Source organism: Danio rerio, chromosome 22 (assembly GCF_049306965.1).
Source record: "Danio rerio strain Tuebingen ecotype United States chromosome 22, GRCz12tu, whole genome shotgun sequence".
Lineage (NCBI taxonomy): Eukaryota > Metazoa > Chordata > Actinopteri > Cypriniformes > Danionidae > Danio > Danio rerio.
This window is the reverse complement of record NC_133197.1, coordinates 31,170,620-31,242,708: the sequence shown is the minus strand read 5'-3', so window position 1 is coordinate 31,242,708 and position 72,089 is coordinate 31,170,620. Positions and strand designations below refer to the sequence as shown.

Sequence of the window (72,089 nt, the reverse complement as noted above, 5' to 3'; positions counted from 1 at the left end):
GCAGCCGCCGTCACGCCGCTCGGATTGCTCCATATGAGACCACTTCAGCACTGGCTTCACGATCGGGTCCCAAGATGCGCATGGCACGCGGGCACACACCGGGTCTCTGTTACTGCGCTGTGTTGCCACGCCCTCAGCCCTTGGAACGACCCCTCCTTCCTACAGGCCGGTGTGCCTCTAGGACAGGCGTCCAGCCATGTTGTTGTTTCAACGGATGCTTCCAACACGGGTTGGGGGGCCGTGTGTCGCTGGCATGCAGCTGCAAGCCTGTGGAAAGGTGTCCAGTTGCATTTGCATATCAATCGCCTAGAGCTGTTGGCAGTGTTCCTTGCTCTCCACCGCTTTTTACCGGTGCTGGAGCGGCAACACGTGCTGGTCAGGACGGATAGTACGGTGGCGGCGGCAGCGTATATCAACCGCATGGGGGGTATGCGCTCTCGCCGCATGTCTCAGCTCACCCGCTGTCTGCTCCTCTGGAGTCACCCGCAACTGAAATCGATGCGCGCCATTCACATTCCAGGCATGCTCATTTGTGCAGCTGATGCGCTCTCACGACAGCTGTTACGCCCTGGAGAATGGAGACTCCACCCCGAGACTGTTCAGCTGATATGGACGCGATTCGAGGAGGCCCAGATTGATCTGTTTGCCTCCCCCAAGAACGCTCATTGCCAGTTGTTTTTTTCCCTGACCGAGGGCTCTCTCGGCACGGATGCACTGGCCCACAGCTGGCCTCGGGGCATACGCAAGTATGCATTTCCCCCAGTAAGCCTGCTCGCGCAGTTACTGTGCAAGGTCAGAGAGGACGAGGAACAGGTACTGCTAGTTGTGCCCCTTTGGCCCAACCGGACCTGGATATCAGAGCTCTCACTCCTCGCGACGGCCCTCTCCTGGTGGATCCCTTTGAAAGAGACCTACTCTCTCAGGGACAGGGCACCATCTGGCACCCTTGCCCCGATCTTTGGAACCTCCACATGTGGTCCTTAGACGCGAGGAAGACTTAGGTAACCTACCGACTGCGGTGGTTAATACCATCACTCAGGCTAGAGCCCCCTCCACAAGGCGCGCCTACTCCCTGAAGTGGTGTCTATTCACTGAATGGTGCATCTCTCGCAGAGAAGAATCCCAAAACTGCCAGATCAGTGTTGTGCTCTCTTTCCTTCAAGAGAAGTTGGACAGCAGGCTGTCGCCCTCCACTCTCAAGGTTTACGTGGCCGCCATCTCCGCTTATCATAACGCGGTAGCTGGCGGCACCGTGGGAAAGCATAACCTAATTATCCGGTTCCTTAGGGGTGCTAGGCGAATTAATCCATCTCGCCCCCCTCTCATGCCCTCTTGGGATCTCGCCCACGTTCTCACGAGTTTGCGAGCAGATCCCTTTGAGTCACTCGATTGAGTATCTCTAAGATTTCTGTCCCTGAAGACAGCTCTGCTGGTCGCGTTAGCCTCCATCAAAAGGGTCGGGGACCTGGAGGCATTTTCGGTCAGTGACTCGTGCCTGAGGTCCCTACCACCCCCTTTAGAGATCAGGTAGTCAACCTGCAAGCGCTGCCCCCGGAGGAGGCAGACCCAGCCCTTTCTTCACTTTTTCCAGTTTGCGCTCTGCGCATTTATGTGGACCGTACTCAGAATTTTAGATCATCTGAGCAGCTCTTTGTCTTTTATGGCGGTTGGCAGCAGGGAAGTGCCGTATCGATACAAAGATTATCCCACTGGATTGTGGATGCCATTTCACTCGCCATATTCACTCGCTTAGCAGTGTCCCCCGGGAGTGCGTGCACACTCCACTCGGAGCGTTGCATCCTCTTGGGCGCGTGCACCCGGCACCTCTCTAACAGACATCTGTAGAGCTGCGGGCTGGGCGACACCCAACACATTTGCAAGGTTTTACAATCTGCGAGTGGATCCGGTTTCCTCAAGGGTATTAGGTAACCCTTTGGTGATTGAGGAAACAACTCGGTAGGGTGTTGAGACACGCTTGCTGGCCATTTTCCCTAACACGGAGATACGTGCGCCTTTTTATCTGTCAGTAAAGTTCCCCATCAGGTGAGCCCTGCAGATTCCTTCGTGGCCCCCAGCACTTACTCAGCGGAGGAGTCACTTGCTGGCCCACTACGTTGTAGGTCTGCCCGCTGGTCAGCCCGCGTTTTGGGTATAGGTGTCTGCTATGCGTGATCCCCATTAGGCGATCCCATATGCTTATTCCGCCACGGTTAAGTCCCACCCCTGGGTGGACCCGTGTCTTCCCTCTCCACTAACCACTTTTTTGCTATGCATACTCCCTCTTTTTGGGGCTAGTCCATACGTAAATTCTGCCATCTATCCCCCCTTGTGTAACGGATGGCCTCCGCAGCGTCCTCCCTATCGGGATTGCACGCTTCCCAACGTACTGTCGTATTTTCCTAGAATTATCTAGATGCTCACGAGTTCCCAAAAAATATATCTAAATCCATAAGACTTCTGTTGAAGTAGGATAAATTAGGTCCAGGGACACGTTGGAGGACCGCGCCCCTCATGATGTGGGTGCATCACGCTTGCTTGACTATCCCCTCATCGGGGGCGTTGGTAAGGTGCAGTCATTATGGCGCTTTCCATAGTTCTCCCATACGTGGACTTTCACAAAGATCAAATCCACTTATAGCACTGGAGTTCCCCAACCGAAGGGGAACGTTTGAGGTTACAGAAGTAACCCTTCGTTCCCCGAGGAGGGGAACGGAAGTCCTATACTCTGTTGCCATAATGACTGTCCCTTAGCTGTTTGAAAGTCTCTTCAGCTTAAAAGGATGGCGTTTGCTCGCTCCAGGTGTGCTGCATTGCCAATTATCCCAGCATATAAGCACACCTGGAGCGAGTAAACGCCATCCTTTTAAGCTGAAGAGACTTTCAAACAGCTAAGGGACAATCATTTCATTCATTGGCCCGTTCAATACTCTTCAGACAAGCGGCTTCTGATCCGAAACCTCCCACACGTGGATTTTCACAAAGATCAAATCCACTTATAGCACTTCCGTTCCCCTCCTCGGGGAACGAAGGGTTACTTCTGTAACCTCGAATGATTTTGAGTCCTGAGAGCATTCTGCTGTGTGTTTGCAAAATGCTTGTTTCAAGCCCGGTTGCTGTGAAAATGTGTTTATGGTGGTCCTTCTTATTCGGAGGTAGTGGTGATGTTCTTTGGAGTTGGGCGCGGTATCGAAAGTGCAAGGAACTTTGCAATGGGAGTTTTTTTTTTTGCTGATATTTGGTTTATTTGATGATGTGTGTTGAACGTATTATGTGTTTGATTTCACTGAGGTGTGTATTTTTATAGTGGTGCTCGAGGTGCATATTTGTTTTGGGTTTTTCATTTTTGTTTGAATGTTTGACCACTGCTTTTGTTTGAAGCAGTTTTCTGGGCCTAGTATCATCAATGGGTGATGACGTTAACAAACTGAAGAGATTTTTCGAAGTCAATTGATTACACAGTTGTTTCAGCGTGCACAAACGGAAAATCTACAATAATGTATACGAACTGGAGAGACGTTTCGAAGTCCATTGATTACACAGTGGTTTCAGTGTGCACAAGTGGAAAATCTACTATAACTTATACAAAGTGAAGAGACATTTCGAAGTCCATTGATTACACTGTTGTTTAAGCATGTACAAATGGAAAATCTATTATAACGTATACGAACTGAAGAGACGATTCAAAGTCCATTGACCACAGAGTTGTTTCATCGTGCACCGATGGAAAATGTACTATAAAGTATACGAACTGGAGAAACGTTTCGAAGTCCATTGACTACACAGTTGTTTCAGTGTGCACTAATAGAAAATCTACAATAACATATATAAACTGGAGAGACTTTTCTAATGATAAGTTATCTAAATTCGTTAATGTGTGATCATTTTGACCTTGAAATATTATTTGTTTGTACGTAAACTCGACTAATATTATTTCTTGTATATTCTAAAGTGATTTATATATTTATGAAAGTTTATTTTACATTTTATCACCCGTTGACTGGATAGTAGTGGGTATTATTAGGTATTGTGCCTGGGCCTGGAAATTTAAGTTTGCTTGGTTTATGAGTTGAACTTAAATGTGTTTTAAGTTAAAGCTTGTTTGCTTTATTTTTTCTCCTTTATTAATATATCTGTCAGGGTTGGTGATGGGAAATGGGGAAAAAGGAGCGAGGACTCAAATGCAGGGAAATGGGATTTTATTAAATAATAAAAATAAAATAAAATGCAAAACAAACTACCCCGAGGGGGAAACATTAACAAAACAAATACATACACATACAAACAGGACTGGGCAGACTGGAAAGGATGAGAACTGGAAACACAACAGGACTAGACTTCAAACGACGAAATGTGATGACGAACTGGCCCAGGACAGCAAAAGTGAGGGGTATATAAACTGTAGAAAATTAACACACAAACAGGTGAACACAATTAACTAATAATGGGTTAACAAGGAGGGTGGGACAAGACAATAGACGGGAGAGCGCATGACACAGAGAGACAATACAAGCCATGCGCTCACATAACACAACAAGAACATGCAGCCAATGAGAGAACTCATTAACCGCATGTTCATGACAACAAACACAACACTGAAGCACACGACAAAAGCACGTGACCACAATGTAAACACCAAGCCACGTGCTTTGACAAGAGACGCAAGACACGAGCACACGATAGATAAACACCTTACCGTGCGCTCACACATAAGCAACGCACATGCTTCATCTCAGCGCCAACCAAAACTGAAACCAACTAGACGGAGGCGCTGAGAATAAAGCAGCGCGCCGCTGACAGAACAAACACAAACACTAGTACAAGAGCGCGCGCGTCTGAGGGACGCAGAGCGTGCGCGGCCACATCAAGTGGCAGCGCGCACACTCTGCGTACACCCACGACGGCGCGCGCACACAGAGAAAGAAACAGGACCAGACATGGAGTAGTGTCAGAGCTCTGCCACCAAAACAAGAATTTACAAGACCAAAGTGGCAGAACCCTGACACTAGCCCCCCCCAAAAGGGACGCCACCTGGCGTCCCTAAAGGGAACATCCAACAAGGTACAAGACAGACAAGAAACACTACAAGACAACAAAACAGGCAACATCAGACACAAGACAGGGAGGTGAACAGGCAAGACGACATGAAGAGGGGGAGGGAGGGAAGCCAAGCCAGACCCAAAACGACAAACAAGGGAGGGATGGGAGGGCAAGACAAGGGAGGATCAGTCCAGGGTGGGACCGGAGGAACTGTCCAGGGTGGGTCCAGCAGGTCGGGAGACCCATCAGGGAACCAGGGTGGAGCCGGAGGGTCCGTCCAGGGTGGAGGAAAGGAACACCAGGGAGGAGCAGGAGGGACGACCCAGGGAGGGTCTATGAGGGGAAACAAGACCAGAGGTCTGTGGGGGGCCGGCCGGGCAAGGAGCCGGGCTGGGACCGGCAGGGCTAGACGTCTGGTAGGTGCCGGCAGGGCAGGGAGCCGGGCTGGGGCCAGCTGGGAAAGACGTTTGGGAGGTGCCGGCAGGGCAAGGAGCCGGGCTGGGGCCGGCAGGGCAAGACGTCTGGTTGGGGCCGGCAGGGCAAGGAGCCGGGCTGGGGCCGGCAGGGCCAAACGTCTGGTAGGTGCCGGCAGGGAAAGGAGCCGGGCTGGGGCCGGCAGGGCTAGACGTCTGGGTGGTGCCGGCAGGGCAAGACGTCTGGGTGGTGCCGGCAGGGCAAGACGTCTGGGTGGTGCCGGCAGGGCAAGACGTCTGGGCGGTGCCGGCAGGGCAAGACGTCTGGGCGGTGCCGGCAGGGCAAGACGTCTGGGCGGTGCCGGCAGGGCAAGACGTCTGGGCGGTGCCGGCAGGGCAAGACGTCTGGGCGGTGCCGGCAGGGCAAGACGTCTGGGCGGTGCCGGCAGGGCAAGGAGCCGGGCTGGGGCCGGCTGGGCAAGACGTCTGGGCGGTGCCGGCAGGGCAAGGAGCCGGGCTGGGGCCGGCAGGGCTAAACGTCTGGTAGGTGCCAGCAGGGCAAGGAGCCGGGCTGGGGCCGGCTGGGCAAGGAGCCAGGCTGGGGCCGGCAGGGCTAGACGTCTGGGTGGTGCCGGCAGGGAAAGACGTCTGGGTGGTGCCGGCAGGGAAAGACGTCTGGGTGGTGCCGGCAGGGAAAGACGTCTGGGTGGTGCCGGCAGGGCAAGGAGCCGGACTGGGACCGGCACTGAGGGGCGCTCAGGGGCTGGAGCCGACACTGGAGGGCGCTCAGGGGCTGGAGCCGACACTGGAGGGCGCTCAGGGGCTGGAGCCGACACTGGAGGGCGCTCAGGGGCTGGAGCCGACACTGGAGGGCGCTCAGGGGCTGGAGCCGACACTGGAGGGCGCTCAGGGGCTGGAGCCGACACTGGAGGGCGCTCAGGGGCTGGAGCCGACACTGGAGGGCGCTCAGGGGCTGGAGCCGACACTGGAGGGCGCTCAGGGGCTGGAGCCGACACTGGAGGGCGCTCAGGGGCTGGAGCCGACACTGGAGGGCGCTCAGGGGCTGGAGCCGACACTGGAGGGCGCTCAGGGGCTGGAGCCGACACTGGAGGGCGCTCAGGGGCTGGAGCCGACACTGGAGGGTGCTCAGGGGCTGGAGCCGACACTGGAGGGCGCTCAGGGGCTGGAGCAACCCTCGCAGAAGAGGCCTTTCTCTTCCGCCTCCGCTTTTGGGTGCGGGTTAACCCTTGGGGGCTGGACATGGACCAGGAGATGGTGCTGGTGGTGGTGGTGAGAGGGGTCCATTCCCCCTCCAGGATCTCCCTCTCCATCCTCAGACAGGAATAGTCCACCACCTCCCAATACGTCCATGTCCCGATATCACCCAGCTCCTCCCAATCGAATGGCTCATCCAATCCAGCCAGAAAGATGTGGATGAGGGTGGTCTCACTGAACCCAAGCCCCCGGACTGCCTCGAGAAGATCTTTGGCGTAGATGCCAAAGGGGCGATGGTTCTGCCTGTGAGACAGTCCTCTGGCTGGGGGTTGGTCGATGGGTCCTTCTAGCTGGGAGCAAGCTGGGCGCAGAAATAGTCCCATTCCTGCTGAGTCCTCTATTTGGCCAGTTCGTACTGTCAGGGTTGGTAATGGGAAATGGGGAAAAAGGAGCGAGGACTCAAATGCAGGGAAATGGGATTTTATTAAATAATAAAAATAAAATAAAATGCAAAACAAACTACCCCGAGGGGGAAAACATTAACAAAACAAATACATACACATACAAACAGGACTGGGCAGACTGGAAAGGATGAGAACTGGAAACACAACAGGACTAGACTTCAAACGACGAAATGTGATGACGAACTGGCCCAGGACAGCAAAAGTGAGGGGTATATAAACTGTAGAAAATTAACACACAAACAGGTGAACACAATTAACTAATAATGGGTTAACAAGGAGGGTGGGACAAGACAATAGACGGGAGAGCGCATGACACAGAGAGACAATACAAGCCATGCGCTCACATAACACAACAAGAACATGCAGCCAATGAGAGAACTCATTAACCGCATGTTCATGACAACAAACACAACACTGAAGCACACGACAAAAGCACGTGACCACAATGTAAACACCAAGCCACGTGCTTTGACAAGAGACGCAAGACACGAGCACACGATAGATAAACACCTTACCGTGCGCTCACACATAAGCAACGCACATGCTTCATCTCAGCGCCAACCAAAACTGAAACCAACTAGACGGAGGCGCTGAGAATAAAGCAGCGCGCCGCTGACAGAACAAACACAAACACTAGTACAAGAGCGCGCGCGTCTGAGGGACGCAGAGCGTGCGCGGCCACATCAAGTGGCAGCTAGCGCACACTCTGCGTACACCCACGACGGCGCGCGCACACAGAGAAAGAAACAGGACCAGACATGGAGTAGTGTCAGAGCTCTGCCACCAAAACAAGAATTTACAAGACCAAAGTGGCAGAACCCTGACAATATCGATTTAGTTGATTGAACATTTGATTTTGGCTTACTTGATTAAAACATACATTCGTTGAAACTTTATTTTTTTCATTTATGATATTATTTAAGTAACTGTAATGGGGTTTTCTATGGCACCCAACCCATTTTATTAGCCAAATATTGCCACAGTGTCAATATTTGAGTATGATAATAAATTATAAACTGACATTTAAAACAAATTAACAAATTTTTGCTTGTAAATGTAAAATAAATGGATGATAAAATAATACATTTCTAAATATCATCTAAATGCTCAAGAAATGTAATTTGGAGTGTCTTTAAAAAAGCCTCTATCTATAAAAAAAATTACACAAACAGACTTGACAACATGCAGAAATCTGTCACACACACATACATGGAAAAAGGCTGTAGGGTGTGAAGGCTAATAAGGTGCATTGGTAAAGGTGCGTGTGTGTGTGTGTGTGTGTGTGTGTGTGTGGTAGAGGGCAGGCAATTGTTCGTTCTCTAAGACATGAATTAACTTTAATGACGGAAAGCACATCTGTACTGATTACTAAACACATTGGGCTTTTACCGTACCTGCTGCCCTCATTTTACAATGAAGAAAAGACTCACTGAAACACAAGAAGAGCTGGAGAAGTCAGTTCAGTTCTGATGAAATGCTGGAACTCAATGCACACAATGAAATGGCTATAAAACACACCCGTAGAACATGTACATTCATAAACATTCTATGTAAACCATTTTTGAAATGTTTTTGACTAATAAACATTGGGTTAGCTAATTATGACATTATTTCTTGTAATTAGATGAATATGCACTTCATCACTGGAACTTTATTTCTCATAATGCAACTTTTTATCTTAATTTTTCTCATGCTTTTTTGGAATTATAATGTTGTATTTGGGCAGCAAGTTGGCTCAGTGGTTGCTGGTTTGAGTCTCGGCTGGGTCAGTTGTCATTTTTGTGTGGAGTTTGCATGTTCTTCCCGTGCTTGCGTGTGATTCCTCCAGGTGCTCTGGTTTTCTCCACAGTCAAATGACATGCTGTACAGGTGAATTGAATAAACTAAATTGGCCAAAGTGTATGATTGTGGGTGAATGTGAGAGTGTATAGGTGTTTCCCAGTACTGTGTTGCAGCTGGAAGGGCATCCGTTGTGTAAAACATAAGCTGGAATAGTTTGTGGTTCATTCCGCTGTGGTGACCCCTAATAAAAAAGAGACTAAGCCATGCTAAGACTAAGGAAAATAAATGAATAAATGAATAAATTAATGAATGTTATATTTCCTTATTATGATTGGGATATTATTTTCTCAGGTGAGGCTTCACGCCTCGTAACTGCCGGCATACATAAAAATCGTCCATACATAAAAATCAATGCTACCTCACAGCAATTCATAACTTTTTAATTTAGTGGCTAATTCGTACGATCTCATTTGTCCAATTCAGTACGACTTGCTTATTCACCACTGACGGTTGGGTTTAGGGGCGGGGTTTGGTGCTATGCCATGCCATATGAAATCGTACGAATTAGCCACTTAACTGACAAAATCTAAAATACATTTCCCTGTGAGATTAGGCTGGAAAAAAACTATTCTAGCAACATTTTAGCTCATTGTGCAACATCTCTATCTCTATTTGAGGTGTCAGTGTCAGTATTTGTCATAGTATTTACTATAAATTACTATAGTATATTTTCATGAGGGTGCCTGACAACCGGAAATAGATCTGCTAAAAAATACCGCAGCTTCTGTTACTTTTTACCTCACACTTTTTTTGTTAACATTTTATTATTACTTATTTAGGATATACATTTTTTTACATACTGGTTCCAATGCCTATTTATTAAACTGTTAAAATGACTATAATTAAATGAAATGTTTCTAAGAATAAAATATTATGTTTTCTTTGGAAGAGTGCTTGCATTGTGAGGATATGTTATTGTCATTTCTGGCATTTAATAATAATGGGTGACATAAAATGGTCTTAAAATGACAATAATACAATTTTTTGCATCATATTTTGGACCAATATATCGTACAACAAATAATAGATATCGTAACAGGCCTAATTGGAACTTCATTTAAAATTTTTCATGACTAAAAACTTTATATTTTGCAGTGGCAGCTTTATTTTTCATAATGTTAAATCAAAACATTCATTCATTTATTCCTTTTCTTGTCGGCTTAGTCCCTTTATTAACTCAGGGTCGCCACAGCGGAATAAACCGCCAACTTATCCAGCAAGTTTTTACGCAGCGGATGCCCTTCCAGCAGCAACCCATCTCTGGGAAACATCCACACACACATTCACACACACACTCATACACTATGGACAATTTAGCCTACCCAATTCACCTGTACTGCATGTCTTTGGACTGTGGGGGAAACCGGAGCACCCGGAGGAAGGGAGGGAGAACATGCAAACTCCACACAGAAACGCCAACTGAGCCGAGGCCCGAACCAGCGACGTTCTTGCTGTGAGGCGACAGCACTACCTACTGCGCCACTACCTCGCCCAAATCAAAACATTTGTGACTATATTTTGAATTCTTCCAAAATTATTAGTTCATATCACACAACTTTAAATTTGTTTCTCGTAATTGCAACTTAATATCTCAGAGTATGTGATTTTCTTTTTTCTTTTCTTTTTTTAAAGCAATAATTTGTATAAAACTTTCTTGCTAATACATTTTAAATAAACGACTGAGAAATTCAACATGGATAAATATTTTACAGCACATTCGGAAAGTATTCATATCGCTTGACTTTTTCCACATTCTTTATGCTACAGCCTTATTCCAAAATGCATTAAATTCATTTATTTCCTCAACATTCTACACACAATACCCCACAATGACAATGTGACAAAGGATTTTTTGAAATTGCTGCAAATTTATCAAAAATAAAAAAAACCTAAAAACCTAAAAAAAAAAAAAAAATCACATGTACATCAGTATTCACAGCCTTTGCAGTGAAGCTCTAAATTGAGCTCAGGTACATTCTGTTTCCACTGATCATTCTTGAGATGTTTCAGCAGCTTAACTGGAGTTCACCTGTGGTAAATTCAGTTGATTGCACATGGTTTAAAAAGGAATACATCTATATAAGGTCCCAGGGTTGACAGTGAATGTCAAAGCACAAACCAAGAATGAAGACAAAGGAGTTGTTGGTAGATCTCCGAGACTGGATTGTCTTTAGGTACAAGGCCTTGGAAGGTTACAGAAAAAATTCTGCTGCTCTGAAAGTTCCAATGAGCACAGTGGCCTCCATTATCCATAAGTGGAAGATGTTTGGAACCACCAGGACTCTTTCTAGAGCTGGCTGGCCATCTAAGCTGAGTGATCAGGGAGAAGGACCTTAGTTAGGGAGGTGATCAATAACCTGATGGTCACTCTGTCTGAGCTCCAGCGTTCTTCTGTGGAAAGAGGAGAACCTTACAGAAGGACAACCATCTGTGCAGCAATCTACCAATCAGACCGGTATGGTAGAGTGGCCAGACGGAAGCCACTCCCCGCCTGGAATATGCCAAAAGGACTCTCGGACCAAAAGAAACTAAATTCTCTGGTCTAATGAGACTAAAATTAAACTCTTTGGGGTGAATGCCAGGCAATACACGTTAAGAGAAAACCAGGCACCACTCATCACCAGGCTAATACCATCCCTACAGTGAAGCATGATGGTGGCAGCATCATGCTGTGGCGATGTTTTTCAGCAGCAGGAACTGGAAGACTAGTCAGGATAGAGGGAAAGATGAATGCAACAATGTACAGAGACATCCTGAATGAAAACCTGCTTCAGAGTGCTCTTGACCTCAGACTAGGACAACAATCTTCAAGCAGGACTATGACCGAAAGCACACCACCAAAATATCAATGGAGTGGCTTCACAACAACTTGGTGAATGTCCTTAAGTGGCCCTGCCAGAGCCCAGACCTAAATCCTATTTGAACATCTCTGGAGAGATCTGAAAATGTTTGTACACCATTGCTTCCCATCCAACCTGATAGAGTTTGAGAGGTACTGCAAAGAGGAATGGATAAACATTCCCGAAGACAGGTGTACCAAGCATATTCAAAAAGACTTAAAGCTGTAATTGCTGCCAAAGGTGCTTCAACAAAGTGTTGAACAAAGGCTGTGAATACTTATATACATGTGATTTTTCATTTCTTTTTTTTTTAATACATTTGCAACAATTTCAAAAAAAAATTTTTTTCACATTGTCATTATGAGGTATTGTGTGAAGAATGCTGGGGAAATAAATGCATTCAATCCATTTTGGATCAGGGCTGAAATAAAAAAAAAAATTAAGCTCTAGGAATTTTTTCTGGATGCACTGTATGTCGTGCATAAAAAAAATAAATAAAAACTACCTTATGATAAAACCTTATGATAAAAAAAAAACTACCTTACGATATTCTTAACAATGTATATGTAGGATAACCCCTTCAGATTGATCTCAGCATCAACAATATCTTATTTTGGAGTTTTTTTAAAGAAATTAATTTTGACATAATTCCCAAATTCATTCATGATACTTATATCTGATCTCACTTTATTTCTTTGTTTGAGCTGTATTTCCTGTAATGACTAAGAAAAAAAAAAAGTAAAACCATGAAAACCTGAACAAAAGCTCACATTTATCTTGAATTCTTTTCATCTAGGAATTTTATTTATATATTCACTGCTCGTCAAAGAAACTCAAGTTTAATAAATGTCTGTCCTGTATATATTTAGCTCCACCACACACACACAAAAGGGTTTTTGCTGCTTGTTCAAACTACTTATTTAAAATGAGCTGAAACAACACAAATGTTAAGATCTGGACTTTTTTTAGAGACAACCTAATAGTTGTAGTAGTTGTAAGAGCAATCAAGTAAAAATGTATGTCTTGTTGTCTCAACACAAATCGATTAAGTCGATTTAATAGTTTTACAAACTTAGGTGGATTGAGCATAAAACAATTATGTTGTTGCAAAACATACTCAAGAATTGTGTTGATTCAGCTCATTTTAAGTCATTATTTTGAACAAGCAGCAAACATAATTTTTTGAGTGTAGTATGTGAGTTCTACTAAGTCTTCCAAAGCATCTGTGAGTACATTTACATGGACACAAAAAATCTGATTATATGATTAGAGCAAAACTCTGATTAGAAGTCTGGCATGTAAACAGCAATTTTTTTTTTATTAATTTAATATGACTGAAGTCATAATTAAACTAAACAGAAATGGAATTAAGACATGGAGTATGCCGATTTTCGAATTATTGAAGTGCAGTACAGACATGTAAACACTGCAATCAAACTATTAACATGAAGTAGGATTTCGCCATATTTTGCGACAGGATAATCTATACACACATGGCTGTTTGATGCTATTCTCTGCACCTACCAAGTCAGTGAAAGACCAGGTTTTTTTCCCCATACAGCTTGCGGTATCAAATTCCATTATAACAACACTTTTCCAGCAGTTCATTCTCACATTCAATATCTCGTTTGTCACAAGAGGCATGCATGAATTGTTCCTGAATAAAAGTGAAAGTGTCAAACTGCAGTTAAAGTCAACAAATTAGTCAACTAGAAACTTAAACCCCCCAAATAACATGAAGCACGGTGACACAATGACATTAATCAAATTATGTGCTATAACATGTATAGCGGTATCATGAAAGAAACATTTAAAAAGCAACTCATGTAAACACCTTAATCATATCATTATCTTATTTAGATTAAGGCAAATAATTTAATTACGGATGTCCATGTAAACAGTTACTGACTACAAATTCTTTGACTTCTCTCAACATGAAGTGTTCATAGTTGCATTATGAAAATGGATGCACAGTGTGTGTGATTATAGGTCGGTTTTCACACAGACAGACATGTTTAAGCAGCTCTTATTGACCTGTGCGGCCTACAAAAAAGAAAAGTTTAAGTACTGTTAGGGCAAGTCTTTCTCTTTGACTCGACAATATTTATGACAGGAGGACAGTATATGAGAACAAGGGAAAGACTGAGGTGTGTTTCTGAGCCAAATGAGGGCGGCCAAAGTCCCTGTATTCCCTCAGGTCCCGTTTTCCTCCACCTCCGAAGACTCTGTGCAGGAAAGCAGAGAACAGTAGAACGGATGCGAGCAGAGTTTTCATAAATCCACAGAGGGGAATTTCCCCCCAACCTTAAAATCCTCTGAAGTCGCGCATGCCTTCAACACGCAGCCACCTGCGAGTGCTAAAAACTTTGTCCAAAAGCATTCAGGGAGGTGATTCTGCATCTGACATATTTCCATTTCTCTCAAGGGGAGTTGCAGCAAATGTTTCTAGGAGGGGGGAAAGTCGAGGTAATAAAGAGAGTTTATGGTGTTTTTTCATTCCTGTGGGATTCCAGAGTGCCGCTGTTAGATTGATGTTTCCGAATGTTTGGGTTACTGGGTAAAGTTGGGAGGTGACTGGTTAGTTTGTCCACCTGCTTTGACAAACAGCTGGTTATTACTATAAAATAGTCTGCCCAGTGAAGATATATCTGTGTTTTTGTCAACCACTGGCCTATTTTGTGAATATTAAATGAATTTTGAACCAATTATTTCATTAATAAATAAGGAATTCTGCTTTTAATAGTTTTTTTTTTATTGTACAAATTTTACTTGGGTCTATTAAATAATATTTACTTTTGTCAATAACTTTTGACATTACCAAACAGACACACAACATCATAAGACGTTAATGTTAGGTTAGATTTAAGTTGTGACGTTAGGTGACCAAAATTCAATGTCTAGCTAAGGACGTTATTTTGACGTCCAATAACGACATTAAATGATGTTGATATTTGGATGATTTTAAGTTGTGTTGGTGAAAATCCAATGTCAAGCCATCATCTTAACGTCATTTTGACATCAAATACTGACATTTATTCATCAGGTATGGCAACCAAAACGTCCACACAATGTCAAGCTGTAACATCATTAGACGTTGATATTTTGTTGATTTTAAGTTAGACACTGACATCAGCCTGACGTTGGGTTCTGATGTTAACCTGATTTTCATTTCCAAACAAAATGCAACGTCCCCACAATGTTGGGGTACAACATCGATCTGACGTCATGTTGACGTCCTGTGCCTGCTGGGTAATTAAGATTGATACTTTTAAAATCTTGTTCTTTCTTGTCGGCTACTGTTGACTGGAGAATTTCCAGCTTTGATTCCAATTTTAGGATGGTTTTTCATAGTTAAATGTTAAAAATATTTTAAAAGTTGTTAAAAGAAGGCATGTGACAATTTATAAGAATGTTGCGACAATGCAAAAAAGTTAAATTCAGTTTCAAGAATAATAAAAGTACCTTTACATGAATCTTCTGATTCTGCTTTACCTGATTCTACACAAGCTATATATTAATAATAATTTTAGTCCAGAACTTGAGACTCAATCTCATATTATTGGTATGTGAGATTTTGACTGAGTTTTATTGACAGCAGGTGTCAACAGTGCTAAATTACAGCCTGCCTGAGTTTCCACTGTCATCCAATCAGACACCATTATCTCTGAAAAAAAAAACTGTGCCCCTGAAACTGACCTCAGCCGTAAACTTCAACCTGGACAAGCTAGTCAGTTCACAATTTGACCAATAAATGTCTATTTTACCTGGGCATACCCATGAGATCTGATTACCTTTGAGCAAAACTTCCTGTGCTCTCAGTTTGTTCAATGGAGTAAAGAATGTGTGTAAAAACCTGACCTCTGAATACCTGCAATTGGCCTCCCATTAACTGTGTACATACCTGTGGGACAATTTGCCTATGGTAAGACCAACCCCTTACTCACAAAACACACCTTGGTTTGCACATTCATCAAGAACCTGACACCATTTCCTCATGTGCAACTCCTATCTAAGCTCTCAAACCTATATGACAAACATTCGTCCGCAGTTTTAACAAATGCTTGCCAAGATTGTACTTTTTTTAAACACTAACCCACAAACTAGTTTCAACTGGAAGCTCATCTCACTTCCAGCTTTACTGTCAAATATACATTGCGGGGAATAGTTCAAGCCTGTTTTTGTTAGGGTTGGGTGATGAAAGAAAGAATATAAACTCCACTGAAACAGAGGGATATGAATGAACAGTAATTGGGAAATCAAATGAGACACAGATGAGCAAAATAATCAGTAATGGACTTGCTTGCTGCGGTCACACTTGACTTTTCTCCCCATGGACTTCCATTCATATGCACGCGAATGTGTCAGACCTAAATGCAGGGTCATGCATTAAGTTTCGCAGTTGGCTGCAATGCAAAGTTCAATCTTGGAAACCTCTGACCTGCGAAATCGCATCACTTGACTGTGTGAGACCAATCGAGGATCAAAACATGACCTCTCTGGACAGAAATTTAAAACATGGAGCGATCCCTCGTTTTTTTAACGTCTAATCATCTTGTTTAATCCGGCACCTTTCGCAGCGCCGTACAACAGAATTTCACACACAAACTCTAGTGTGACTGCAGCTTAACTCGGAAGTGGGAGTTTTCCTTCCTACTTGAATATAACGTCTAGACATTGGACATCTGACCTGTAAACTCAGAGCAGATCAAAGCAAATCACGTCACTGGACATCACTTCACAAATGGCGGCTAGTTTTGCTTCAGCAGGATTAGAATGGAGCTACCTAATCTCAAACATAATTGAATGAGGATGTTTACAGTACAAAAGCTTCATAGTGTAAAACTCTACATGGCCTATTGTTCCTTTTGTTTCTCGACATAGCATTTACTTTTTTTTTTTGTTTTGTTTTGTTTTAGCCATAATTGACACAATTGACCATAAAATGGATGTGTAATTGATTGGAAAGCAATGAGTTCAAAAGCTGGAAGTTTCACTGCTGAAATTTCCACCTCCATCTGTGTCTGGCATTTATATTATTATGTAATTAATATGTATTATTATTATTATTATTATGTAATTAATATTATATAACTAATATTTATATTAAATCTGCAACTTCATATTTGCTGGCCACTTTATTAGGTTTACCTTGCTAGTACCAGTTTTAACCCGTTTTGCCTTCAGAACTGCTATGCGCAAGTCATGTCTAGTGAAGTCTAGTAGTTTATTCCATTCTCTGAAACTATCATTCAATTCAAGAGCTCACACTTAGATATTGTTTAACAACTGTTAGCAGGTTTGGCATGCTGTCCCGGGAGAGAACCCTGAGCTCGGAGATAGTTGAGCCCAGGGCTCCCGCCAGGTCCATAGAGCATGTGAGGGGAGTACGAGATCAGTTGGTTCTCGAGAGCTCCCCTTTAGTAAAGGAGGAAAGGAGGAGAAAGGGGTGGATGGGGGTTTTCTTCAAAAAACGATGATAAGGGAGTAAATCTAGCTAGGCTACTTATAGTGATCTAGGATAGATCTGATTGGCTAACTGAATGTAGATGGGTGGCCAGCTGCAGTCAATCATATCACATGCTCCTCTCGAAATTAGTTTGAAAAACTTCACGTCACAGCAGAAATTGAGACTCATCATTCCAGGCAAACTTTTTCTGTTGTCCAGTTTTGTTAAGCCCATGTGAATTGTAACCTCACTTAACTTTTTTAAGATGACAGGAGTGTCAACAGTTGCTTTTATTCTTCTTATTTCTTACTTCTTATTCTTCTCATCTTCTTTAAGGTTTGAAATGTTGTGTGTTCAGAGATGCTCTTTGTTCATAGCAAGGTGTTTCTGTAAGGTTGAATCAGAAGGGATATTCCTCTTTTTCACACCCTTTGCGTAAACCTTAGACATGGTTGTTTGTGAAAATCTCAGTAGATCAGCAGTTTCTGAATTACTCAGACCAGCTCGACTGGCATGAAAAAACAAACAACATTCAAAATCTCTAAATTGTCCTTCTCAATTCTGATGTCCAGTTTGAACTTCATTTCTTGACCGCATCTACATACTTAAATGCACTGAGTCGACGTGATTAGATATTTATGTCAATGAACAGTAAAACAACCTAAGGAAGCAACCTAAGGTCCCTAAGGAAGTGTAGTTCTTCTGTCACCTTCAATTATACATTTAACAGGGAATTCTAAAAGTCCAGGTGCGAGTGATCCAGATTAGTCAAACTCTGTGGATGTATCCAATAATTGCCCCAATACCTTTAAATAGTGCACTATTTGAGGGAGCAGCCATTTGTAGGGGTGTCTGAATCCATAATATACAGTCTGAAGTGCACTCAATCAATCTCAAAATGCACCTAAATAACAAGTGTAGTTTTGGCCTGATATATTTAAATAGTGCACCATTTGAGGGAGCAGCCATTTGTAGGGGAGCCTAAATCCATAGTGGATATTCTAAACTGCACTCAATCAATCCCACACTGCACCTCAATAACAAGTGTGGAACCCAGGGGCGCCACTGCTCCGGACGGGCCCTCTGACAACCTTTCGTGAAGAGGGAGGGGATGAGGATTGAGGTCTAGGACGAAAGTGACCAGTGGGTGGGATAGATGTCTTTTGGGCCCTAAAACTTTTGGGCCCTTAAATTAAATTAAATAGTTTAAATCCTTATTAAACACGCCTGATCAAACTAATTGAGTCCTTCAGGCTTGTTTGAGACCTACAGATAAGTGTGTTGGAGCAGGGTTCGAACCCAAATTGTGCAGAGCTGTGGCCCTCCAGGAATTGACACCTGTGTTCTAAACCATCTCTAAACCAAATCTAAACCATCTGATGGATTCAACAAACAGCAAAACACAAACAAAATGGCATTCCTTACTTTAAGTTATAGGTCTCAAACTAGATTCCTGGAATGCCACAGCTCTGCCCAGTTTAGCTCAAACCCTAGCCGAACACAGATGACTAATCAAGGTGTTCAAGACTACTAGAGACTATTAAGCAGGTGTGAGTTAGAGGTGGTTGGAGCTAAACTGTGCATAGCTGTGGCCCTCCACGAATTGAGCTTGAGACCATTGCTTCAAGTGCACTAATGCAGGAAATAGTAAATAAATTTTTAGGTGTGATTTTTGGATACTGCCCATATCTGTTTGCATTCCATGATTGAGACTTTGATTGACAGAAGTTTAAATGCCTGTTCATGCAATGGCTAAAGTGGAAGAGAGCCAGATATGAAGATGTGAGATACCTGATATGAGCTGGAACAGAAACTGGAGCGTCCTTTATTAGTGTTGGCTTCGGTTTAGTCATGGATTGCAAACTACTAATTTACAGACATCCTTGAAATTATACCCTAATGTTGCCACACTTTTCAAACCTCAATGAAACAAGAGATCACTAATAGGAGATTAAACTACACCTTAAGGCCTCGCCGTTCTACAAGACTGCAACACCAAAGTTCATTTAGGTCTGTCTGAAATAAAAATGTACAATGTTAATTTCGCTAGCTCACATTGTTATTCTTATGCTGTGTTCACACCAGATGTGTAAATAGACAAGAGGACATTTTTGCGCTTCATTCGCGCATCAAATTCGCTTCATTTGGGCGTGAAATTCACTTCACAATAGATATGGATTCGCATCATGGGTGACTCTAGCTTAATTGCTAAATGGCTAACATGCATCTTATTAAGAGATTAGTTGTGCTTTATGAGTTTTTGGAATGCTGAAAAACAGCGTAGATTTGTTCGGCGCCATGTCTGAGTCGAAATCTTCTCAGAGATGCACCCAGCTTTGTAAATTTATCAACTTCACCAGAAACCATACCTGGATGATGGAGGCTTTTAGCGGTGCTTCCGACCGAGCTGAGCCCAGTTTAATGAGCTGTTGTCCGGTGTTGGCATAAGGATTTTCCCCTGGGAAACTAACAACATTCATTTTCTTTTCGGCTTAGTCCCTTTATAAATCCGGGGTCACCACAGCAGAATGAACCGCCAACTTATCCAGCCGCAACCCATCTCTGGGAAACACTTGCTTCACTAAATTAATAGATTTTTTCCCCATAACAGATGATAAAATAGCAACAAAAAAGTCCCTTACACTTTCATTGAAAGCAAAAGCTAGAGTTCTGAGAATCCTAAAGACTTTTCATATGAGGCTGGAAATAAAAAGAGGAGATACAATCTCTGGAAATTCACCTTAGATGACCAACACGAGGTCACGCTGTGGAAAAAATGACATGATAGTTTCTGTTTCACAAGAGGAAGCTGTTTAAATAGGACCTGCATAAATATTTGAGAGTGGAAATTGTAATATTATTGTGATACTAATGCTTTGGGTGTAATGCTAGAAAATAGCACTAACATAGAAGGATCACCAGTGATCATAATTAATCGGTTTATGTGACCAACGGTGACTTTTAGGTTAAGTGTGCACAACTTATGGGTGGAACTTTAGTTGATAAGAAGCTTGTTTTAATTTTGTATTATTCCGTAAAACACATATTAATTAAACATTTACTATTGCAATATTAAAATTCAATGTGTGCCTGTTAACATTAGATAATCTACTGTGAGTTAAGATAATCTATCAACAAATAACAAAGATACTTAAATAAATGGAATGTTTACTTATGTTAAATACATTAATGGACCAATATTTTAGATTTGTGCAAAAGCCACATCAGCAAATCATTGTTGTTATACTGTGCATACTGTCGATACACTCGTATTTATAAGCCTTTGACACTCTTCATTTGCATTTAACTCATACGCTGTTTCTCAATACCAAGAACTCGAAGAACGGACTCAAGTTACCTAAGAGGAAGACTGAGAACACAGACTGTCCTGTGAGAAATAACATCATCAGATCCTGGTTCTTTCACACATCCTCTATTCTTGCCATCCTGAATATTGGGACTGAACTTCAGTGGTTGATGATCACTAAAAGCAAGGTTGCATAGGAACAGATATTGAGAAACAGCCATATTTTTTCTAATGCGACTTGAACACCCTAATTTTTAAATGCGTAACCAGTGAGTGAACTAAATTGCCTTAAGGCCAGGGTGTCAAACAGCCTCGAAGAGTTTAGTTCCAACGCTGCTTTGACACATTTACCTGCAGGTTTCAAACAAGCCTGAAGGACTCAATTAGTTTGATCAAGTGTGGTTAAAGCTAAATCGTGCAGACTTGCTGCCCTCAAGGAACTGAGTTTGACACCTGTGCTTTAAGGGAACCTTTTGGTGTGACCTTATTTTACATTTGTAAATACATTTTTGCACTCGTTTACCTGAAACTGCCCACAGGCTTGGGTAGAGCTATATTTTTGAAACTTGTTAGTTAAAACATGCAACTTTAGTTATGACGTTTTTCAAGTGGGAGAAGTAACAACTTCTTTAGATAAAATCCACAACAGTGGATGAGTTATATTGTAGTTTTATTCAACAATTAGTTTGTTTGTTCAGTTCAACAATTAGTTCAAATATTATACAGCAGTGGTTTCCAATCTTTTTTTGCCCGAGACCCCCCTTTTCCCCAGAAAATATTGTGAGGCCCCCCTCCACATTTAATGTTATATTTGCTTGTATAAGTTTGCAGTAATGAAGACAAAAAATGTTGTTTTCTAACAAACAGTAAGTTTATTTTAAAGGTGGGTATAGATTTTTTTTAATCTAGATTAATTTAGATTAAAATGGCACATTTGAATTGAATTTGAATTTCAATGGCTCATTTAAAATTTGTTTGCTACCTAAATAAAAAGTCTGTGAGAACGGGTTTCTCAAGCCAGGTGGCGCATTAGACTAGAGGCTTATCACCGGTTTCCACATCACAAACTGCTTGTGAAAATGTTCTACTATGACAAGTGGTGATGAAAATAAATGATATTTAATAAGATTCATGTATTCATTTTCTTTTTCGGCTTAGTCCCTTTATTAATCCGGGGTCGCCACAGTGCAATGAACCACCAACTTACCCAGCACATTTTTATGCAGCGGATGCCCTTCTAGCCACAACCCATCTCTGGGAAACATCCACACACAAACACTCATACACTATTTTACATTTGTAAATACATTTACAAACATAAAACCTCGCTGCCAACTAGCGTTTCGGAAGTGTTACTGCAGAGAAACACAAACAGCGTGCAGAGGTATGGATACATGGTTACGCGCAAGACATAATGTACGGCGTGGGTTAAGCCAATCTCTCGATGCAGAAGTATAAACCAGGCTTAATTAACCTCAAATACAAATCAGATATATGGACATACACTTTAATGTAAATATATATATACATATATATATATATATATATATATATATATATATATATATATATATATATATATATATATATATATATATATATATAGTTTCATTTATCTGTCTAATAAATTACACTTGGTTTCAGAAGTACGCAGTGGCGCAGTAGTTTGTGCTGTCGCCTCACAGCAAGAAGGTCGCTGGTTCGAACTAGGGTATACAGTACGCTAAATTGTCCATAGTGAATGGGACTATGGGTAAATAAAGGGACTAAGCCGACAAGAAAATGAATTAATGAATGAATGATATTATACTCAGAACACTGCAGACATGTTGCATATACTTACAGTACAGATGGGCCTACTTTTTTAATGTAGATTAAAACCATTAATTAGTTGCAGGAATGTAACATATTTTCTATGTCTGCATTCAAAATTGTATAAATGTCTTTGGAGTGCACTAATGGTTGTGGTAAGATACGGTACGATATGGGTTGGTAGAGGTCACCTTTATCAGGCTTTTGTTTCCACTGCCTACAGAGTACCAATGGTAGCGTTTTGGTAAGCGTGGTGTACGACAGAAAGCTTCAGTATACATCATTTTTGCTCAAGGTGTCAAAGTGAAGCTGTATGAGTCGTTCACAAATCCTACGAGAAGCACTTCTCACAGAACTGATGGTTTAAACACATAAATACTTGTGTATAAATGTTCATTATAACCTCTCAAACAGTATTTGATTATTGCTGCAGATCAGTGATATGGCTGAATAGCCTACTTTAACATCTGCAATTATATAAAGTAAAAAATAAATGCAGCATATATGAACACATACAGACCCTTACAGTCTTCGATATGATACACATTACAGAAAAACTACACACAGCAAACATTTAGTCCTTATTTGGTCTCAAAAACAACACACAACATATAACCCACAGTCAGTGCAAACCTCTCATCTTTAATCTTCAGCAGCACATGTAACCTCTTATTAGAGAGTTATTCTGTCATTCCGAGTTCAAAATAGTCCAAAAGGCGATGGTAATAGTTAAACATGGCAGTTTTTTCATGTTTTAGGTTGCTAAAAGAATCATTTGCTGCTTTGTTTTTTCGCGTGTTCGTCTTGCATTTGTCCGCTTCTGAAAGGATCAGATGTCAGAAGCACTTCAATAATCATGCACATGTTATTATCATCAGCCTAAAAACTTTGTTATTTCACATATAGACGTGCGTGTGAGCTCTCTCGAAAAAGTGAAACCGCTTGCGCTTTAGAAGGCCTTATAAACAACAATGAGCCACAGGGTAGATTATGCTCTTTTTCTTGGCTTAGTGGCTGTTCATCAATACATATATGAGCTAGTGACATATCTCTGTAAACCAATACCGTTCAGCTGCATGTCTTGCACCACCTTTTGGTATCCTTTTTGTTGTGCCGTGGTACCGTACGGTTCACTTTTCAGTACCTTTTGACAGTGGAAACGGCCATAAAAGCGTACCAAACCACACCGTTCTGAACTATTCCGTACCATACCATACCACTCAGTGGAAACGGACCATAAGAATGGAGCGCAATTCTACACTGTAAAGATCTTTAAAACTGAACTATATTTAAAAATATATTGGGGAGGCTGTCACATCCATCAGTGACCACCTGAGGGCGCTGTAGTGCATCAGGACTAAGTTAGCACTACAGCGTCCCAGAAGAACTACAATCCCATACATACCACGCGCATACACCGGAACACTTACACTGACCCGTCATCTCATCTGTTCTGTGTTACCGTTGATTATCTGGACTATTTATACAACCATTTCACCTCTGTTTTGGATCGCGTGGTTTGTCTACATTGTCTACTTTGTCTTCCTTGTTGTTTTTGTCCCCAGTTCTAGTAAGACTTGCTACCGAGTTTCTTGATCTTGTTCTTGTATTTTTTTGCTAAAGTCTAGTTTGTGGAGTTATTGTTTCTGAGCCTTGTCTCTGTTTTAGTTTCTAGTTTTGTCGTTTGTTTGTTACTTTGTATTTTGATCACCTTGTTTGTTGCACTGTAAATAAATATCTGAACTTGGATCCACACCTTTTTGTTTTTGTTCTGTTTTGATCACGCATAACGTGACAGAGGCATTTGCTTACATTTTGAGCAAAATATCTTTGAGCTTTCAAAATCCTTTAAAGTGGATAGTGAAGTGTGTGAAAGGAACAGGGCAAAGGTGGGATTACTGGGAATAGGACACTAGAATAGAACTCTGCTTCTAACTACAGCTGTACAGGTGAAGCTCAAACCACACAAGATTGCGATATGATTTGAGAATGTTTATTGAAATTACGGATTCAGGAAACAGAATTGTCAAACTATGTTAAAACTTGCGATCTAAGCTGGCTAACGATGGTTTTTGAGAAACACACCTCAGACTGGTAAAAATAAGAACATTTAGAATTTGAGCAAGCTAGTAATTGTGGATGTTTTCTTTGCAGACAACTATTGCTTCTGTAGCAGGTCAGCATGAGGCATATACAGTGAAGCTCTGTGGCTTGAGGATTGGGTCGAGTCCAGAATCCTGGGTCCACATTAACACCAGTTAGAGGAAAGAAACACGGTGTCATGTTAAGAGTTGGGTGTTAGCTGTCAATCGCGCAGCATTTTAATCACCTGGCTCTCCACTCTCTCCTTGACCTCCAGTTAATACTCCGATTAAACTGCTGAAGACATATAGGCTGTTTTGAGGATGTTTTTGTTATCTTTCAGGACTTTGAAATTGTTGGGCCTGTTGCTGTATATGTAGGGGAGAGAAAGAGTTCTCATATTTCAGCTAAAATATCTTTATGTTTTAAATATGAATTAAGGTCTCAAAAGTGGCATACAAACAGCTAAACAGTGTCATGTTAAGAAGAGTTGGGTGTTAACTATCGATCGCGTAGCATTTTATTCACCTGGCTCTCCACTCTCTCCTTGACCTCCAGTTAATCCCCTGATTAAACCACTGAAGGCATATGGTCTGTTTTGAGGATGTTTTTAATATCTTACTTGACTTTGAAATAGTAGGAACTGTTGCTGTATATGGCGTAGAGAGAGATCTCTCAGATTTCAGCTAAAATATCTTAATTTATGGTCTGAATCTAAATTAAGGTCTCAACGGTCACATACAAATACCTAAACATGGGGTCATGATCAGAATAGTTCAGTGTTACCAACCAGTTGTGTAGGATTTTAATCCCCTGGCTATCCACTTTCTCCTTGACCTCTAGGTATTATTTCGATTGAGCCGCTGAAGACTGTTTTTGGTATCTTTCTGGACTTTAAAATAATCACGACTGTTGCTGTATTTGGAGGAGAGTTCACAGATTTCAGCTAAAATTTCTTAATTTGTGTTTTGAATCAGAATTAAGGACTCAGGGGTGGCATACAAACACCTAAAAATGGTGTTTTGTCAAGAAGATTTAATATTAGCAACCAATTGCATAGGGTTTTAATCACCAGGCTCTCGCTCTCTCCCTGACCTCCGGTTCAACGTCATCAAACTGTCCATCCGTCCATCTATCTGTTCACACTCATTACCAGCTCCTCATATCCGTTGCCTGTCTTCATCTCCTATTATACTCATTGCATTAGCCTTCCCGCGTGCAGCTGCTATTCGCTAGCTCATTGTGATGTTTGTATATTTAGCGGCTGTGTTCATTTCCTTTACTGTTGACTGGGGAAAACACATACAATGCACAAACAGATGCCCTCCCCGCTCGCTCCACCCGGCCTTTTTTTTTTTTTGGTCTTTTTCTTCAGGCCCACTTCTGTACAAAACCCCCCTTGCCACCCTTCGGTTTTTAAAAGAAGTGGGTTGAGAACGAATACGGACTGAACTTCACAGCATGGAGGCCCTGAGCTGGCCATTGTTTAGGACAAACTCCCAGACAATCAGGAGATCAGGGCTGAAATTCCCCACCAGCTCTGGTGTCCTGTAGAGTTTATTTTCATATACTGCCAGTTCTCTTCTCACCACAAATATGAAGAATAACAAAAGAACAAATTCAACTTATTAATTATAATTGCTTATTAATTATTATTATTCATCAAAAAATAAAACTATAGTAATGTTGTTGTTATTATTGTTATTACTATTGTTATTAATAGTGTGGTTGTTCATAAAACAATACCAATACATATAAGCAATATGCAATTAAATAATACCAGTTATTATTTAGTGCAATTAAATGCAATATTCTTCTTCTTCTTCTTTTTCTTCTTCTTCTTCTTCTTCTTCTTCTTATTATTATTATTATTATTATTAGTATTATTATTAGTAGTAGTAGTAGTAGTAGTAGTAGTTGTTGTTGTAGTAGTAGTACTATTACAAGCTTTTTATTTACCAGTTATTGTTATTAATCTGACTAGTTAGTCCCTCCAGGATTTTTAGCTCCAATGATTCTTAAAAATAAAAAAGAAACATTTTATTAAATGTAAGTGTATTTTTACAGCAAAACACAAAAATTGAAGCAAATTATGCCATAACTTTTGAGAAAAGCTGTCACAAAAGTCATTTTAGGCCACAAAACAATATACAAGTAATTAAAATTATATTTTATAATAATTTTCAAAAAATATATATACAGTTAGGTACATAAATATTTGGACATTGACACAATTCTAAAATTTTTAGCTCTATACACCAACACAATAAACTTGACATCAAACAAACAAGATGTGCTGTAGCTGCAGACTTGTCAGCTTTAATTTGAGGGTATTTACATCTAAATCAGGAAAATGCTGTAGGAATTACAACAGTTTGCTTTTGTGCCTCTTACTTGTTAAGGCACCAAAAGTAATTTGACAGAATAATAATTAAAAATCAAACTTTCACTTTTTAATACTTGGTTGCAAATCGTTTGCAGTCAATTTCAGCCTGAAATCTGGAACGCATAGACATCACCAGACACTGGGTTTTATTCCTGGTGGTGCTCTGCCAGGCCTGTCCTGCAGCTGTCTTCAGTTCCTGCTTTTTCTTGGGACATTTTCCCTTCAGTTTTGTCTTTAGCAAGTGAAATGCATACTTAATCGGATTCAGGTCAGGTGATTGACTTGGCCATTGAATAACATTCCACTTCTTTCCCTTCAAAAACTCTTTGGTTGCTTTTATAGTATGCTTTGGGTCATTCTGCATCTGCACTGTAAAGCACTGTCCAATAAGTTCTGAAAAATTCATCCTGCTGCTTTTGTCAGCAGCCATATCATCAATAAATACAAATTAACCAGTTCCATTGACAGCCATACATGCCCACGCCTTGTCACTACTGCCACCATGCTTCACTGCTTAGGATCCTTTACTTCTCCATGCTCTTCTCTTCCCATCACTCTGGTACAAGTTGATATTGGTCTCATTTGTCTATACGATGTTGTTCCAGCACTCTGAAGGCTTTTTTAGAACTCTAATCTGCCCTTCCTGTTTTTGAGGCTCACCAATGGTTTACATATTGTGGTGAACCCTCTGTATTCACTCTGGTGAAGTCTTTTCTTGATTGTGGACTCTGACACACTTACATCTACCTCCTGGATCATGTTCTTGATCTGGCCAACTGTTGTGAAGGGTTTTTTCTTCGCCAGGGAAAAAATTCACCAGTCATCCACCACAGTTGTTTCTGTGGTCTTCCGGGTCTTTTGGTGTTGCTGAGCTTACTGGTGCATTCTTTATGTTTAAGAACATTCCAAATAGTTGTTTTGGCCATGCCTAATGTTTTTGCTATCTCTCTGATTGTTTTTTTTTTTTTTTTTTTTTTTAGCCCAATGATGGCTTGCTTGACTGATAGTGACAGCTCTTTGGATGTCATCTTAAGAGTTGACAGAACAGATTCTGTGATAGCACACTTAAAATGAACTCTGGACATCTTACTGCTCATTGTAATTGGCATAATGAGGGAATAACACACACCTGACCATTTAACAGCTTAGAAGCCAATTTTCCAATTTGTTTTGGACCCTTAACAAGTGGGAGGCACATATGCAAACTGTTGTTCCCCTTCGGGGGGAACTTCAGCAATATAAGTGGATTTGATTGTAAAATCCACGCATTGGGAGGTTCGGTTCAGAAGCTACTCGTCTGAAAGAGTATTGAACGGGCCAATTAAGAATGAATTGGCAGCGCAAGCCTGCGCAGGTGAGCGGCATAAGCAATCAACTGAGTATATAAGCTCACCTGGCGCCAGCAGACGCTATCCTTCCTTTTCGCTTCAGAGACTTTCTGATCGAGTCGATGAGGGTTCCTCCTGCTGTGACCAGCGATTCTGAGCGAACGAGAGCATTCTCCCGGTCCAGAGTGTGTACACGCAGTGGCAGACGGTCGAGCTGGGTTTCTCCCTTGCCTGGCGTTCTTTGGGTCCGGTCCTCCAGAGCGGTGCGTATAAAGTTGCAAACTTCACAGAAAGAGCAACACAGTCGTGCAGCACGTCCTTATCAGGACGGCGCTCCAACTGTGCGTTTCTGGATGCGGTGGTTTCCTGTCCTCGGATGATGGGCGCGGGCACTGCGTTACATGTCTGGGGGTCCAGCATGTTAATGCGCTGCTCGCGGGCAGTTCATGTCGTCATTGCGATGCCATGACTGTTGCGCAAGATCGCGGTTAGCCTTTGCAAAAGGGCGAACCACCCCAGTTGTCCCCTGCTCTGCAGCGGGCACTCGGGCAGATCTGAGGGTTTCAGCGAGAGATAATCCAACGCCCACGGGCCCGCGGACCTCCCGCTCCTCTAAGCGCTCCATCCAAGCTTCGGGCGGGGGAAGCGATCCGTCTAACAGATGGTAGCCCTTACGCCCGATGACACCGGAGACCAGATGTCCACCGCGCATCGGAGGGTGGGCTTTCATTGTCCGATGATGATCCAGACCCGCTCGCCCCCTTCGGGCTGGTGAGCGCTGTCACTACGGATCCTGAAACGGACATGTTAGCCGTGCTTTCCCGGGCTGCTTCGGCCGTGGGTTGGAGATGGTTTATCCCCCAGCTCCGCGGCCGGACCGACTAGAGGGGCGTTCCCTTCTTCCCGGAGGTGCACAGTAGGCTCACGCGGTCTTGTAAAGCACTTTTTTCTGCTCGTGCTCCTCCACCCTAACCACTCTTGACGGTGAAACAGCCAGGGGGTATGTGGCGATTCCTCAGGTTGAGTGCGCGATGGCGGTAAATCCGCGCGGCGCCTCTTCTTGGCGGGGTCCGCCTCGTCTCCCATCCAAAGCCTGTAAGTTATCTACCTCCCTCGGAGCTAGAGCTTACATAGCTGCAGGCCAGGCTGCTTCCGCCTTGCATGCGATAGCCACCTACCAGCGCTACCAAGCGCAGGCGCTGGCCGAGCTGCACGAGGGTGGGTCCAACCCAGGCTTACGAGCTTCGCACCGCCGCCGACTTAGCTCTTCGGACTACTGAGTCCGCTGCGTGTGCGTTGGGGAGGACGATGTCCACATTAGTGGTCCAGGAGCGCCACCCCTGGCTGATATGCGCAAAGTCGACAAAGTCCGCTTTCTTGACTTCCCCATATCCCCAGCCAGGTTCGGCGACACTGTCTGTGAATTCACCCAGGAATTCAAGGCGGTGAGAGAGCAGTTGGTGGGTGATGTCTTATCGGCGGTCCGTAGCCCGCTCCGCCCGCCGTGCCATTCATACCTGCTCCTCGCCGAAGGCGCCCGCCTACGAGAGCTGCTCCGCCCCCGCACACGCCTCCGGCGAAGCGAGCGCGTCGGGCACCTCGGAAGCAGGCAGCCCCCCTGCCCAGAACGCCGCTAAGTCCGGCAACGGACCGCGAAGCGCCCCTGGGACAGGCCATCTGGAGAAGAGGGAACTTGCTCTTTCCCCGCTGGAGGGCGGGGCCCCATTTCCAACGGCACTTTTTACTGCCATGAAAACATTATGAAAGGGCACTTTTCACTTCCCCAGATGTGACAGCCCGAAATCTGCCAGTCTGGGACGCTATGCTTTCTAGCTTGCAGATTCGGTGCGTTTCGCCAGTGGCTCACGAGCGCTGGGAGGACGGTCTCCTTTCTCCCACCCCTCGAGCCTCCCCTCCGGAGCTCGGGTTTGGACTGAGAGCAAATATCTCAACTCCAGCTTTTCCGTGGGACCCGCGAGCTTCCCGGATCAGCACACCCACTCCGCGCTGCCCCACTGCTGGTACGTCAGCGATTGTAGCGATGAGTCCATTAGCGAGAGCTCTGCCTGCCTGGTTAGCGCGGGCCAGCTCTTCGCGGTGGCTCATACGCACAATCAGACTCGGCTATGCTATTCAGTTCGCGAAACGGCCCCCCAAAGTCACGGGTGTGTATTCACCAGGGTCAGCCCCCTGTCCGCCCCTGTCTTGCGAGAGAAGATTGCTATCCTCCTGGCGAAGGATGCAATCAAGCCGCTCCCTCCAGCCGAGATGGAGAGCGGGTTTTACAGCCCACACTTCATCGTGCCCAAAAAGAGCGGTGGGTCACGGCCAATCCTAGATCTGCGCGTTTTGAACCGCTGCCTGCACAAGCTGCCGTTCAGAATGCTCACGCAGAAGCGCATCCTCCGGTGCGTTCGTCCTCTGGGTTGGTCTGCAGCATTAGACCTGATGGACGCGTATTTCCATGTCTCCACTCTTCCTCGCCACCGACAGTTTCTGCGGTTTGCGTTTGAAGGTCGAGCTTGGCAATACAAAGCCCTCCCCTTCGGGCTCTCTCTGTCTCCGCGGGTCCTCACCAAGCCCGCGGAGGGTGCCTCAGCGCCCCTTCGGCTCGCGGGCATCTGCATACTCGATTTCTTTACGACTGGCTGATTTTTGCCCTCTCTCGGAGCAGTTGATTATGCACAGAGACAAAGTGCTCTGGCACTTCCACCTGTGGGGGTTTCAGGTCAACCGAGAAAAGAGCAAACTCGCCCCCATGCAGAGGATCTCTTCTCTCGGGCTGGAGTTGGACTCGGTCACCATGGCAGCGCGCCTCTCCGGAGAGCGCGCTCAGCTGATGCTGTACTGTCTGAGAGAGCTCGACAGTAAAACAGTGGTCCCACTGAAACTATTTCAGAGGCTCCTGGGGCATATGGCATCCGCAGCCGCTTCATGCCGCTCGGATTATTCTATATGAGACCACTTTAGCACTGGCTGATCACGATCGAGTCCCCAGACGCGCATGGTACGCGCGCGCACACCGAGTCTCTGTTACTGCGCTGTGTCGCCGCGCCCTCAGCCCTTGGAGCGACCCCTCATTCCTAAAGGCCTGGGTGTCTCTAGAACAGGCGTCCAGTCTTGTTGTCGTTTCAGCAGACGCTTCCAACACGGGCTGGGGGGCTGTGCGTTGCGGGTATGCGGCTGCGGACCTGTGGAAAGGTACCCAGTTGCATTGGCATATCGCCTGGAGCTGTTGGCAGTGTTCCTCGCTCTCCACCGTTTTTTTCCGGTGCTGGAGCGGCAACACGTGCTGGTCAGGACGGACAGTACGGCGGCGGTGGCGTATATCAGCCGTATAGGGGGTATGCGCTCTCGCCGCATGTCTCAGCTCGCCCGCCGTCTGCTCCTCTGGAGTCATCCGCGGCTGAAATCGCTGCACGCCATTCATATTCAGGCAAGCTCAACCGTGCAGCCGATGCGCTCTCACGGCAGCCTTGCGTCCTGGAGAATGGAGACTCCACCCCGAGTCTGTTCAGCTGATATGGGTGCGATTCGGGGAAGCCCAGATCGATCTGTTGCTTCCCCCGAGATCGCTCATTGCCAGTTGTTCTTTCCCTGACCGAGTGCTCTCGGCACGGATGCACTGGCTTACAGCTGGCCTCGGGGCACGCGCAAATACGCGTTTCCCCCAGTGAGCCTGCTCGCGCAGTTACTGTGCAAGGTCAGGGAGGACGAGGAACAGGTTGCTGGTTGCGCCCCTCTGGCTCAACCGGACTTGGATGTCAGAGCTCTCCCTCGCGATAGCCCTCCCCTGGCAGTCCCTTCGAGAGAGCACCTACTCTCTCAGGGACAGGGCACCACCTGGCACCCTCGCCGATCTTTGAAGAGATTTTTAGACGCGAGGAAGACTTAGGTAACCTCCGATTGTGGTGGCTAATACCTATTGCGGTGGCTAGAGCCCCCTCCCCGAGCGCGCCTATGCCCTGACGTGGAGTCTATTCACTGAATGGTGTGTCTCTCGCTGAGAAGACCCCCGTAATTTGCCAGATCAGCGTTGTGCTTTCTTTACGCCGAGAGAAGTTGGAGAGCAGGCTGTCGCCCTCCACACTCAAGGTTACGTGGCTGCCATCTCCGCTCTCATAACGCGGTGGCTGGCAGCACCGTGGGAACGCATAACCTCATCATCCGGTTCCTCAGGGGCGTTAAGCGAATTAATCCACCCGCCCCCTCTCATGCCCTCTTAGGATCTCGCCCTCGCTACACAAGCCGCGTCAGATCCCTTCGATCCTCGACTCAGTATCTTCTGTCCCTGAAGACAGCTCTGCTGGTCGCGTTGATATCGATTAGAGGGTCGGGGACCCGGAGGCATTTTTCGGTCAGTGACTCGTGCCTGTAATTGGGCTGGCTTCTCTCACGTCCTGAGACCCCGCCCGCGATATGTGCCCAAGGTTCCTACCACTCCGTTTTAATACGAGGTAGTGAGCCTGCAAGCGCTGCCCTCGGAGGAGGCAGACCCAGCCCTTCTTTATTGTCCAGTTCGCGTTTTGCGTATTATCCGGACCGCACTCAGAGTTTAGATCATCTGAGCAGCTCTTCGTCTGTTATAGCGGTCGGCAGCAGGGAAGTGCCGTACCGAAATAAGTTCCCACTAGATTGTGGATGCCTTTCTTTCACTATCAGAGCCGAGATGAGCCGCGTCCCCCGAGAGCGCGTGCGCACTCCACTCGGAGCTTCGCATCCTCTCGAGCGCGCGCACGCGGCGCCCCTCTAACAGACATCTGTAGAGCTGCGGGCTGGGTGACACCCAACACATTTGCAAGGTTTTACAATCTGCGAGTGGAGCCGGTTTCCTCAAGGGTATTAGGTAACCCTTGGTGATTGAGGAAACAATTCGGTAGGGTGTTGAAACACGCTTGCTGCGCCATTTTCCCTAACACGGAGATACGTGCGCCTTTTTATCTGTCAGTAAAGTTCCCCGTCAGGTGAGCCCTGCAGATTCCTCCGTGGCCCCCAGCACTGACTCAGCGGAGGAGTCACTTGCTGGCCCACTACGTTGTAGGTCTGCCCGCTGGTCAGCCCGCGTTTTGGGTAAAGGTGCCTGCTATGCGTGATCCCCACTAGGCGATCCCATATGCTTATTCCGCCACGGTTAAGTCCCCCCCCTGGGCGGACCCGTGTCTTCCCTCCCCGCTAACCACTCTTTTGCTATGCGTACTCCCCCTTTTTAGGGCTAGTCCATATGTAAAATCTGCCATCTATCCCTCGTTGGGTAACGGATGGCCTCCGCAGCGTCCTCCCTATCGGGATTGCACGCTTCCCAACGTACTGTCGTATTTTCCTAGAATTATCTAGATGCTCACGACTTCCCAAAAAATATATATAAATCCGTAAAACTTCTGTTGAAGTAGGATAAATTAGGGCCAGGGACACGTTGGAGGACCGCGCCCCCCATGATGTGGGTGCGTCACGCTTGCTTGACTATCTCCTCATCGGGTGTGTTGGTAAGGTGCAGTCATTATGGCGCTTTCAATGGGCTCCCAATGCGTGGATTTTACAATCAAATCCACTTATAGTGCTGAAGTTCCCCCCGAAGGGGAACGTTCGAGGTTACTAAAGTAACCCTTCGTTCCCCGAGGAGGGGAACGGAAGCACTATACTCCGTCGCCATAATGACTGTCCCTTAGCTGTTGAAAGTCTCTTCAGCTTAAAAAGGATAGCGTCTGCTGGCGCCAGGTGAGCTTATATACTCAGTTGATTGCTTATGCCGCTCACCTGCGCAGGCTTGCGCTGCCAATTCATTCTTAATTGGCCCGTTCAATACTCTTTCAGACGAGTAGCTTCTGAACCGAACCTCCCAATGCGTGGATTTTACAATCAAATCCACTTATAGTGCTTCCGTTCCCCTCCTCGGGGAACGAAGGGTTACTTTAGTAACCTCGAACGTTATTTCTACAGCGTTCACCTGATTTAGATACCCTCAAATTAAAGCTGACAGTTTGCAGTTAAAACCACATCTTGTTCGTTTAATTTCAAATTCATCGTGTTGGTGTATAGAGCCAAAAATGTTAGGATTGTGTCCATGTCCAAATATTTATGGACCTAACTGTTTATACACACACACAATATTTATTATTGTTTTATTACTATAAATAAATAAAATAAATATAAATAAAAATAAATATAAATAAATAAATTAAAAATAATATACATAATAATATTTGTAATATTTATATGATATAATAGTAATAATAAATAATAATAATAATAGTAATAGTTATTGCAATTTTTTAAATAATATTTATTTAACGCCAAGAGTGACGATTTTAATAAAAATCATCTTGATATTTAATAAAATTATATTTAATAATGGTACAACAAAAGAAAGTAGCAATGATTAACAGTTAGTTGTATTTATTAATGAGAGCAATATTTTTTATTATAATCAATTATTATTTTACAATGACCCATTTTTTATTGTTATCATTATAAGTACTATTCACATAATATTATCAAAATAAAACTTGATTTCTTTCTTAAATAACCATAAATTCCTACATTGTTAAATAATTCATAAATAGTAATTATAAGTTATTATTTGATAATTATACAAGTATAGAATAATTATTGTTGTTAAAATTATGATAATTAATCACTTTTTTATAACAACTGCTGAAATAAAGTGTTCTTGTCATAAATGTTTAAACATATATATTCTAATAACTAGAAATGTTGCATTAATTTCCTCAATCCATCTCTCCCTCAATGTCAAACCCTCCTTATGCTTCCAGATTGGATTTCACATAAAAATTCCTTGAAAATTTTGGATTCTTCCAGTGACCTCTGATGAGCCAGAAGGAGGTGGTTCAAAGACTTTACACATGCTCCATTCGGGAATTTTGACTTTCAGGTCAAAATTGGCTTTACAAATCAAATCAGACGAGCAGACAGAAGTTAATCAATGACACACCAGCACAGACGTTATTGAAACACTCTGACTAATGCTGGATTCAGACGTTCTTAATGACATCAGCTTATATTTGTTTTGACATTACTATGTACTGCATTACTATGCATTACCGCAACACTGTGAGTTCTATTGTTGACAGTGGTGACAGGCAGGAAAGGTCATCTGAGGTCAGAGGTTGAGTCGGGATCAGGATTTTCTCCTGCTATGAAAACTGCATTCAGCATTAACTATGTGGTCATGTTTGTGTTGTTTTACAATATATTTTCTAAATAGAGTACATACCATGCACACTTTTTGGAATTGTAATAATTCATGTTAGTGTGAGCTGAATGTATTTTTAGAAGCTTAATTACATGTTATTTTAAATTATTTCTATTATATTATATTATTCATTTATTCATTCATTTTCTTGTTGGCTTAGTCCCTTTATTAATCTGGGGTTGCCACAACGGAATGAACCGCCAACTTATCCATCAAGTTTTTACGCAGCGGAGGCCCTTCCAGCTGCAACCCATCTCTGGGAAACATCCACACACACATTTACACACACACACTCAAACACTGCGGACAATTTAGCCTATCTAATTCACCTGCAGCATGTCTTTGGACTGTGGGGGAAACCAGAGCACCCGGAGGAAACCCACGCGAAGGCAGGGAGAACATGCACGCGAAGGCAGGGAGAACATGCAAACTCCACACAGAAACGCCAACTGAGCCGAGGCTCGAACAAGCGACCCAGTGACCTTCTTGCTGTGAGGCGACAGCACTACCTACTGCGCCACTGCTTCGCCTTTTATTATATTATATTATATTATATTATATTATATTATATTATATTATATTATATTATATTATATTATATTATATATATATATATTTTTTTTTTTTAAGTTGAGGCTGTTTTATTGCCTTAATTTAAGTATTTAAGTATGTAAACTTATTGACTGATAATCATTTAAACAACTGCAAGGTAAGTTCACTTCTGAGATGTAAATACAGAATGCTAAGAAAAACAATGATTATTTCTGAATTTGCAGAGAGAAAGTCAGAATTTATCAAACATAAACTCAGAAAAGTCAGAAAAATCCTGAGCAAAAAAAAAAACAATAATAATGAAAAAAGTCATAAAAATGAATCGAGACTCAGGATTCTAAAGGAACAAGGGAAACATCAGAATTAACAGATTTTTAAAAAGCTGAGTTCAAAAAAAGGCAATCATTTAGAACCTATTTAGAATTCAGAAAAAAAGATTGACAAAATTTAGACTTCAGACGGAAAAAGATTTATAATGCATAGATTCTTAGAATTCTGAAGAAAATTCTTAAGAATTTAAAGGATAGATATTTAGAAACCAGACTATCTTGCGTAGTCCATGTATTGGGCAGGGGTGTGTTTCCTAAACAACGATGTAACTCGCGGCTGAACCATCATAGTACGATGCATTTTTTGGGAAAATAACTATGTAATGACGAGTGTTTCCCAAAACCCGTAGCTTTTCTGTCGTAGATCCATCGCTTGAACCACGTTAGTTATTAAGTAAAACGTCAATAATAATGCTCTTAACGGGGTGGAGTACCTACTTCTTTTGAGAAAAACCCATAATTTCTTGGTGTAAATTATATTGTTTTACACGCACACGCATTTAAAATAAAATCCAATATTATATTTGGTAAAAACATGCACTCACTTTCCATATTAACTGAAATAAATGTAATTGGCACATATAGGGCCTATGTTTGCTTTACTAATATTATTGAGAAGTTGAACATTATAATATTCTATTCTAAAACATATCACTTACAAAAAAAATTAAATGTAATATTTATTATTTATTAGAAATGAAAAAAACATACTTTAATAATATTATTAATAATATTAATGATGATATTAATATAATATAACTGATAATAATAATAATAATAATAATAATAATAATAATAATAATAATAATAATAATAATTGTACAGAATTCTGGACAAAAGTTCCAAATTTACAATTTCTGAACATAAACTCATCAGAAACAAGTTACAGTTTAAGAGATGTAAATTCCAAGAAAATGGTATTTACACCATGTAAACTAAGAATTATCAGTAAAAAAGTGAAAACTGTAAATTGTAAACTTTGAAGGAAATGCAAGATGCAAATTCATAATTCTAAGAAAAAAAGTTAGTTATAAAATCTATATTCTGGATTCTAAAGGAAAAGTTTCTTCTTTTATAAAAAAAAAAAAAATTACAGGGAAAAATCTGAATTTACAATTGCTGGACATAAACTCATCAGAAAGTCAGAGTTGTAAAATCAAAGAAAAAGGTCCAAATTTGCAAGATGTAAATTTAAAATCCTGGTGAAAGAGTCAAAACTTCTCAGTCTTTACCTGAATTTGAATCCTAATCCCAGATTTGGTAATTCTGACTTTTTGCCCTCAGAATTCTGAATTATTCTGTCTGTATTTTCTCAGCATTTTGAATTTATAAATTGTATATCCTGACATTTTCTGAGTTTATCTTGTAAATTACAAAATGTACATTCCAAGAAAAAGGTGTGAATTTGCAAGATGTAAATTCAGAATCCTGGCCTAGGCTAGAACTCTGAAATTCTATGGCTAGAATTTTTTTATATTTTGCAAATTCTGAATTATCCTGTCTGTTTTTTTTTTTTTTAACTTTAATTTTTGACAAGTTTCGCAGTTTGCTGCATTCTAAATTTTAAGTTTGGTGAACTTTGATCTGTGAAATAGCATCACATGATTGTGTTAGATTAATAGAAGATCAAAACACAACTTCTTTGCACATTCATTCATTCAATCATTTTCTTTTCAACTTATGCTCTTCATTAATCCAGGGTCGCCACAGTCGAATGAACCGCTACCGTATCCAGCACGTTTATATGCAGCAGATGCACTTCCAGCCGCAACCTATCTCTGGGAAACATCAACACACACTCATACACTATGGAAAATTTAGTCGAACCCAATCCACCTGTCTCATATGTCTTTGGACTGAGGGGGAACCCGGAGCACCCGGTGGAAACGCAAGGAGAACATGCAAACTCCACATAGAAATGCCAACTGACCCAGCCGAGGCTCGAACCAGCGACCTTCTTGCTGTGAGGCGACAGCACTACCTACTGCGTCACCCTCTCTGCACAGACATGTATAATATGAAGCAATCGCTCACTTTTTCATTGTCTAATCATTTTGTTTTAGCCCTGCCCCTTTTCACAGCGCCGTACGACAAAATTTTGCATGCTCAAACTCTAGTTTGACCGTTGCTTTAATCCGTCCACTCTAAGGCTTTGTCCACACAAATACGAATATTTTCAAATCCCCTTTTTTTTACATGCTTTTGCTGTTTGTACATATAAAAACAGTATCAGGTGACTGAAACCTAGTGCTGCATGATATTGGAAAAATCTGATATTATCTGATTTCATTTTTCTGTGATAAAACTTGTGGTATGAATAGATTGAATCACTCTATTTGACAATTTTCTGGGAAGTCAAACAGTATTAAAAAATAAATAATCACAATGCAAAAAAAAAATGCTTTTCTTACTTTGCTTTGTCTCGTTTTGAAAAAAAAAATTCTTAAACCAAAAAGGATATAGTTTTGTATTCAACTTCAGAAGAAATTAATCAAAATAATGATTTTTCCTTTAAAACAATTGAAATAATTGTTTTCGCTTTCAAATGTAGATATTTAGACTAGAAACTAGACACAAATTCTAAGTGAAAAAAACTCCTGGTTCAGATAATTCAGACTCAATTCAGACTCAATGATCATGCATATTGTAAAATCGATGCTGAAATGATATACACTGCCTGACAAAAGTCTTGTCGTAGATCCCAGTTGTAAGAGCAACAAATACGAACTTGGCTTCTAGTTGATCACTTGAAAAAGTGGCAGAAGGTCGATTTTTCAGACGAGTTATCTGTTGAACTGCATTACAATCATCACAAATATTGCAGAAGACTTATTGGAACCCGCATGAATATTCTCACAGAAATCAGTCAGGTTTGGCAAAGGAAAAATCAGGTTTGGGGTTACATCCAGTATGGGGGCGTGTGAGAGATCAGCAAAGTGGATGACAACATCAACAGTCTGAGGTATGAAGACATTGTGCTGCCAGTTACATTACAACCCACAGAACAGGGCAAATTCTTCAGCAGGATAGCACTCCTTCTCATACTTCAGCCTCCACATCAAAGTTCCTGAAAGCAAAGAAGATCAAGGTGCTCCAGAAATGGCCAGCCCAGTCACTAGACATGAATATTATTAAGCATGTCTGGGGTAAGATGAAGGAAGAGGCATTGCAGATGAATTCAAAGAATCTTGATGATGTCTGTGAGTCCTGCAAGAACACTTTCTTTGCCATTCCAGATGACTTTATTTATAAGTTATTTGAGTCATTGCAGAGATATACGGATGCTGTCCTTCAAGCTCATGGGAGTCATACACAATATTAATTCTTTTTCTACTGCACCATGACTTCATATTCTATACTGTACATTATTTCTGTTAAGTGACTAGATGTTTGTTTAATTAAAGTCAGACCTTACTGTCCTAATTAAATAATTAAAAATCAAGGCATGATCATGGCCTTTGCCTTTCATTTAAGCCACTTCTGATACCAAATGATCAACTAGAAGTCAAGTTATTATTTGTTATTCCTAAAACTTGGATAGGCAACAAGACTTTTGTCTGAAAGTGTATTGTGCAGCCCTATTGACCACCCAAAACTTTCTAAAAACTCATTTGAAGGTTAAGATTTACTGACTTTTTTGGGTAAAGTTTGCTTGTGTGGATACTATATAACTCTAAACTGTATTTTTTATGTGTGTCAGAGTAGATGATCAGTGGCTCCTGCAGCTCACAATAACGTGTGTCATGTCAGTCACTTACTCTATGCAGATAGAAAAGGTCAGCAGGTTTATTAATAGCCCCCTGGAGACCCTCAAATGCCCGTGTCACTTCCTGCTGCAGCAGCAAACAGGACCACCGTGTCCCTCTGACCTCCGACCTCCAGGAATTCTGGACGTGCGATTATTCCATGAAAGCGGAAGAGTCTGAAAACAAACAGCAAGATGAGAGACAGGAGGAGGATTTTACATCTCACTCCGAGATCTTCTGTAGAAAGCAAACTACTTACTGAAGCGTCTATTTTTAGCCATCGTGACTTCATCTTGATGATGTCAGCTTTTGCTTGGAAATCCCAGACGAAGATGAGAACTAATGATTTAATTCACTTCTTCTTTTCTGTCTTGTGTCATTTATACATTAAAGTGAATATAATCAAACTGATGTTTTCCCATTAAGAAAATGTACAAGTCATGTTTCGTTCAACAATTAAATAAGGACTATAGTCATTTATTGTAAATTCATTCATTTTCCTTTGGTTTAGTCCCTTTATTCATCAGGGCCAGCCACAGCAGAATGAACCGCCAAATTATTCAGCATATGTTTTACGCAGTGGATGACCTTCCAGCTGCAACCCAGTACCGGGAAACACCCATATACACTCACATACACACATACACTACGATTGTACACATACACGACTACAATTTAGTTTATTCAATTCATGTGAAGTGTATGTCTTTGGACTATGGGGGAAACTGGAGCACCAGCAGGAACATGGGAAGAACATGTCACCCTTTATTGTAAATACTACATAGTTTTTCGTACTATAACAATGTGTATTATACTGAATATATTATAGTGTTTGCAACACTTTTTTAATAATGCACAGCATAGTGTAGAGGACTGATAAACTGTATTAAAAACTGTAGCATCCATTAGATTTTACTATAGTTAACTGTGGTGTGTTGTAAGATCTATGTAGTTGTAGTAACTTAGTAGTGGGATATTTGTTTAAATTAGCTACTATAGTAGTTGTGTTGCCATACCATGTAATTAAATTGCCACAACTGTACTTTACCATAAATGGTTTAAAAACACTACAGTATTTATTATTAGTAACTAGTGTTGTTGTTGTTGTTGTTGTTGTTGTTGTTGTTGTTGTTGTTGTATATTTTGTGGATATGGATATATCTGGTTTGGTTCTTTGAGATTATTTTCATGTTTTCACAACCATTGCTAACTGATAATTTTATTTACATTACACATTTTATTTATTACACTTTTTGTTTATGCATGATACATTTTTAACAGATTTTTTAGGATTGCACATAACACACCTTAAATATTGTGGGAAAACATATACATGTAAAATTTTAGTTACCCAAAATATGTTTTGACAATGTTGTGTGCACATTTCCATTTTTAAGTTGAGAGATATAAATGTCAATTTATATTACAACATAGGCTCATTCTGAAAATGTAGCCCTATATACATTTCTGGAGATCTCAAATTATGTAGCTAGAGCTACGTATGACTGCATTTTTTTCTTTAAAAATTAATTCAAAATTCTGTTTCGATTTCGATTTTGGCTTGTAATGATTATTTAAAAAAATTATATTTAATATTTAAACCTGCTTTTATTATAGAAAAAATAAAACAAATAAGACTTTCTTCAGAAGAATTTTTTTTAGGAAATACTGTGAAAAATTCCTTGCTCGGTTAAACATCCTTTGGTAAATTTTTATTTTAAAAAAAAACATTCACTGAAGGGTGAACAATTCTGACTTCAACTGAGCTGTATATAGTTTTGAACAATCATGATTACAATTATGACCAAAATAATCGTGATTATGATTTTTTTCTCATAATCGAGCTGCCCTAATGATTGATGTAGGGCGGTATGACATTGTTAATTTTATTGCTAACCAGCTGACCGCTTACCTCCATATGGACGACTTTCCTGCTGTTGCCAGTTTGTCCGGTAGCTCGACATGTATGTTGGTGGACTTGAGATGCAGAGAGGAGTTAACCACGACAATGTGTAAGTATAGTAAATAACAGGGTGAGAATGTGGTAAAATCTAAAAACGTGGAAAAAATTAGGGGGCTTTTCTTTATCTGGATTGCCTTTAAAAACACTGTTGGTTGTGTTTAGAAAAGGGGGTGGGCGGGTCAATCGGTGCTTTTTAAAACACTATTGGTTCTATTTAGGAAAGGGGTTGGGTGGGGGGGTTGGCTGGTCATTCAGCAAATCATTTAGTTGATAGCGGCCTCTGGTGGATTTACGTGAGAACAGCAGGTGCGAATGGCACTCGCAAGATAAATTTGAGATCTAGAAAAGCATAAACATATTCTACTATTCATTCATTTTCTTGTCGGCTTAGTCACTTTATTAATACGGGGTCACCACAGCGGAATGAACCGCCAACTTATCCAGCAAGTTTTTACACAGCAGATGCACTTCCAGCCACAACCCATCTCTGAGAACCACACACTCATACACTATAGACAATTTAGCCTACCTAATTCAACTGTACCACATGGACTTGGACTGTTGGGGAAACCGGAGCACCCAGAGGAAACCCACGCGAACGCAGGGAGAACATGGAAACTCCACACAGAAACGCCAACTGAGCCGAGGATCGATCCAGCAACCCAGCAACCTTCTTGCTGTGAGGCGACAGCACTACCTACTGCGCCACTGCTTCGCCCAAATGTGCTTATTAATAATTAAAATATCTCAAATTGTCAATTTTAAAATGAAAATTTACAAATTTTCAATTCGTTACAAACCTTTAGGAATGTCTTTTTTATGTTAAACACAAATGAACTTACTGTAAATTGAAGAAAGCTGAAAACTTTTAACCACTGACTTCCATTGTATGAAAAACAAATACTATGGAAGTCAATGGTTACAGATTTCCAGCTTTCTTTAAAATAACCTTTTTTGTGTACAACAGAAGAAAAAAACCTGTAAGGGTCGAAACAAGTAAAAAGATAAGTAAATGATGACAGAATTGTTTTTTGGGGGTGAACTATTCCTTTAATAGTTATTTAAAATCTCCCAGTCAACAAGTTTTTTTCAGGACGCTGGAAGAATATGCCTGACAGGATTCAATAGACCAATGTTACCACTGTCTCGTCATCATTATGGCTCATCCAATGCAGTGTGACTTTTCAGTTCACAACCATATGCCATAAACCTCCAGTGAAACAAGACAGAACAGGTGTCTGTGAGAAAACTGTTGCCTTTTTTTCCAAATAAAAGTCACACTTGGAGAATGTCAGGTCATGTATGAAGAGCCTCCCCTCATCCGTGCAGAATCGCGCCTAATCATTTGCCTTATATAGAAACACCAGCCCAGCCTTGACGGCGCAGCGAGCCTATCAGAGCGCTGGAGGGGCGGGGCTTGTTTTTTAGGGCTGAAGCCAGAGCGAAGTACAGCAGTGGGGCATTAAAGCACCTGAGAAACACGCTTTAACACGCACTGCTGCGCACTAACTAGGGAAAGTTGCATAGGCTACGTGCAGCGCTGGAATCATCACCAATGGCTCATTCTGTACAAAACAACTCCGTGGACATGTTATTCCTGGATATTCAAAGCTGATATTTGAAGCTGGAGATTTTTTGATTTTATTATATATATTTTTATACGTCTCCCACCTGTCAAGTGTATCATTAATATGCGATTTTTAACGGACCGGGTTGATTTCCACACTGGAGATTTTGGATACGCGTTAAATGTCAAACGGGAGCAGCTGGCACGGTGTTCAAAGTGACTCAACAACCCCTCTGGAATAAACTTTCCTGCAGCTGAGAGTGTGTGTGTGTGCTTGACAGAGAGAGAGAGACATTTGGATGTGCGCGCATGATGAGCTCGCGCCTGCTGCTGCTGGTGCTCGCGGCGCTCGCGGCGTGCCTGCGGTCCGGTCGCGCGCAGGTAAGCTTCACCTGATTGACGTCACGCTCGGTTTCTCTTTAATTTGTAAGTCTCATTTGACAATAGCTGCATTCACCCGCCACTTTTGACTGTCTTGATTGCGAGGATGAAATTTAAGCAAACTGAAACAAATTCCCTCATAAGCACGCCTGACTGACCCGATAAAACAGAGAAACCACACTCGATTCGGTGCTCAATCTTACTGTATTTGTTTGTGTCTGCAATCCTAAACTCAAACAAAGGCACAGTTAGCGTTGCCAGCATTAATGTGCGTTGGATGGCTTCCCAGATGCACCACTGCCAAAACACATCACTCAGTCCAGGAGCATCACTGTCATTGCCTAAACCCCAATTATGTTTTCAATTTAGCGCGACTGTACGCCTTTAGACGTATTAAAATAGTGCTGGGACTTAGGAGGTCCTCTATAGGGTTTCTGGGCTTTTTGTATTTGTATTTTCAAGTGTTTTCACAGACAGTGGGAAAATCATACCTTGTGTGCATATAGCCTACATTACAGCAGAAATGTGTTTAAACTGTTTATTGTAACAACAACAGAAATCTGAAATGGATCATTTCCATTTTATATATTTGGTTTTGGGAGTTCTGGCAACAATAAAAGTATATATATATATATATATATATATATATATATATATATATATATATATATATATATATATATATATATATATATATATATAGGTGATATATAAGTTTATATTTAGCAATACTACGATTATTGGCATCAACTGCCTCATCAATGTATGATGCACGTTTTCTGCATTCAAATGTGTTTGTGTGCTAAATGGTTCATTATTATTCATGCACACTGTAAAAAATGCTGGGTTCCAAACAAATCCTTCATGTTGTCCCAACACAAATCGAGTAATTTAAATGAATCACTTTTACAAATTTAAGTGGATTGAACATGAAACTATTAAGTTGTTCCCCACAAAAAAAAAAAAAAAAACTTAAGAATTGTGTTGTTCGGCTATTATTATTCGTGCACACTGTAAAAGAAAAATGCTGGGTTCTTAGGAACCGTGTTGTTTCAGCTCAATTTAGATAAGTAGTTTTAAGAAGTAAAAAAATATTTTTTTAAATGTATTGTTTTTTTGTGCACACCATAAAAAAAGCATCCATCATGTTGTCCTAACACAAATGGATTAAGTTAATTTAATAGATTTGTACAAATGTAAATAGATTAAACTTAAAACAATTAAGTCGTTATTATTCATGCACAGTGTAAAAAAAATGCTAGGTCTAACATAAATCATTCAAGTTGTCCACTGTAAAAATAATTTTAATAAGCTGGGGTGCCAGAAAAAAAAATAAAAAAATAAAAATTAACAGCCTTTAAATTACAGAAATATACCATAAAATATCATACAGTATATTAAATTACAGAAATTTACCAGAAACTTACATTTCTGGTAAATTTCTGTAATTTAATATCCCATATTTTATGGTAAATTTCTGTAATTCAACGGCTGTTAATTTAAGTTTAAGTTTAACTGCTGGAAATAAACAGTAAATTACGATTTTTTTTTTTTACAGTGTCCCAACACAAACTGATTAAGTTAAATGAATTGTTCTTAAACTAATTTAAGTGTATTAAACATAAAACAATTAAGTTGTTCTTAAAACTTAAATATTGTATTGTTTAGCTTTCACTATTCATGCACCTATGTAAAAAAAAATGCTGCGTTCCATATCAATCCTTCATGTTGTCCCAACACAAATCAAGTTAAATGAATCGTTTTTACAAATTGAAGTGGATTGAACTTAAAACAATTAAGTTATACCAAAAAAAAACGTAAGAATTGTGTTGTTCAGCTATTGTTATTCGTGCACACTGTAAAAAAAATGTTGGGTCCCACTTAAATCCTTCATGTCCTAACACAAATCGATTAAGTTAAATTAATAACATTTTACAAATATAAGTGGATTGATCTTAAAACAATTAAGTTGTCCCAAAAAAAATTAATAATTGTGTTGTTCAGCTACACTGTAAAAAAATGCTGGGTCCCACATAAATCCTTCATATTGTCCCAACGCAAATCAATTAAGTTAAATTAATAGATTTTTACAAATTCAAGTAGGTTAAACTTAAAACAATTAAGTTGTCCTGAAAAAAATAATATTGCATTGTTTAGCTATTATTATTCATGCACACTGTAAAAAAAATGCTGGACTCCACATAAATCCTTCATGTTGTCCCAATGAAATCGATTAAGTTAAATTATTACATTTGTACAAATTTAAGTGGATTGAAGTTAAAACAATTAAGTTGTCCCAAAAAAAAAAAAACTTAAGAATTGCGTTGTTTCAACTCATATTAAATAAGTACAAGCTGCAAAAGTAATTTTTGTGGTGTGCATCTCAATTTAATGACTGTTTTATCCATCCTGCTCTCTAAATATATCAGTTTTGGCCATCAAACCTATCTGTCATTTAACAGGCCCAGCAGAATCATTCATGCATCCTGATTTGGGTTGCAGATATTCTCGCATATGCGTCCTGACCTTTAAGTTTTTATCACATGCACATCAATTACCGTCTCTACACACACACACACACACTATAAAACCTAAATCCCCTTGTGATATTTCTGTAATCCGCCTTTTGAATATAACCATTGCATCATCACCAAACATGCAAATAACCCAACTTTATGTTAGGTTTACTCTATAAAACCGAGCGCTCCGATTCGGACTGTTTTAGGGAGTTTAAAAGGTCACAGCTGAGGGGATTGCACTCGTCCAGCTGATGCTTCATAAGTCTTGTGTTTAAGTTATATAAGAGAGAGAGAAATAATCTAGGCGGCACGGTAAAGACGTGTGGATGGAATCACATAAGATGATTTGGCTTCGGGTCCCTCTGGGGCATTATGCATGTGTCACGGCCTGAGGGCTTAAAAAAAAAAAAAAAAAAAAGCGAAATTGCTTTTGCAGACATGACTCAGGAATCGAGCAAATGAAAGCCGAGCCAAACCACCTCGTCTAATCAAATGTGCATTGAATTTATGACTCAGTTTTGGAAAATAGAAGCTGAGTCGATGCTTATTGTGCTTATCCTTTCATATGCTAGATTTACTCACGGTTGAAACAATGCAAAGGCGTGAAAGGAGATATTTTTCGTGGCAGATTGTTTTGAATATTAAGCATTTGTTGGGGTTTCTGTTTCAGACACAACAGTTATGGTATAAGGGTGGCATGATGGCTCAGTGGTTAGCACTGTCACCTCACAGCAAGAAGGTCACTTCGGTTTCCTCCACAGTCCATGCTATAGGTGAATTAGATGAACAAAATTGGACGTAGTGTATGAGTGTGTGTGAATGCTAGAGTGTATGGGTGTTTCCCAGTACTGGGTTAAAGCTGGAAGGGCATCCACTGTGTAAAAATGTATGCTGGAATAGTTAGCGGTTCATTCAGCTGTGGTGACCCCTAATAAATAAGGGCCTAAGCCGAAGGAAAATGAATGATTAAATTAATATGAATTTATTTATATAGAGCATCCACTCATAGATGACAATGCTGTCAAAATCTTCCCTGTTTACACTGATCCTTATTACACTGAATAATGGCGTAATTTGCATGCCAGGCCTGTACATGGCGATCACATTGTAAAGAAACAGCATAATTACAGTCCTGCGGTCCACCCCTGTTGCTTAGGTTGATAATACTGAACCAGAATTACAAATGTGCATGTACAAATGTTACACCGAGATTATTCATTCATTCATTTTCCTTCGGCTAAGTCTCTATTTTAGGGGTTGCCACAGCGGAATGAACCGCCAACCGTTCTGGCATATGTTTTACACAACTGATGCCCTTCCAGCTGCAACCCAGTACTAGAAAGCACCCATAGTCTCTCATTCACACACACTCATACACTACGGCCAATTTAGTTTATTCAGTCCACTTATAGCGCATGTCTTTGGACTGTGGGGGAAACTGGAGCACCCGGTGGAAACTAACACAGAGAGAATATGCAAACTCCACACAGAAATGCCAACTGGCCCAGCCAGGAGTCATACCAGCTACCTTCTAGCTGTTTTCATGTCCCAAAAATAGTTAGCAAAGGATGCTTTCGGAAAAAAAATGTGTATTTTGTTTTATAAAATGTAATATTTCAGCAAATGCAGCTTTATGTTATGACAAAACTTTTAAAAAATGTTTCAATTTTTTTTTTATTTAAAATTTTACACAGCAATATCATTAAATAGACTAAGATTACAACTTTACTGGTAAAATATAAAATCCACAATCAATGATGTTCCTTTTTTATGGTAATGCACAGTCACACATCCATTTCCAAATGTTGGTGAATTCTGACATGATGGACCAAGAAGTTACCTCTAAATGGCTGCGCTTGTTTTTGTAAACCTAAAGGGGTCAAACTTTCTTATTCATGAAGCTGCTTTTGACCCAAAGACCAAAATACTGATTTTTAGTTAAAAATCAACTTGTGAGACCCTCCTTAAAATGAAAGAATATTGGTGTTGTAGGCCAGTTTCTTCCAAAGTGGGCGTCAGGACCCCCTGGGTGATTTTCCTCTTAGAATTGCCATATTTCATCCAAAACCCACAGATGATGAAAATATTTACATAAAAAAACAACAACATGTAAATACAATTTTTTCATTGGATTCCAACCCCTTGGGTGTTTACCTTAGATTGATGACACAGCAATAGTGTCAGCTGCAGCAGATTGATTTTATGGCACCAGATTAAACTTTTAAAACACATTTGGCACTTAAATAGATTTAAGGGGCGACAAGGTGGCTCAGTGGTTAGCACTGTTGCCTCGCAGCAAGAAGGTCGCTGGTTTAAGTCCTGGATTTCCTCTGGGAGATCCGGTTTCTCTCACAGTCCAAAAAAACGTGCTAAATTGTTGGTGAATTAAATAAACTGAATTGGGCGTAGTGTATGTGTGTGCATGTGAAAGTGTATGGGTGTTTCCCAGTACTGGGTTGCAGTTGGAATGGCATCTGCTGCATAAATCATATGCTGAATAAGTTGGCGGTTCATTTCACTGTGGCAACCCCAAAGGAAGCTGAAGGAAAAAGAATGAATGAATGAATGAATGAAATACATTTAAAATAAATTGAGACCACAATTGAATAAGTGTCAAGTGGCGGTCTTCAAAATTGAATCAAGAATAGACTTGTGTGGTAAACATTGTGCCCACCAGGATTTAATTAATATTCAATTAAATAAAATTAAGAAATAACTCTAAAAATGTTTTTATTCTTGTTAGACTGTTGCGCTTTTTGGTAGTTGTCAACATGTTCGTGTTCATGCAGGCCTATTGTTGTGTGTGCAACATTTGTATGTTTGAAACCACCTCTGAGAAAAATGGGGCATGCCAATCACTGGCATTGCTTTTTTTGAAGTCACGGGTTGAAAAGTTTGGGAGCCCCTGTTGTAGGCTACTGATATCTGAACGGTCGGCAAATCCCACTCCTGATTTTCTTGTACATTCACACAGAGCACAATTCTGAGAATTTACTCGTAAAGTAACAACTTTTTATTGCAGAAAATAGCCAGAACTAATTTATGGGTGTTTTAAAAGATGAGATTTTACCATAAATATTTTAGAAAAAGTACAGATTTCCTGACAAAAGTCTTGTCCCCTATCCAAGTTTTAGGAAGAATTAATAACTTGACTTCTAGTTGATCATTTGCTATTAGAAGTGACTTATATGAAAGGCAAAGTCCTATTCATATATTCATCTTCAATGTCTCCTTCTTCATCTTTCTTCAGACATGCTCAATAATGTTCATGTTTGGTGACTGGGCTGGCCAATTTGCTTTCAGGAACTTTGATGCGGAGGCTGAAGTATGAGGAGGAGCGCTATCCTGCTGAAGAATTTGCCCTCTCCTCGGGTTTGTAATGTAATGGGCAGCACAAATGTCTTGATACCTCAGGCTGTTGATGTTGCTATCCCCTCTGCAGATCTCCTGTTTGCCCCCATACTAAATGCAACCCCAAACCATGATTTTTCCTTCAACAAACTTGACTGATTTTAGTGAGAATCTTGGATCCATGTGAGTTCCGATAGGTCTTCTGCAGTATTTGTGATCATTTGGACGCAGTTTGCAAATGATCAACTAGAAGTCAAGTTATTATTTGTTGCTCTTACAACTGGGATCGAAGACAAGACTTTTGTCAGGTAGTGTATATGTATAAAAGTGCTTATGAACCAGTGTACTTATTTACGGCTTCACCATTGTGTGCATTTAAAGTGAAACACTAAATAATTTGTGTCAAAACAGTTCAGTTCACTCCAAGTTTCTAAAAGGGCATGATAGGCAACATACTGTATGCGTAATGTTTATATAACAACAACAAATGAACAAGTCAATTACTAAATCACATTATTTTAAAATTGCGCTGCTCTCAGTTGCTTACATTCGTCATTAAAATAAACCAATGTGTCTGTGTCCTATGAAAACACTCTTGTGAAAATCACCAGCAGATTCGGTGTGATTATGCTGAATTATGTAAGGGGATTCACAGAGAAGCTGCTACGTTTGGATAATTTTCACCCTAAATCACAATATGGAAAATTGTGTTGCATAAAGAGACATATTTAGCATATTAAACCCTTTAGCAACAATTTTCAACCTCTGTTGGAAAAATAAATCCACTTTTGTTGAGCAAGATGGGCTTTTTATGCATTTTATGTAAAATGAATGGACATATGAGTTATAAAAGTAATGAAAAGGTTGGTCTTCTTGTGTATTATCACTACCGTTGGCTCTTTTAAGGGATTGCAGTCTCACGGTAATTTGCCCTGTTCAGTAAATCTGGCTCATAATCCCCTTTATGATTACTGAAGCTTGGTCAGACTGTTCTTTTTAAAAAATAAATCCAGTTTTTCATCCTCCTTTCAGTGCATCTGTTTCAGTGACCTGTGTGTTTGCACTGTATGCGCAGGTGTGGCTGTCACTTCATGGATACAGTATTCCTTTATGTCTGAAGTCAATTATGGCTGAATGCCATGTGGTTCACCCTCTAAAGTTTCATGTGTGTGTGCGTATAGCAGCCCAGGGCCATAATTATACCCCCTAACTTTTGCCCTGGATGAACTATTGGCATTCCTGGATCTAATGAGTCATTATAGCAATTTGCAAACGTGAGTGATGTCATCCTAATGGGATCAGTAAATGTGTTACTTGGACTTATGTGTGTGTCCTACTGGTCAAGTGCATAGTCAATGTTGATGTTTCACTGCTTTTGATTTAGTATATCTATTTTGATGGTCAAAGGGCTATTTTCAACACTAATTTAGTTTTCGCATGACTGTTATTAACATGACTTGCTGATTCGGTCAGTGAAACAGGATGATGCTATTGTAAATGTAAATCTCTTTGTTGTGAAGGTTCGCTCAGCAATATTCTCCATAAACTAGAACAATTGATCTGAAATATTAACATTACTGCAGAAGGCAGTTTAGGTATGTTAGTATAGTGCAGGGGTGGCCAACCCTGTTCCTGGAGAGCCACGTTCCTGCAGATTTCAGTTGCAATCCATATCAAACACACCTGCCTGTAATTATCACATGGTGTTCAGGTCCTAATTATTTGGTTTAGGTGTGTTTGATATGGGTAGCAACTGAAATCTGCAAGAAGGTGGCTCTCCAGGAACAGGGTTGGTCACCCCTGGTATAGTGCCTCATTGTGTTGCACTGAAATGCATAACATTGAATTGCGCATTTCAGATTTGAAAGGTGCCCTATAATCAAAAATCTGGGTATACCAAGGCATGGTAGAACAATAAGAGATCAGTACATAGACACACTGTGAGCCTGAGAGACCATTGTTTAAGTCAAAACGGAGCTCATTAATATTTACGACACAATCCATATAAGGTCAATTATAAACCCTCTGATTCTAGGGGTATTTTTTTGGAGTAATAAAAGAGCATATAAAACTATTTCTGGAGATATTTGAACTTATCGAAACCTGCTATGTAAATATCAGAGAACAATATAACTATATATTGTGAAAAAAAATCAGAATTGAATATGGCATCAAATTCTGAACTACTTAATGCTGGGTTAAACCAAACACAGAGAACCATTTCACTCTCTTTAGTTTACTCATGGGATGTTTTCCCCCTCATGCAAATTTTTTGCTTGACTATTTTGAATCAATTAAATGGCGATGATTCGTCTCTAATGTTTGCTTTGACTTCGTATGTTTAATATTGTATCTTTTAATATGGCATCTATAAAATAGTTGTTTCAACCTTTATGCATAAGTAAATAGAGCTATTTTGGGACAATGGAAAATAGTTTTGGGGATGTATTTTGTATGTAAAACCTGTAAAATATCAATGGGGCAGGAGTAGATCATAGGAATTAAGAAGGACAATAATTGTTTGAATTCATTTATAAAATCACATACAATTTATTTTTTAATCATTATAATATTCAAATGTTTGTTTGTTTTTTCGAAAGAGCTCATTTTTTATTTAAAAAATTAGCAAAATTAACATCTATTTTTTATATGTAGATATTTAGGTGTGAGTGTATTGGAGGTCAGCTACTTGGAGATATTTGAGTCTTGTTAGCATGTCTGCTTCTGTGCGGTGAATAGATCCCGTGGGGTTTTAGGAGCTGCCATCTTTATTTTCCTTGTAAGCACACACGTCCCCAGTTCTGTGAAGCAGTGGTTTAAAACGCCCTCGAAGTGTAGAAAGAGGAACGGATGGGTTACATTGGTGCTGTGACTCAGATAGGAGTGAGGTTTAGGGAAATAAGTGTATTATAGTACAGCTAGTAGGAGCTGTGTAAACCCACTAACTAATGCTAGCAACTGTGATCTTAAGCACCTCGCTGGTACACCCACCTCCCATGTTGGAAACGACAGCTCAAAATACCTCTCAGAGGGAGCAAATAGAACCTATAAGGGGTTATGCTGGTGCCGCGACGCAGTAGAAGTGAGGTTTAGCGGGAGGAGTGTATTGGAGGACAGCTAGTAGGAGCTGTGTAAGTAAACCTAGCAACTGAGGCTAGCAACTGTGATCTTAAGCACCATGTTGGCGCACCCACCTCCCATGCTGAACATGGCAGTTCAGAATCACTCTCAGAGAGGGCAAGTAAAACGTAAGTGGTTGTGTTGGTGTCGTGACCCAGATGGGAATGAGGTTTGGTATGAGTGTATTTGAGGACAGCAAATAGGAGCTGTGTAAGTAATAAGCAACTAATGCTAGCAACAGTTATCTTAAGGACCTTGTTGGCGCACCCACTTCCCATGTTGGAATGGCAGCTCAAAATACCTCTTAGAGGGAGCAAGTAGAACCTAAGGGGTTACGCTGATGCCGTGACGCAGATGGGAGTGAGGTTTAGCAGGATGAGTGTATTCGAGGGCAGCTAGTAGGAACTGTGTAAGTAAACCTATAGTAACTAATGCTAGCAACTGTGATCTTAGCACTTTATTAACACACCCACCTCTCATGTTGGAACAAGCAACTCAAAATTACTTTCAGAGGGCGCAAGTAGAACCTAAGGGATTAGAACCTAGGGGTTGGTGCCATGACCCGGATAGGAGTGAGGTTTAGCGGGATGAGTATAGTATAGCACAGCTGTGTACCAGTGTTCAGCCAGCTAGTTGGAGCTGTCCGAGTAAACCTCACTTAGGGGGGACTTTTGAGTAAAACTAAAAAGGCTTACAGAAAAAAAAATCATATGCATTTTAATATCAAACTTAAACAGAACTGAAACAGAAAAATGCTCAGTTGTCTGCTGACAATATTTATTGCACACTTTGGAACTGAACAGAAAAGATACAATACCTAAGTTGTTTGAAAAGTCCTAACTGCAATAAACTGGGTGCAACTGTAAATTTTAACACATTTATGAGGAACTCTGTGGGCGTGTGATTTTTGATTGGTCACTAGCTTGTGGCAATATGTTTATTTATATATTTATTTTCCCACTGTGTGGCTGTCACATGACACAGGCCACATCACACACACAGACACTAGCACAAACACACACACAGTGACCTGATTATGAGTAATGCAGCTTAATAAAGGACAGAGATAAAAAAATAAACACAAAGGACAAATCGTGCCGTCCACACGTTCCACAACACATGCTCAGCAACATATCTGATATTGTACTTACATATTTATGTGAATTTTATTGATATTACAAGCAACTGTTTTTTAACCCAAACAGGTGTTGTTTTGTTCAGGACCTGTTTTTGACCATCTCTTTCTCTCTTTCTCCATCAGGGGGACCCTCTTCCTCCATCTCTGGTGGATTTAGTAATGAACAGCCCAATTTCAACTGTAGACGATCTGAAGAAACTTTTGGATGTAGAATCCGTAGGTAAAGCTGATCCCATACCAATCCCAAATAGTACACAACAATATATATATATATATATATATATATATATATATATATATATATATATATATATATATGCATAATTTAGGGCTTGACTGTATGTGTGTGTGTGTGTGTGTGTGTGTGTGTGTGTGTGTGTGTGTGTGTGTGTGTGTGTGTGTGTGTGTGTATGTATGTATGTGTATATATATATATATATATATATATATATATATATATATATATATATATATATATATATATATATATGTGTGTGTGTGTGTGTGTGTGTGTGTGTGTGTGTGTGTATGTATGTATGCATGTAAGCAGTTTAATATACATACATACATACATACATACAGTAGTCATCATTTGAACTGTAGTGTTTCTTAGCCATAACTTTGTCACCAAGGGTTTTCCTGAAATTTTTTATCTGGTCTACATCAGGACTCTGGTCTGGCCATTTCACTATTTTAATGTTTTCCACTTCAATGAACTACAAATTACAAAAGAATTACAAAAGATTTTGACTGGATGATCACAGCAAATTATCAATTTACATAATGGTATATACAGTAGTCAACATTTGAAGTTGAACAAAATTGTTTTTCAAAGTTGTACTAAGACAAGAATGACTGTTCAATTGTTTTAGGAAAACTTTGATAAATGCAGATGATCCACTTCAAATGTTGACTACTGTATATCTCACTCTTCTTCAATCTCTTTCACAGATCACCGACTGTAGTGTTTCTTAGCCGTAACTTTGTCACCTAGGATTTTCCAGAGATTTTTTTATTAGGTTTATGTCAGGATTCTGGTCTGGCCATTTCATTATTTCAGTTTTACGCTTCAAGGAACTATTTTGTGTCCAAATTATGAAAAAAGTCAAATGAAAGAGTTCGTTCATCTAAAAAGAATATTTAAATTGTTATTAATTGCAAAATAATTACAAATCCATTGTTGTGATCCATTTACATCATGGTATATACAGTAGTCAACAAAGTCGATCAAAATTATTTTTTAAAGTTGTCCTAAGACAAAAATGACTGTTTAATTGTTTTAGGAAAACTTTGATAAATGGCAATGATCCACTTCAAATGTTAACTACTGTATATCTCAATATTCTTCAGTCTCTTTTACAGATCACCGACTGTAAGAATTTTCAAGAGATTTTTAATCAGGTTTACATCAGGACTCTGGTCTAGCCAAATGTTTAATACTGTATACATATAGTCGTATACTGTATGTGTGTGTGTGTGTGTGTGTGTGTGTGTGTACTTGCTTTGGCCGCGTTGCCCTTTTCATATCATCTTTGTCCATTGAAACCCCATATCAGCAGTACTTCAAACTAGCCAGCGTCTCGTCACTTCTGGAATGTGTGTGTTTTCTGGGGTGTGTTGACTGGGAAGGTGAGGCAGGAAAAGACTGAGGGGTCTGGAATGCTGTGTGTGTGTGTACATGTGTGTGCGCATGCATGTGGATAATGGTAATATTTACATGAATGGGCCGTGTATAGCCACTCACAGGCACAATAGCAGTGACCTTGAGCCCAGTCCAGCTCTAAGTTTACAGAAGGGACACAAACACAAGGCTACGCTATTGTTCCCGACACCGGAATCCTCTGCGTGTGTGTGTGTGTGTGTGTGTGCATTTTAGCCAGATTCAACAATGTTATGACCCTCGCTACAACAACTGGAACACCAGACGAATGTCGCTTATGGATATAAAGGGCTTGAGCAGATTTACAGCAAGGTGACGGGACAGTGGAATCAAGAGGATTCAAATGGCAATCCCAGACGCAGCAAGTCTTATGCATGAGACATAAGCTAAACAGAGCTGCACAACAGAAAAGCAGCATACAACAATTGCTAAATCGATCGAGCTAAGCTTTGATCGGTGGGAGAATGGTAGTCATGCGTACAAGTTTGAATTTCGGCAGTTAGGATTTACATGTCTATCAAACTGCTCCTATGCTGAGTGGGTGGTTCTTTTTAAGACACATTTTTTATTAAACATGACCTGTTTATGTCAAGACAGATAGCTGTATTGCTAACTTTATTAGCATCTACACCGAAGCATGTTATATGTTTTAGAGCACACTGCAGTTTTCTTGCACTTACGATTTAAATGGTAAAGCTCATTAAAATACAGGATTGTTTATTTTTTTTATTGTTATTATTATTCCTTTTTGTTGCATAAGCATACTGCCAATTGAGCTATCTACACTGATCAAACTAATTGAATGGATGCTGATTGGCTGTCAAATGTTTATTATTGTCAATCTATTTTTCTGATAGTAATTCAAACTACATAAATTTTTCTGTCATTATCGTTATTTACAAACAATTATGAAAACAAATATATAACTAAATGTCTATAAAAATAATAAATATTTTAGTTAAACTAATAGTATATTAACATTAATAAGAGTAAATAATATAGTGTTTCGAAACCATGGGTTTACTCCAGGTGCTCCGGTTTTCCCCAAGTCCAAAGACATGCGCTATAGGTGAATTGAGTAAGCGAAATTTTTCTTAGTGCATGTGTGTGAATGAGAATGTATGGGTGTTTCGCAATGATGGGTTGCAGCTGGAAGGGCATCCTGCATACACATATGCTGGATAAGTTGGTGGTTCATTTCGCTGTGGCGACCCCAGATTAATAAAGGAACTAAGACGCACTACAGTTTTGTGCTCTGCCACTTTAAATCTTCAGGCTCATAAAGTCAGGTGGATTCTGATCATCTGTCAGTGTTTATAATGTTTTTTCAGCCAGAAAACACTTCTGAAATTGATTAAAGCAATATTGTCTCTCTGTTTTGTCCCACAACAATATTATTCATTGTCTGGTATCAAAAAGGAAGCATAAAATAATTAAATCTAATTACAAATTGCCTATTATACACGGTATTTATGTGCACTGTAGAAGTCATTGGTGGGTTGTCTATAAAGCACTGTTAGCTTGCAACAAGCTAGCATGAAGGAAATGTAATTACAAATGGAGTTTTACACAATATTCATACTGCAGAATTTAGGCTAATTTTTGAATAACATGATTAGCGTAGCGACTAGCTATAATAAATAGTTCAATGAATTGCAAGTGCACAATTTTACGCAATAATTATATCGAATTTTAGTTGATGCTAATTAGTTTAGCACATTGTTAGCTTAGCATTAGCAACATAATGAAAAATGGCTACATCACATTGCAAACAGTCTGTTGTACATAATAGTAATCTGTGTTGTTGGTAACTGTTATAGTTGTGATGTAGAGGCCCGTTCAAACTAAGAATGATAACTTAAATATTACCATCTGAAGCAAAGGACAATAATTTTTACAAGCTCTTCAGTTTTTAAACACTTTAAATCCTTAAGTTGATCCAAGTATTACACTTCTTGTCTTGAGTCTAGCCCAAATGTCTAAACTTAAAACTTGAAGACTTTTCTAAACAAGCAAATATGTTTTCAGAAATAACCCTGCCCATTGGTGGATTATTTTTGCTTGGTTTAAGTAAAAACTCACTTAATTTTGCCATATTATGTCTAAAAACAAGACAATATTTTTAGCTTGACTAGAAAATTCTTCTTGATTTGAGCATTTTGAGACATTTAGACTAGAATCGAGACAACAACTCCATGTAAGAAAACAATTTTTTGCAGTGTATATAACTTATATGAACCTAATGCTACCCAATTTTTGCTACCCAAAGTGCTGATGATCGGTGTTTCATATTATGAATTCCTTTCTTTATTTTGTCTTTCGTTTTCAGAGGAAGATGATGAGAAGCCAGAGACCGAGATGCACTCGAACGGAACACACAAACGTCTTCCCAGAAGCCTTAGTAAGTCCGTTGCAGCGTTCCCTCCCTTCCTCTCTTTGTCTGGCTGTCTCTTTTCCACACTCCCGTCTCTTCATCTTTGTCCTCCAGCGGAATTTGAATGTATGTTCCAGTCTGTGGCGATTATTTTGAGACACTGGCATCTCCATTCCACAATAGTGTTGTGGCTTTGTTGCAGTGCGTTTTGTGCGAGTGTGTGAGATGTGAGACTGGAGTCTGCTGTTGCGTCTCTGTGATTGATTCTGTCTCGTCCAGTCTCGCCACATGTCCTTAGGTCACCCTCAAACACACACACACACACACAAGTTTCAAAGCTCAATTTGAACCACCCACGCTTCTTTCGCACATGCACTCGAACCCTTATGTTCTTTTCAACTCTCTCTGAGTGCTCACTTTCAGTCAAGTGCGCCTTGCATCTGCAGATTGTACACACTGACAGCACTGAGAGGCTGAATTATAGTGAGTGTCTGAAGCCTCGTCTGTCTGGATCATTTTAGTGATGGATGCTTTTGAAGCAATGCTTCATGAATTTAAAAATCTTTACAAATCTTTTATTTCGAATTAGTGGCTCAGATCAAATGTTTATCATTGATTTATTCTGCTGAATGTAATTCAAACAACATCATTCCTTTGAGTCATTATTGTTAATGACAAACAATAACGATAACAATATTTACATCAAAAAATACTTTAGTAATAAATAGTAAGTAATGTTATGTTGTTTAACCAAACAATAGTAAAGTTGTTGAAGTATAACAACTATTGTAATATAAACAAATGCCTATGTTTTGTATATATGAGTAGCAATGGGATATGGCTGTATATCGACACTGGTGGGAGGCATGTGTTGGACACATGCGATACAGCATATCGCACTGCTACTTGTGTGATATTGCATTTATACAACAGTTCAACAGCATAGTCGTGTACATTAAAAAAAATAAAAAACCCTTTTGTTCGAGGAACTACTTTCTTCCGACGTTCATTCAGATCTGCAGCTGACGTCAGAACAGCAGAAACCATTGCTTAAAAATACGTCACTTTAGAGCTGATATTTTAATGATTCACTAGCGTAATGTCTAAAGTCATGACAAAACAGGTGATTTTGCTGACATTTTAAGATTATAAGGCTGAACGGCATGAAATGCTATCAGTCTACAGAGATTTCTCAGTATTTCACTGTTGCAGTCAGGAGATCACAATAATTAACTCTGAAAAAGCCAAAGCAAAGCAAACACTAGCAGATTACTATTGTATAAATACAGCACTACAACATACAAAAGAGGGAGATTGATTTAAAATGTTACTTGCCTGTTTGATAATGATTTGTTCAGCTATTGTTTAAAATCCAAAGCTATAGTTTAAAATCCAAAGTTTTTCCTCCCCTAATGACTCATTGTGTGGTCTCTCTCCCCATCTTGTGGCGCAACCATCTTTGCTCTGCTCAGTATGACAGGCCGCCGATCTCCAAAATTATAATATTTAAAATAGGCACTATTCTTAAATAAACTGCATTGTTGCAACCTAAACAACTACATTCTCTTCTATAAAAGCCTCAAAAGTATATCATGTTGTCTAACAGCTGCAGTATTTGTCAAACTATAGTGAGTTTATTGATCTGCTGTCACTCTATGTGGGCGTAGTAATACACAAAAGTGAAGACGCTGTTGGAATTATGTTATCGCAGAATATTGCATCAGATTTGAGAAACAGACAGAATTGTTTCACTGTAGTTTTTTTCTAGATATAAAATGAATACATTAATACAGTATGATACACTACTATTGTATGGTTAAAAACACTATTGTATGTATTTACTTTCAATATTGTTTAAATACGTCCACACAAATGCATGTTCATGCTCTTTTTTTTACACACACTGCAGTTTTGATTCTGTCACAAACACAAAACTTTTACAAATCTTTGGAGTGTGTCTCAATTGGTGAGATCACATGATTTCAGTAAACGGAGTTTAGTTGCATCACAAAAACGTTTTTGAAACGGAAAGTATAATAGTGTTTGTTTTTTGCTTGGATCAGTTTTACTAGTTTGTAAATTTTTTAATGAGACATTTGTAAAATGAAAAGGAATAATATTTGTTAAAAATTTCTTGTTGTCCAGTTTAGCGGAACCCAACAGGGAACAAATAGTATGCATGCCTTAAAAAAATATAAAAGAAGAGATGTTATTCAGACACATATGTAAAGACATTAAATGATAAGCTAAGTGCACTTATAGTATATTCAGTTTAAAGTTTGCATTATTTTCAATATTTTATTGAAAAAAACAAATCCATGTTCGCGTGGGTTTTCTCCGGGTGCCCCGGTTTCCCCCACAGTCCAAAGACATGCGCTATAGGTGAATAGGGTAAACAAAATTGGCCATAGTGTATGAGTGTGTGTGAATGTGAGAGTGTAAGGGTGTTTACCAGTACTGGGTTGCAGCTGGAAAGGCATTCGCTGTTTAAAACATATGACGGAATAGTTGGTGGTTCATTACACTGTGGTGACCTCTGATAAAACAGAGACTAAGCCTAATGCAGAAAACAATTCTAATGCATGCTTTGCTCGAGTTTTTGTTGCATTTAAGGTTTTGGCATGTGCTGTTTTAAATTTTAGAATAATTTTGTGAAGCAATTAGTTTAATGCTTTGTTTTACCCATCAGTAGTTTATCTTACTTTCATCCAGTTTGACTTTTGAAGCATGTGATAAACGTTAAACAAAGATTAATTTAACAATCTTTCAACCTTTCTTTCACAGGCATTCAGGTGGCCCAGCAGGCTATGTGTAAAGTGAGGACAGAAGTTATGGAAGTGACCCGTGCGATGTTTGATAGACGAAATGCCAACTTTATGTTATGGCCTTCATGTGTAGAAGTGCAGCGCTGTTCAGGCTGCTGTAATGCTCGAACTTTACAATGTGTGCCAGTCATCACTGAAACGCGACATCTACAGGTATTTATAACTATGTTTCATGCTAATTACTGTATAAAATTGTTAGCTAGCAATTTTAATTACAAAAAAGTTGCAGTATATTAAAATTATATTTTTTCTGCATTTTATGTTTTATAGTAATTAGTCTATAACATTGTTAGCATGGCTTAGCAACATGCTATCATAACATTCATGTCAGGTCATTTTCAAAAGGGCTATTTTAGACAATACTCATATGTATTAATATAGTCTATAATATTGTTAGGTTAGAAACATGCTAACAATATATTTTGGTCTAATTATAAATATATTAGCTTGTCAAAAAGTTAGTATGCTAATTTGTGTACCATGTTGTTAGCTTAACCAATGCTTATATAAAAAAAGTTAAATGTAATACCAATTGGATAAATTATTTTATCAATTTTTTTTGAGTGTTTATCTCAGTGAATTAGCTTATAATTTTGTTAGCAAAGCCATTGCTTTGCTAACTACTACAATGCTAATTTGTCTGGCTGCTTTCAAAATCGCTTTCTACTCGAGTATGTTCTATATAGTATGAATGTTAGTAGTACGAATGGATCTTAGATGTACTACATCCGCCATTTTGTCATCATCATTTGACCTATACGCTTAATGTGCATCGCTTCACTCCCATACATGAATTCTTTCGAAGTGTATCATGGGATATCGTAGTGCTCATCGGATGCGCACTTCTGAATCTCACTAAAAGTAGTAGGTTATCCGGGTACTTCTTGCATACTGTTTTTTTAAATTCTATGAATTTGGATATACTACTCGGCTCTCATACTGTTTTTAGCATATTCCCACATAGCAAAATTTCTCTGGCCCACACAATCCGGTTTTGCTTGGCCCACATGCCGCAGTGATTTATGGTACATGACTGGACCAAATCTGGCTTCCAGACAAGGGCCAAACACAGACCATATCTGGGCCAAGTCTCAGCCAAGTTAATAACTCATAACTGGGCCTGAACTGGGCCAGATAGGTTGATGTGTCGCGATTGCAATGAAATTGATAAACCCATGGAGTGATGCGCTTTAGGCACACTACGGGCACGCTTTTTCTCAAAGTGACCTGATTGGTAGAATTTTTTTTCTTTACTCAAAAATGATTTTAGTGTATTTTAAATGTGGGTCAAGACTGGCCAAACTCACATGGCCCACTTATCAAATTTTTATATCTGGGCCAAATACTACATTTTTCATCTGGCCCAAATCTTGTGTGCCGCCTTAAAAACGGTGCCACCTCTGTCAAACCCGGGCCATGTTTGGCCCACATACTGTATGCCAGTGCCGGATGAATGCCTGCTGTGCCAGCTTTTTGCCAAATCTGGGCCAGAATTCTTTGCTACTAGGGTTATATAGTATGGAAGTATGCAATTTTGGATGCAGCCTTTGTTAGTTTAGCAGAAATCTAATTGCAAATACTTTTTTATGTAGGTCACAGATTTTTACAGATTTAGTGTAGGTCACAGATGTTTAAAGTGATCTGATTTTGTAATGGTGCGATTGAAGTGCTTGGGCTGGCTGACTGAAAATTAAAAGTATGTGTGCGTATACTAAATTATTTGTTAGCAACATGCTAAAATCAAATCCAATTGAAGTAGAATTTATGTCTGAAGTTAAATTTCATATTGCATGATTGCAAATGACTCTCCTAAGTTTGGAATCTCAGCAAGAATTTTTTATTTTAAAAAAGATATCTAATAAATGTCTAATAGACGTCTAAACATAGCTGTTTTGGCTAAAACAACGCTAAACTTTAGCTATCATCTAATAGATGTCTAAGAATAGGCCAAAACTAGACTAGTCATCAAATAAACAGAAATGAATGACTACTCATAGAACGTCTGTCTATTTGATGACTAGTCTAGTTTGGTGCTATTCTTAGATGTCTATTAGATGTTCACTGACAGCCCAAGTTTAATCTTGTTTTAGCCAAGCTGTCTAAGTTTAGATGTCTTTTAGACGTCTATTAAACACAAAATTGTTTACTCTTTGGATTTGGATACTTTTTTGGGTCCAGAAAGAAATGGTTAACACAAATTTTTTCGATTTTATTTTCTAGATAACAAAAATCCAGTATATCAACCGACAACCATCCTACGAGAAAGTTGTCATACCCGTGGAGGACCATGTGACATGTAGCTGTCAGTTACGTGTCCCAGCACAACCACCACGTGTCCAGACCACACCCCTTCCCCCGCCCAGACTCCTCCCTAAAGTAACTCCACCAAAGACCCAATCAAAAGAGGAGCTGCACCGCAATGATGAACTAAAACATAACCAGCAGCTTCATTTGGAGGACAAAGAAAGTCAAGAACTACAATGGCAGTCCAAATACACTGTCGCACACACAGACAGACAAACCCCACACCAACACACACTCACACACACGCCAGCTTATGCCAGCCGAGGAGATTTTCCCACCAGACAGACTACATTGGGAAATCCACACATGATGAGTGATGCAACACAAACAGAGGAGGCTGATCACATCAAATCTGAACACAGTGGTGACGACATGGCCAAAAAGACTACCTACAAACATTCACATGAGGAACAACCATTCAACAGGACGACACCACAGCAACCAAAATCTCCATCGCAAACTTCTGTCCAATCAGAACGTGGCATAAGCAGCCAATCAGACACTCTTACACGCACTTACAGCCATGTTGAAGTGATTGGCCAATCAAGCGGCTTATCAGAAGTACTAACCCATCAGTCTGACCAATCAGAAGTTAGAAAACGTCACCACCACAGCCACCAATCAGAAAAACAAGAGGAAATGCATCATCTCCGTCACCAACACCACCAACATCATCAACGTCACCAGTTTACAACACAAGCAGTTAGCAAACAACAGACTAGCACACAAAGAACAGGTCAGTGTAAAGATTGACTATTAAGCCACTGTTTGTGTGTGTGTGTGTGTGTGTGTGTGTGTACACATTGTATTGTAATTAGGAATTGATGCTTCCTGTCATTCTTTCCATTTCTTTAACGTCAGAGCTCGCAAATGAAGCCACAGGTCAATAAAGTCATGTAATGCTAATATTGTGATGACTGCCTGGAGAGTAATTCATTCAACGCTGATATGATATGAAAACATTTCTAACTGCATTCCTTTGACTGTTTTCTTTGTTATCCTGTAGTGATGAAAGCTCCTCCCACCACGCCCTCAGCCCCACAGACTCCGCCCCCTCTCCCGTCTCCACGAAAACGGAGACGGAAACATCGGAAAAGGATCAGCAAGGCTTCCATGAGAGCGATGATAATGTAATGCTTCTATTATACTTTTAACACATCTAGCTTTGTTACTTGAAAATGTACGAGGGTCAATGATGTGAGAAAAACATGCAGGAACAAAACAAGACGTCATTTAGCTGTTGTAAAATGTCATGTGATGCAAAAAAGTTACACCTTTTTATGAGTTATTTTGAATTATATTTGACACTGGAACCACCAGAATCCTATTACTACTATTCATTTAAGACTGTACTGAATAATTTACCTGTATAACTGTCATTTTTGTCAAGTCATGTTTACATTTGAAGCTTCAATTAGGGATTATAGAATTAAGCTTTTAATGTGATATTGTAATGCCATAATATTTTATGGGGCGGCACAGCTTGATCTCGAGGAAATGCAAGTATTTTATGTTTTGTCAGTTTAGCGGCTAATTCGGCTAATTTGAATTCGGTCGCACAAAAATGTTTGATTTTAAAAAGGAGGCGTGGCACCCAACCCCACCCCTAAACCCAACCATCATTGGAAGATAAGCACATCATACTAAGTTTTATGAATGAGATCGTATGAATTCATTCGAATTAGCCACTAAATCAAAGTTACGAATTGCAGTGAGACTGTGTTGGGCGGCATGGTGGCTCAGTGGTTAGCACTGTCGCCTCACAGCAAGAAGGCAGCTGGTTCGAGTCCCAACTGGGCCAGTTGACATTTCTGTGTGGAGTTTGCATGTTCTCCCCGTGATTGTGTGGGTTTCCTCCGGGTGCTCCAGTTTCCCTCACAGTCCAAAGACATGAGGTACAGGTGAATAAAATAAACTAAATTGGCTGTAGTGTATGGGTGCATGTATGAATGTGAGTGTATGGGTGTTTCCCAGCACTGGCTTGTGGCTGCATAGAGCATGTGCTGGAATAGTTGGTGGTTCCTTCCACTGTGGCAACCCTTGATAAATAAGGGGCAATGAAAACGAGGAAAATTAATGAATGAACGAATATTAAGTATATATACAGTCGTTACCTAAAAACTATTATCGTTTTTGTAATATAGCCTATAATGGTGTACAAAGTGCGAAGATGCATACTTTAATTTATCCTGCAAGCAAGAGAGAAATGGGTTTTTTTCACTGGTGTTTTTGAACGTTGGAAGTAAACTTATGTTTTTGCTATCAAAGAGTTGTTTATGTTTATCAGAATGTTACTAGGCAACAGAAGCACCATGTTCAAAAGAGTGGAAAAAAAGCAGACGCTGAAATGCATTCGGTCAACATTATGAACATTCAAGGCAGAAATACTCATAACTCTTTCGTTTTTTGCAATTTTAATAAAATAACAATTTTAGAATGAAAAATACATGCTTACGACAAGTCAAGGGGTAATTTTAACAAAATTTTCAAATTCATTGATTTTTTTTTAGCTAAGTCCCTTATTTATCAGGGCTTGCCACAGTGGAATGAACCGCAAACTATTCCTGCGTATGTTTTACACAGCAAATACCCTTCCAGCCACAACTAAGTACTAAAAAACACCCATACACACTTATATTCATAAACACACTCATACACTTTGGCCAATTTAGTTAATCCAATTTACCAGATTGTGGAGAAAACCGGAGCACCCGGAGAAAACCCATGCCAACAAGGGGAGAACATGCAAACTCCACACAGAAATGTCAACTGGCCCAGCTGCAACTCGAATCAGCGTTTTTCTTGCTGTGAGGCTAAGTGCTAACCACCATGCCACCCCAAGTTGACAAAATTGAAAAACAGTCAAAATGACTGTTCTAGTGATAAATATAAGCAGTGTAAATCTTAGGATAATGTATGGAATCATGCCAACAATCTAATAAATCATGTTAACATTGCGCTAAACTAGTTAGCATGGTTCAAAGTCATGCTAAACTTAAATTAGCAACATGCTACCTTTTAAAACCATCTGAAATCGTTCATGCTAGGCTTTCTAAAAGCTGAATACATGTCCTTTTTAAAAAAAAAAATGACAGGAATTTATCTCAAGTTTAAGAAAATGTGTCCTTACTTTTTGATTGATGGTTGCAAAACATGACATTTTCTCAGTAACAGAAAACATTTTCCTTCATGTTTTTTATAAGTGAAATCACAAACATCAAAAAACATGCATTTGAAGGGGAAAATGATTTAGTTTCAATGCCTATAAAATACTGAACATTGAAATGTGAAATGGATTCAAATGTAATTTTTTTCTCTTGAAAAATTGTTTTAAAGTGAAATTAACTTGAAAACAAAGAGTATATTTCTTAAAATTGGCTTGTACTTGTAGTATTAAACCTATAATATATCATTGACTCATCAGTCGGCATAATTAATGTCACAAAAAAGAAGCTCAAACATATCCCTAGTTAAGCATACAGTGCTAAACAGGCTGCAATTCAGCTTGGTGCAATTAGTATTGCGGAAATGACACACTGCTACTTTAACCAAGCTGTTAAATTTTAAACTGAAATCTAATCAAAGATCTAACCCGATTTGGCTCTCAATCCTCTCAACAGGGTAATGTCCTGAAGAAGACCAAGACTCTGCAAACTGCTGCCAAAGTCCCAGGAGCGAGCACAAAGCTGGGATTCTGGGTGGAGACACACAGGATATAGCAGAGACACACTGGAAATCTTTTTATAATAACTGGAAATGTCTTTGATCTTTGCCAAATAAGCTCCCCTGAACTACATTTCCCATCAGCCACTGCAGTTGTACGGCCTCTGCGCTACGGGAGCTGCTCATACTCAGGATATCCTGTTAGCATGGACTTAAAAAGGATTCCATATGGACGCAAACACAGCCTGCCAAATAGTGAGACTGTATTTAAAACACAACATGGTTGTGCTCTGCCAAAAACACTTCATTCAACACAACGACTGCCAAATGTGGTGCAATATTGACTTGAACTACTGGTTGGCCAAGAGTTTGGCTCAAATCAGTGATTAGTGATTAGCTACGACAAAGTAGCCTTTAAATGCCAATGAATGTCGTCGACCAATGGTGGCTCGGGTTGGACAGTTTATCCACTGGAGGAACTACTGGAAGAAGATGCAACTGGAAGCTGTTGGACTTTAAAATCGGACTCTCAAAGAGGAGAAACGAAGCTCAGGACTTCCAGACTAGTATAAAATATAATTAATTATTACAAACTCATCTCAAAACCTATAATCTGTACATTTGTCAAACTATTTAAACACTCCAAGTTTATTAAACAAAAAAAAGTGAAATATATCAGCTGGCTAGATATAAAATCAAGGAGTTAAAGCACTTAACAAAAAAAATTAAATAAAAAAATGTTTTTGGACATTTACCATGGTTATATAATGGTATTCGTTGAAGTACTTTGGAGTACCATGTATAGACCATGGTATATGAATATGGTAATCCATCTGATGCCATGGTACCGCCTCAGTACTTTTCGTCTAAGGATCTCTCAGCCTAAGTAGAAATCTGTTTTATGGCAATATATGCAAATTACACATATGGTATACAAGTTCATATATATGAGCATTATCACACAAGTAGCAGTGCGATATGTTTGTATATCGGCACTGGTGGGAGGTGTGCGTTGGCTCGAGTCAACAGGCCGAGTGCCTTAGTGTCCCACCAGTGACGATATACAGCCATATTGCACTGCTACTTGTGTGATATTGTGTTTATACAACTGTTCGAGGGCATAATCGTGTATACATATAAGAATGTATACATATAAGAAAATCAAACACAGTGGGTCTAAAAACTCTTTTGTATGAGGAACTACTTCCTTCCGCCACTCAGTCATGTCTGCAGGTAATATCAGCAGAAGCTGTTGTTACGTTTTTGTAGCAAGTATTTGAGTGATTCTCTTGCGTAATGTCTAAAGTGATGACAAAACAGGTGATTTTGCCCACATTTTAAGATTATAAGACTGAACGGCATGAAATGCCATCAGTCTACAGAGATTTCCCAGTATTTCTCTGTTGCAATTAGGATATCACAATAATTAACCCCAAAAAAGCCAAAGCAAAGCAAACACTAGCAGATTACTATGGTATAGATACAGCACTTCAACAAACAAAAGAGAGAGATGGACTCAGAATGTCACTTACCTATTCTGTAATGATTTGATTAGCTGTAGTTTGAAATTTACACTGAGTTTTTTCCCCTAAGGACCATTATGCGTCACCATCTTATGGCGGAACGGCAACAGTCTTTGCTCTGCTCAGTATGACAGGCTGATGGCTGCTGACACGCTGAATCTCCAAAATATTATATATAATTATAATATTATAAACATTTAAAATAGGCAATATCCTTATAAATGAACTGCATAGTTGCAATCTAAACAACTACATTCTCAACTAAGAGTCTCAAAAGTACATTATTACGGTGGCTGAGAGAGAATGCAATTGCAATTGCAATTTAAGAAAGCATATACAATTACTAAAAAACACCAGCAAATAAAGAAATTATCTTGCTCAATTTGTCAGCACACTTGTTGCAAATTCTCACAACACAAACAACTAAAAAAAAAGCGCACCAATTGGTCACAACACAAACAACTTAAGAAACGTGCAATAATTGGTCACAACACAATCAACTGAAGAAACAGGCTGCAAATTGATCACAACACAAACAACTTAAGAAACATGCAACAATTAGTCAACAACACAAACAACAACAAAAAAACACAATTGGTCACAACACAAACAACGAAAGAAACGCGCTGTAAATTGGTCACAACATAAACACCTAAAGAAATACGTTGCAATAACTCAAGACACTTGCAAATATCCATGTAACACAACGAACTTCCATATCTCAACAGGGTCCGTCATTTTTTTGAGTCCTCTTAAAATATTTCCATTGTGTTACATGGTTATTTACAAGTGTCATGATTAATTGCAGCGCGTTTCTTAAATTGTTTGTGTTGTGACCAATTGCTACGCATTTCTTCAGTCGTTTGTGTTGTGAACATTTGCAACGTGTACTGTCATATTGATAAAGATCGTTTCTTTATTTGCTAGTGTTTTTTTTAATTGCTGGTGCTTACTTAAACTGCAGCCCATTAGACTCTTTTGACCACCGTACTATCTGTTGTCCAACAGCTGCAGTATTTGTCAAACTGTAGTGAGTCCTTTGATCTGCTATCACTATGTGGGTGGAGTATTACAAAAGGGTGAAGAGGCTGTACAAGTGCTGTTATTGCAGAATATCACATCTCTATAAGCCAATGAGATTCGAAAACCAATATATAAATATATAGTTAAAAAATATTTGGGGTTCGCCTATAAAAAACATGTCATACATGCAATATATATTTGTAAATATTGCAAAAATGGCCGTTTACGAATATATTTTATCAACCATTGGAATAATAATAATTAAGTATTTATTTAAATGTTTGCGTGTGTTCATATATGTTCATGTTCATATATATGGACAATATATGAAAAAATATAGCTATTATATGTATATATTTGTAATTCCAGTGACTGAAAAAAAACATATACTGTAATCGGTCATTTTTGCAACAGTTTGACATATATTTGATATATGTGAAATCCAAATGTGAACTTTTATGTGTCGTGTAATTTGCATTTATTGAATTTCTATATGGTAGTATCATACACAGTATTTAATTGGTGCAAAAACACTGGAATATCATACACTGGAAATTACTACGTACAGTATGAAGTGCTGTGAGCACAATATGTTTGCATGTTTGTAGATGCACGGTCAAATAGTACCTTAACCAATATTTAAATAAAAGAATAAGAAGATTGTGTTTAGCTGTGATGAGGTTACAGTGAAATACTCCCATCCTGTAGGGGGCGGTATGGAGTGCTCTGTCGTTTTATGCCTGCTGTCTCCAAACATCCATCTGTGTGCTCAACTGCTTCTGGAAACATGTCAAGCTATGAAATAACTGTTTGTAAATGTCACATTTCTTTTCTGGCTTTTTACGTAACTTATTTATAAATGGTAGATGCTCTACTCATCTGCTTCCGAGAGTTATTAATAAATTGTATTTGTTTTCAATGGAAATTATTGTTAATGTAATGATGCTATTTTAATATAAAGTATTCAATTTATTGTTGGGTTGATGTTGTTTTTATTGCTTTTTGTGAAAATGTGTTAAGTTCTAATATGGGGACTATTTTACCTTCACTGCAAGCTCATTAAGCCAATGGATTTGTTAAAAAAAAAAAATCTTAAATGACACTTACACCTAAGAAATCTAGTTAAACACACAACCCTGTTTTCCATCCTAATGTAAAGCGAATATTTTCAAATTTCAGCAAAAAAGAAAGGAAATCTTAAATGTGCATTTTCAGCAAGTTGCTATGCTTTGTTCACACCAGACACACACAAATAAATCATGATTTTCACGTGTAAATAAACGTGTGAACATTCTGTGTTTACTCAAATTCACTTCACAATAGTTGCAGATTCACGTTATGGGTGAGGCTTTTGTCTGCCCGATGACTCTAGCTATGTTACAAAATGGCTAACAGATATAAATGAGAAAGTAGCGGTGCTTTATGTACTTTAGGAAGGCTGAAAAACAGCATAGATTCCTTCGGCGCCGTGTCTGAGTCCAATAAATCTTTTCAGAGGTGCACCCAGCTCTGTGAGTTTGTCAACTCCTCTAGAAACTATACCTGGATGATGGAGGCTTTCAGCGTTGCTTTAGACTAAGCCGAGCCCAGTTTGATTAACAGTTTTCCGGCCAGAGATTTCCCCTCAGGATACCACCAACAGGCACTACTTCATAATTAATCCCCTACAAGAGCAAGCTTATGATTGGTTAACGCGGCATGAATGTCCACTGATGTTGGCCATTAACGATTCAGAATTGCGTCATTCACACGCCTCATTCGCGCAAATTGTGCAGCAGGATGTCTAATCGCATCTTTGCATTGACTTAACATGTAAATAACTCGTGCTTGACTCTTCCTCCGAGTCTGGTGTGAACGCAACATTAGAGTGGTTGACTGTAGTATTGATAAACTATTAACCAACAGTAAACAAGACAATTGTAATGAATAGAGCTGATTAGTCAGCTGGGTGTAATCTTTGCTACATCAGAGTTTGGCAAATACTCTTAATATTATAGTTTACACTTTACACTTTTTTGAACGATACTCTTATTCCATCGTAATAACCAAAAAACGTTGTTGACGTATCATGACTCCAGCAGGCATAATGATATTGTGCAGCACCTGAAAATTGTAACATCATTGCGTAATATCATTTGCATCCATAGAACAGCAGCAATGTTACATGGTTATTACGGAAAAATAACAGTTTCTAGCCATTTCAGCCTAGAAAATAGCAACTTTTCATTTACCTTCAGTCTTAAGGCTGATTTATACTTCTGCGTCAGCGCATGCCTTCCATGTATTTATGCATTTATGCTACTGCATGCTGTTTGTGTTGCTTTGTAAATGTTAACCAGTGTTGCCAACTATTTTCAATGAAAAGGCGCTAAGCTCTGTTCGAAAAGTTGATAAATGTTGCTAGATTACATCATGCGTCAGTTTGCATTTTACCGACGTCATAACGTCCAGCAGTTTCTGTTTGTTTAACAGACTATGGCTAACAAAGGGGTATTTATATTTGCACTACGCTTTACATACGCATGTCAATTTAATTATATTTATTGTTATTTGACTACAGTAAATCAGTTTAGATGTATAGTGAATTTACAGTGATCTCTCAGACATAATAAACTCACACAAATTCAAAAACTGTCACTCAAATCTCTGTGATTGTGAACAAATATAGA

At 40.0% G+C, this 72,089-nt stretch overlaps 1 protein-coding gene across 6 annotated transcripts; it reads left to right on the top strand.

Moving 5' to 3' along the window:
• The first annotated feature begins 43,318 nt into the window (after window positions 1–43,318).
• On the top strand, window positions 43,319–70,362 carry pdgfba (platelet-derived growth factor beta polypeptide a). 6 transcript variants are annotated; one of them, NM_001423262.1, is made up of 7 exons: window positions 43,319–43,920; window positions 54,172–54,268; window positions 58,038–58,109; window positions 60,867–61,060; window positions 63,128–63,947; window positions 64,218–64,341; window positions 66,832–70,362. In NM_001423262.1, the coding sequence occupies exons 1-7, from the start codon at window positions 43,849–43,851 to the stop codon at window positions 66,842–66,844; spliced, it is 1,392 nt and encodes a 463-aa protein (NP_001410191.1). In that variant the 5' UTR covers window positions 43,319–43,848; the 3' UTR covers window positions 66,845–70,362. The 6 variants fall into 6 exon arrangements, 2 of the variants coding, with proteins under 2 accessions (NP_001410191.1, XP_073792854.1); XR_012397495.1 differs by having other exon boundaries at window positions 43,426–43,920; window positions 54,172–54,264; window positions 64,218–65,008; window positions 65,990–67,588; XR_012397498.1 differs by having other exon boundaries at window positions 43,426–43,920; window positions 64,218–64,408; window positions 65,947–67,588.
• Window positions 70,363–72,089: the final 1,727 nt, after the last annotated feature.

What these genes read in the sequence shown, in the direction of transcription:
- pdgfba (XM_073936753.1), top strand. Translation starts at nt 43,839, where the DNA reads ATGTGCGCGCATGATGAGCTCGCGCCTGCTGCTGCTGGTGCTCGCGGC. An exon ending in ACGTCTTCCCAGAAGCCTTA is followed by an intron (nt 58,110 to 60,866) that starts GTAAGTCCGTTG and finishes TTTCTTTCACAG; the next exon opens with GCATTCAGGTGGCCCAGCAG. An exon ending in GACTAGCACACAAAGAACAG is followed by an intron (nt 63,948 to 64,217) that starts GTCAGTGTAAAG and finishes GTTATCCTGTAG; the next exon opens with TGATGAAAGCTCCTCCCACC.